General features: G+C 41.8%; 1 protein-coding gene across 1 annotated transcript; it reads right to left on the reverse strand.

Moving 5' to 3' along the window:
- Positions 1–25,936: 25,936 nt before the first annotated feature.
- On the reverse strand, positions 25,937–39,754 carry LOC126188479 (glucose dehydrogenase [FAD, quinone]-like). The gene is made up of 2 exons (XM_049930082.1): positions 39,416–39,754; positions 25,937–27,490 (listed from the first exon to the last, which is right to left on the reverse strand). Exons 1-2 carry the CDS (start codon positions 39,752–39,754, stop codon positions 25,937–25,939), a joined length of 1,893 nt encoding a protein of 630 aa, XP_049786039.1.
- Between the last annotated feature and the right edge of the window lie 32,335 nt (positions 39,755–72,089).

Here is a 72,089-nt window from a genome sequence, read left to right on the forward strand (position 1 = left end):
AAATCAATAAATGTCTGAAAAGAAAAAAAGAAGGAAAAAAGATATAAATGGAAGCCCAAAGAAAATTTTAGTTTCTATGTATTTATTTATTTTTGTATCAAAAGAGAATTGCCTATTTTACGGCGAACAGGCACCTGATAAATGTCATCACAAAAAGTGTCCGTAATCCTTATGTAGTACCTGAGGGAGTATTTCAAGAGGGATAGCAACTATTCAGTTATTTACGAGTCAACTTCCATTAGCGAATTAATGCTGAATGCAGTGATCTCAAAAGCTCTGATATTTCTTCGAGAGGAAAATAATATTGATAATTCACATTTTGCTAACTAACTTGAATTTTAAAAGAGACACTATCAATACGTTTGTGTCACCTCAGTACGTAGTGACAGGTTAGTGAATTTTCGTAATATCTCTGAATCAGCTATTGCGAGATAATCGCATCTGGAGTTGTCAGTAGTTTGTCGAATAATAAAAGACAGTCACGCGATGTATCAATGCGATTTAAGTATCAGAAACGCAGAACGATAACCTTCAAGCATATATGAAAGTTGCTATTTACTTATTATCTTAATGTAATTACCTGAATATACTCCAGTTATTTTATACTGAGTTAATAGCTCTACACAGATAATCCGATTGAGTCTCACGCCATTGCACCTAATTAGATTAACAAGAGTTTAAGTTCGAGAAATAACATCTGGCGGAAACAAAAACCTAAATAAATTACAATTTATTTTGAGATTATTTTAGGCTACGAATTAGTGGTAACTTACAATTAGTGAATAATTTCTTGAATTCAAACGAGACATTGGCTTAAAAAATCGAGCTCTAACATGTCTGATAGTAGTTCCTATACTGATTTAGTCAATTATCAAGTGAGTTATTTTCTCTTTGATTAATCCTTTTAAGATGCAGAACGGAAAATACATTTAGGGAACTAATTAAAGGCAATAGCTATTGAAGTACTGAAAAGCATATGTAATATGCAATTATTTGGTTTTGTTTACATGTTCTTAATACAATTAAAATCTTTATATAGCCACTCAGTTGGGTAACATAACAGTGTATCGCTCGGAACAGTTCGTGGGAGTTTTTTTTTCTTTTTTTAAAGTTTTGAACACCAATCTTTAGAGTCTTAGGAGCCATTCTTTACGAAGTCAATAAAGCACCGCCAAAAAATTGCTCATTATCTAGGTAAAACTGAACAAAAATAAAATAGATAATGAGAAAAGAACAGTAATCGATCGCAAAATCCATCGTTTTATTACAGCCGATCTAGATTTCAACTATTGCATAGTCATCTTCAGTGCTAAAGATTATAAAACATTACAGTACTATTTTCAGCTATTTATTTTAATTATAAGATGATTTATGCGCAACTGGCTAGCTTCACACCTTTCTTATGCGCCACTGGCTAGCTTCATACCTTTCGACATTGAAATGCTACTGTTTGTACTGTAAGTCCAGAGATGGTGCTAGTGTATTTTTACGAGTCGGACGATGTAGTTTATGCCCTGAAAGTGCATACCTTGGTTTATTGCGCTGTCTTAATTTCTTTTATATTCTAATTGTATTGTTGCGTTACTTTCACACTGTGCTTTTCGTATTATACGGAACAGTAAATGGACCCTCTTCCATTACATTGTAATGCAAAAATATATGGCATTCTATCCTGCACTTAGTGTCACTGAACGGGCTATACTCGACTCCTAATATGTGCTTTGCTTCCCATGTTTAATCCTTATTTGTCGTCTTATTGTTCAGCACATTAAAAAAAAAAGAAAAAAAGAAACTACATAGGTTTACTGTCAAGTAACTATTCATCGGTACCTCGACAGAAGGCACCACATAACTCTGTTCGTCACTTTTTCTTCCTGTTCGACCAGGTAAGCAACGGCATATAAGGCTCCTGCAACGTCTACACCAATTTCATTTACTACATGGCAATTTGGACTAATGTCACCTGTTGTTGTATGGTATGTGACTGTGGTGTACTTATGTTTGCATTTATGATATGGTGTAGACTATCTTATATTTTTCTCTGGTTCTCCATTTTTGTAAATTTTGCATTGAAGATGACTATGTAATAGTTGAAACCTAAATGTGCTGTAATTGAACGAAGGGTTTCGCTATCTATTGGTCACATATATTGCAAACTGACTGAAAAATAAAACAGTCTGTGGCAGAGTCAAGAAGGGTTTTATACACAGATTACACCTGGCAGATTGTTGTAAACAATGTTGAACAGAGTTATTTGACTTGGCTGGTGAACTGGAAAATATCCTGAGGGAGACACATTATTGGAGATTTCAATAACTCTGTCAGTGTACATACTGCGATTCCCTGATTTGCAGGCTTCCCTTTACGCTGCAGTGGAGGGCTGCGTGCCGACAGTGGTACATACAGTGTCAACATTGTGTACAGGACTCTCGATTCCTGCGTGCAGAATCACGATGGTCGCCTCCGTGTGTCAATGATTCGACGACTATAAACGTTGACAGACTGCGCTGGTTCTCTTCATATGGGCGCCACACTTTGCATCGTATGAAGGGTGCCATATGATACACGATCACCTCTGGTTGTCACAGCTGGTAGTATGGAGAGCAGGCGCTACAGTCCTGACGTGCTAAGACCGGTCGCTGTGCCCTGTCATCAAGGTTTACGTGAAAGTATTATTCAACAAGATAAAGGTAGAACTCATGTTGCCCGAGCTATGTTCACGTACGTCGACACAGACAGTGAACGTTACCCAGCTCTCTGACGTCTAGCATGACCTACAGCAGCATGGAATGGCGTTGCAGATCAGTCGTCCAATTTCACTTCGACTCGATGCTAACACTGGCTAGAGCCATTGTTGCCGTCAGAAGTGGCAGCACTATGTATCGAATTTCGCACCCTGTTTTCTCCCAAATCACATACCTATGTAAGCATGTATTCTTTCTACCACACTGTACATGTACAACAAATAAAAGTTTGTTGCTGTTATCCATCCCGACGCTGATAGTAAGCGGTCTAGCAGTCTGCAGAACCATCATCCTTTTAGTAATAGCACATGGAAGAGAGCTACCAGATATTTTACACTCAGATGACAAAAGTCACAGAATATCTCCTAATATCATGTTGGGCCTCCTTTTGCCCAGCGTAGTGAATCAACTTGAAGTCACATGGACCCAGAAGTCGGAATGTATTCTGCAAAAATAGTGAGACATGCTGCCCCTACAGTCGTCCATAATGGCGAAAGTGTTTCCGTTGCAGGATTTTATGCACGAACTGACCTCATAGTTATATACCATAAATTTTCGATGGGCAAGCTGGGTGACCAAAATGATTTGCTCGAAATGTCCCGAATGTCCTTCAAACAAACCGCTAGCAATTATGACCCAGTGACATGGCGCATTGTCCTTCATAAAAATTCCATCGTTGTTTGGAAACATGAAGTCCACCAATGGCCGCAAATGGCCTCCAGGTAGCCGAATCTAGCCATTTTCAGTCAATTAGCGGTTCAGTCCGACCAGAGGACCCAGTCCATTCCATTTAAAGACAGCCCACACCATTATGGAGTCACCATCAGCTTGTATCGCCCTTCGGACTCCAACATTTGGGTGTGTAGCCGCGAACACCGACGCTCGGGAGGACAATCACAGACACAGTACCCAACAATTGCAGAAAAAGTTGCGGTATAACCATCTACGACCTGATGGATAACATCGCTTGTATAACAACATCAAACACGTGCCGACAAGTCGGTGGAAATATCGAAGACTGCTAGAAAAACACATCTACAGCATGACGAACTCCGCCACAGCACCGATTCATACTAAATAAGGAGTACATTTTTAATGTTACTCCTGTGAAAAGATTAGAGAATTAGCGTCACTGTGCTTAGTAAACTATCGGACTGAATTTCGTTCGTCGAATATATTACTACTGAAAGCTAGCAACAACAGAACAAATGAGCTCCGAACGAAGGTTCTATTAATTTTTAAGTAAACTGTAATTACGTAAAGAAAATGATTTACAGCCTACTTAGGCAGATTTATAACACGCACTGCTCATAAAAATGTTAACTAGAGGTATTTACTTTACTTGATACTGAAATATTAGTTTTGCTTAAGGGACACGAGACAGTAGTAAAATTTAGGAAGTGATAATTTAGTATAATCAACAACTGGCTCACATTAACACTTAATGTGGGCAATAAATTAGCAAAGTAATGATCCTTATGATTTCCTTTCGATGGAGCACTACTGACTTGGACATAAAGTTCTTTTATTAGTTTAATTATTATTGGAAAATATTGTCACCGAATTGGTTGTAGGTGTTTGCACTGATTATTATTTGTATTCTCAAGGAGCATTCACTTCTTTATACCATTACGTTCAAATGGAACACGTGATACCTTGATCCAGTATAGTTTCAATAGTTGTAGTTATTTAATTATTATACGAGTGTTGGAACTTTAACAGTGGCTACTATTTATTTACACTTCGTAAAAAATAGATACGTGTTTCAAAGTCTTACTGACCTTCAGAGTAATCACCAGCATTGTGTATAACCCGCTGCCAGCGATGTGGAAGTCGTAGGATTCTCTTAGCAGTGCCAGTTGTGTTGACAGTTCGAGCGGCTTGCTCTATTGCCCGACGAATTTGTAGCAGTTCTGAAGCGAATGCCGTGAAGTGTTTCCTTCACTTTAGAAATCGAGTTGAACTCACGAGGGCATAAGTCAGGGGAGTGCAGTAGGTGCTATAGCACTTAGCAGCCCCATCAGTCAAACAAATCAGTAACAGCTTGCACTGTACGTGCTTGAGCAGTGTCCTGCAAAATTATGGTCAGGTCCTGCAGAAAGTTCAAAAATGGTTCAAATGGCTCTGAGCACTATGGGGCTTAACTTCTAAGGTCATCAGTCCTCTAGAACTTAGAACTACTTAAACCTAACTAACCTAAGGGCATCACACACATCTATCCCCAAGGCAGGATTCGAACCTGCGATCGTAGCGGTCGCGCGGTTCCAGACTGAAGCGCCTAGAACCGCTCGGCCACCCCGGCCGGCCCCTGCAGAAAGTGTCATCACTTACGTCTCTAAGCTGTTCGTAGGTTGTGTTCCAAAAATGAACAGCATAGAGACATTCCTTCCACATCCGAGGCTAAATTATACAGTTTTGATGTTTTCTTGTCTCGTTCAGTTCACAAGATGTGAACACCTTGTCTGCTAGACACCAGGTAACTCTGGTCGCAAAGGAGCCTTGCAGTTCGACAGCTAGTTTCCCATCAATCCAGTTTTGATTCGGAGAAAGTTCCCTCCAAGTTTTTCATGATTACAAACGTACTTCCCCTATGCATAATCCAGCATAACAAGAAAAGTTTTAACATTTCCATTCTGTTATGGAACACTGTTTTTAAAATTACATCCAAGGATTAATTGCATTGACATAATTTGAAATAAACAATGAATAAAACATTTATATAGATTTTACAACAAAGAGTTCGATGATACAGATGTCACATAAGTATAAACACACAAAGAAGTTAGATAAGACAAATGTACGTAATATCGATAATAGTGTTACACACTGTATTGGCTGCATAATGCTGGTGGGGGACGGAACTTCTTGTGCGAGTACAGTCGCCACATCGTGAATAGGAGAACCCCATGTCTTCCTAACACTATCTCAGTCCATCTCGCCAGGCGTGGTAGAGAAATTTGTGTTATTTAAACAATATGTAATCGTCACCGAAGTGAACTGCCTAATAACTAGCACAAACAGTTCTCGTTCGTTCAGGGAACGGAGATCCCACTACAGCGAAACCTGTCGTGATTCGCCAACGGCATTACAGCCAAACGTTGCTAACAGCTTAAGCTCTACTTGGGTAGAGTTAGGTAGAGGCCTGTGACTCGGATATAAAACGATTTGTGTTTGAACGACACTGTCGTACACGTGGCGTTGTCACAGCTCTTACTGCTCTAACGATACAAAAACGACACACCAGCGGCAATGGAGGAGAATTCTATGTAAATCATGACATTCAGCATTTGCAACAGGCTGATTTTATTGTGATAGAGGCAAACCAGGAGGAGCCGTAAGTCGAGCATGGTTATGTATGAAGACAGTTGACCTGTCGTCACAAATTATCTGACTCATACAAACACCTAAAAGAATTTCATGCAATCCCACTACACTACACTATTGGTAAATGATCCTGATTAACATGCGTACGAGTATACTATAATCCTGCAATATCAGACGCCCTAATGCAACCTTATAGTGATGTAAATAACACACTAATGGTGCTGGGACTAGATTGGTATGTATTTTTCAGAGTGTATTAATCGGTGTAGTCTAGTATTTACGTATGCTTTTCTCAAATGATCATTTTCTCAAATGATTGTAAGAACTTGCAGAGAACGGTGGGAACAACGCGCTTGAACCGATCCAACAACGTAGATTGACAACAGCCGCTCAAGGAACTGCTCCTGACTAGATGTCTCCAACAGTTGCCTTTGGAAAACCAAGACACGTTTCCAATAGCATACAAGCTTTATTGTCTGACCCTTATGCTGACGACTTCTTAAGTGGATCAGAAACGGAAGCTGAATATCAGAACCTTCAGGCGCAAATGAATCAGCTACTTGCTTCCTGCAAGTGTCAAATGATGAAATCGTGTACCAGTAGGTGTAAGATTATGGAATTAATTCCCGTGTAAGACACGGAAGTCTCATTGCTTTGGCATCCCATTGGCTATGAAAACGTTAGAAATCCTATGGCATCCTAGCAGTGAGTCATTTCAGTGTCATGTCCAGATGATGAGTAATTAATTCTCAAATGATAGCAAGCACAATGTGCTGTCTACAATAGCAACTAATTTTGATTAGTGCGGCTTCTGGGCCCAGTTGTCATAGGATACAAGCTGTTTTTACAGCGGTTGTGGTAGCTAAGCCTTGTTTGGAATGGCGTTCTTCCACGAAACCCAACTGATGAATCGAATACTCTTGTCTTCCTTGTTTGGCAACAAGATCATTGTTTGGCCTGAATACATGAAAATGGAAACTTACGGATTTTGTTGTACTTCACAGTTGGCATATGGTGATTGTGTATATATATCAGATGCGCTCTTTCTAATAAGAATATTGCAGACCCATCGGCTGCAGCAAAATCTCAAACCACAGTTTCTTCCGCGACTGGAATTATATGGTGATGTGCTTCTTGTTAGACTCATTCACAAGGTGACCAAGGCCGTAGACATCGTAAACAATAGCGATATCACACCACTGACAGACTCCACAACAGTTCTTCGCAGGGTGCAAAGTAATCGTGATCTTTGGAAACCCTTCTTGATAAACGGAATCTGTAATTCATGAAATGAAATCAGTTCCCAACCGGAGACACGTCAGATCAGAAGGTAGTTCTTCTGATCGTCTTTTGCGTGATATTAATCTAGCATCTTTGAGCTCACTGGTTAGGTGTTGGTCTAGGAATTGATGGCTACCTAGTTACAACCTGGGTTGCAACACTTGTCCTGCACTTACTGTAGTAGATGCACAGGGAAGAAGGTGCCTGCAAATATCTATTGTTAGTCATTGAACTTGATGTTGAACTGTTGTGTAAGTATTCTTCACTCAAGTAAACTTACAGGGTTTTGGCCTACACAAGGTGTTTCCATAAGAGCGTGGAAAAGTTTAACAGGACACTGAGGATGCTCTACTGAACAGTTTGAGGTAGGGAACCTGGGGACGAAGAAGCCAGCTTAAGGAGGTAATAGGAATAAAATCACATTACTGTGTACTTTTTTATCTATGTTAGTTACAGTTAAATGCAAATACCATCATTGACACAATGAACGTACCATTTGTACAGTATCTTACAAAATATGCTGAAACTTACGGCCATCAGCCTCAATGCAAGCTTGACATCGGCGAACAAGATTCTGACGCATTATGACAAATATCCCTGGTGTGTTTCGAATCACATCACAGAGAGCTGGCAACTAATACCATCTCCGTATCCTCGGGGGTCTCATACAAAAGTGACTTTAGCTAAACCCGTAGGAAATAATCCACGTGATTCAGGTCAGGTGACCTCGAGTGCCATGGAATAGGACTTCCCCTTCCAATCCTGCTACCAAGAAATACAGCACTGAGACGGTTGCGGACATCCACACTGAAGTGGGGCAATGCCCTATCATGTTGTATCCACATCGCCTCACGAACATGCAAGGGTATGCTCAACAAGAAAGCTGGAACTCTTTGCGCACAAGCCTCAAGCAAGACTGTCGCCTACAGTCCCGGCCCAGATGTTCACAGCAAAATGTATTTGATGGTATGACTCTACTACAGCGTGAGAGGCTTCCTCGTCCCACATATGGCTACTCCTGCTGTTCGAAATACTGTAACGATCAAATGAGGCTTCGTCAGTAAATAGTACGATTTGGAAGAAATCTGGTCGATCAGTTCATTGTTGGAGCAACCAATGACACAATGCGATCCTTGGTGCAAAGATCAGTCACAAGCATTGCATGGACTCGGTGTGAATGATACAGGTGTAATTGTTGTTCGCGGAGTAATCGCCACACGCAAGTGTAAGCAACGCTCATTTCACATGCAATACGACAGGTACGTGTAGTGGGGCCGCTGCAACACGTTCAAGAACCTCCTCTTCAAAATGGGGTTTGCGAGTGGTCATCATATTGCCAGGTCCCTCATCACTTCTTTCCAATGGATCAGTCTCCTTCATTCCTCGATCAAGAGAAATAAACTTCAGTCGTGACGAATGATTCCCGTCAGGAAGTCGTTCATTGTACAGCCTATGAGCAGCGAGAGCATTGCAAAGTACTTCCCCAAACACAAGGTGCATGTCAGTGAATTCTGCGAAACTGTACCGGTACTGCTCCATCTTATTGTAGTGTACATCTCTGAATAACCATGAGTAATTAATGGGCCGGTCATTGATTAGTAGCATATTATGGCACGGGACTATGTAAATACGATACAAAACAGCCAACTTATGGAGAATCAAAGTAAACAAAACCTCCAGATGACTTCTTAGTAATCATGCTCGTCCTCCTTGTTTTCTTACCCGAAATAAAGAATCTACATGTAAATAAACAGTGCCTCTTAACTTGTAGGCATGTCATTTGTAAATAAGCTGGAAAACAGTAATGGTAGACAAAGCTGTACACAATTTTACTTCCACACCTCCTTAAGCTGGCTTCTCTAACCCCAAGTTCCCTACCTCAAATTCTTGAGAGGAGCATTTTCTCTGTCCTGTTACATTTTTGCACGCTCTTACGGAAACACCCTATATACTAAGGTTTGCTAAGCTACGACTCACCACATAAGAATGAAAAAATGCTATCAAAAGGGCCTTAGGACGGCTCAATATAGTGAATATGCTAATGAGATCACTTCGTTAAAGATCAGTTCCTCCGTTCCACATAATTGTAAATTACGGCAATTTGCACCAGTTTGTTGACGTGGATTGTATTTTACGAAAGGGAGGTAGGTTAATCAGTACTGAAGTATTGTATGATGAGCGATATCCTATTGTTAAAACACGAATGGAGAGAAGTTTACAAACGTTAGAGTAACCTCTGGCATGCCACAGGGGAGTGTCATGGGACCATTGCTTTTCACAGTATATATAAATGACCTAGTAGATAGTGTCGGAAGTTCCATGCGGCTTTTGGCGGATGATGCTGTAGTATACAGAGAAGTTGCAGCATTAGAAAATTGCAGCGAAATGCAGGAAGATCTGCAGCGGGTAGGCACTTGGTGCAGGGAGTGGCAACTGACCTTAACATGTATTGCGAATACATAGAAAGAAGGATCCTTTATTGTATGATTATATGATAACGGAACAAACACTCGTAGCAGTTACTTATGTAAAATATCTGGGAGTATGCGTATGGAACGATTTGAAATGGAATGATCATATAAAATTAATCGTTGGTAAGGCGGGTGCCAGGTTGAGATTCATTGGGAGAGTCCTTAGAAAATGTAGTCCATACAAAACACTCGTTCGACCTATACTTGAGTATTGCTCATTAGTGTGGGATCCGTACCAGGTCGGGTTGACAGAGGAGATAGAGAAGATCCAAAGAAGAGCGGCGCATTTCGTCACAGGGTTATTTGGTAAGCGTGATAGCGTTACGGAGATGTTTAGCAAACTCAAGCGTCAGACTCTGCACGAGACGCGCTCTGCATCGCGGTGTAGTTTGCTGTCCAGGTTTCGAGAGGGTGCGTTTCTGGATGAGATATCGAATATATTGCTTCCCCCTACTTGTACGAATGTAAAATTAGAGAGATTCGCGCGCACGGAGGCTTTCCGGCAGTCGTTCTTCCAGCGAACCATACGCGACTGGAACAGGAAAGGGAGGTAATGACAGTGGCACGTAAAGTTCCCTCCGCCACACACCGTTGGGTGGATTGCAGAGTATGAATGTAGATGTAAATGTAGATGCAGAATAAAATTCTCATTACGTGTGAACAGGAAAATTTGTTGCAAGCTGAGACACAGCTATTGCTGTTGAAACGTCCCCTTAGAAAAATTATACAAGACTGTGCTTAAACTGACATACAATATTATTTAGCGCAACGCAATCTGACTTTAAAAAATCCCTACAAAAGAATGGCCCTGACTAACATTAACCTATACCTTTCACAAATCACTTACCTCACAAAAATCTTCATTACTCGAACTACTGCAATACAGCGAGCGCCACTACTGCCAGCTAAATAAAAGATTCAAACTACTGAAGGCACTAACTACTGATAGGAATAGTTAGCAAATGAAAGATTTTAATAGAGAACAAACAATGTATTTACCTTAATAGTCATAATATATTATATCCAGTATTACAAACTTCGAAACTCCGCCATCTCTCTCCCCACATCCACCACTGCTGGCGGCTCACCTCCAACTGCGCAACGCTACGCGCTGTTAACATCCAACTGCCCCTCTACAATGGCAGACAACAATGCAAACTAACCACAGACTGCACACAGCACAGCCAGTGATTTTCATACAGAGCGCTACGTGGCATTACCAATATAAAAATCTAAACAGCCTACTTACATAGCCCCCATGCTCCCCACAAAAATTTTACAAATTCTTTTGGGCAGTGGCCAATAATGATTTGATAAAATTTTTCATAATTACAATAACAAAGATATCAAATGCACACACTTATTGATACAATGTTGGTCAAAAGCTAAAATTTTCTCACAGTCCATAAAGACAGTCCAGATTGTTCATCACCGTAAAATTGCAGTGTTTTTCTCAAAGTCTGAGCAGTAAAAGAAAATGCACCCAGAAGTAGTGGATTTCCATGGAGTCTTGAAGAAGTAGTGTTGTCCTTCCAACTGAAAGACAGTGCTGACTCTTGACATGCTGACAGGTAATGGGCCACAACAGAGCAAACCCACAGCAGAGTCATTCGACGTTTTGAAGAATATTGGTAGGTAGGTCATCACAGAGTAGACCCACTGTAGTCCTGGTAGAGAGTACGGTACTGGTGGGCCACCAGAGGTGCAGACCCACTGCAGTCCTTGTAGAAATAATGGTATTGGTGGGTCAACAAAGGTGTAGACCCACTGTAGTCCTTGTAGAGATGGCCAGCAACCATCTGTTGCGACTGTGCAGGTGCACAATCACCATCGAAGAGTCTTGCGGAGAATATAGCAAGTCCATGAACCACCACTTGTGCACTCACAAAATATTTTTTGAAATGTCCTTCGAACCAGCAATGCTGTTATCCAGTCCCTTGCTGAATTATTAACACACGTGCAAACACTATCAGTCCCTACTTCTCACATATCGTCCATATAGTATGACCAACAGAAATGTGTGCAGTGAAATGTAACTTACAAGTTACTTAATTTGATGAACTGGTGTCAATTACAATTTTATAACATAAGAATACAATAACAAAGGTACAAAATACATCATTAAAGAACATGAGAATTCAGATAACATTTGTAGTACAGGCTATACAAAAGAATCGAAATAACATATACATCAGTGTTACAGGAATTATTACATGAGTACAAACATAATAGATCACAATAACTTTTAAACATCAACTTCACACATGAGCATTAAACCAAAACAGAATAAATAATGCCTAAGCATATTTACAAGGTAAATAACATATTATTAATGCCAATTATATTTGAGGATAACAGTATTCCTCATCATAGTGAATATAGCTTAGTATTAGAAAAATTCTACAACATAAGTCTTATCAGATAAACATATAAAGACAGGAAGAACATAAATACACAAGGGTACCCAAACACATAGTGGGATTACACAAAAGGAAAGGACAGGGTTCGTTTTCAGTGTAACATTTGGTACTGCAGTCCAACCCAAAACTTCATTCCATAGATCTTTCGTCTTATTTCAACCTTTGTTTCCACCAAAAAAATCCTATCCAAGCATGCTTTCTGTATTTATATGTTCACATTTTTCTTATGTCATTATTTACTTTCCATTATCTTACCTCATCATTTATTTCCAAGAAAATCCTACCTATACCTGTACTTTGTTCGTATAACTTCTCAGTGCATTTCTTCCAATTCATCGCAACTCATTCTCTTATATAGTCTACCCCTTCTTAAGCTAACTTAAATCTACTGAGCTCAGATGCTAAACTAAGGGATGAGGCAATGCAGCAGCACAAAACAATTAACGCAAACAGCAATGACAAAAAAATGCAAATTGGCAGCAGCAGTAAATCTAAATTAACAGAGAAAATGCAACATTACAACTAATATGAGCCAATGTGCAGCAACAAGAAAAATAAATCAGTAGTTAAACTAGCTTAACAGAGTAATACAAAGTGAAATTTAGTAGCACTATGCCTGGCAAACAGCAGCAGCAACTTATATCTAAACATGACATAGCTCAAGCAAAAAAAACATTACACTAAAGACAATAATGCAGACAAGGGAAATGTATATTCACATCTTAATGTCTATGTAATTAAAGTGGTGCACCACAACTTATTCTACAAAATAAATTACCAAGTACTTGAAAAGAAAATTATGTATGCAATTCCTGTGAAGGGAAATGTGTTTTTGTGCTCCTTCGTTTTTTTTAAGTACATCAAAGTTACTCTTTACTGGGTCTGTAGGCATAAAATATCTATATTAGTACATTCATAAAATTTTATTTTAAACAATGCTGCAGTGCAGCTAGAAACTAGATATTAAAAGAAAATGAGCAAATATGTACAAAGGATGGCATGAAACATCATTCATTAGCCATAAGGCATTTCATAAGGCAGTAAAAATTCTCTCAATTCTCGAGAAAGACGCTTGTCATAATCAGGTGTGCAGATGTAAGTATCTTTCCAAGTAATGAGAGTGTCATATTTGCGGTGCTTTCTACAAAGGAATGTCAATAGCGAGGATAATGGCCCCTTTTTTTTCTCCACCTCTGCCTCTGAAAGGCGCACACACTAATGGCTTTCTTTTGTCAGACGACTACCTCTCAGCTGGCCACCCAAAACGCATTACGTCAAGGTCACTTACCTTTCTTACTGAAATATTTATGACAGCAGTTTCCGCTACAGTGGCAGTCTCACATAAAAAAATTTCACCGGTCGAGAATTTACGTTGCAAATGTGTAGAAACAAAATATGAATATAACAGGGTTCAAAACGTTTTCGTCGGCATTGTGATGCATTTACGCATATACACACATTTCATAACTCTTAAAGCATGATTCTTGGTTTCCAACAACCTTATTCACAAACCAGAGTCCCTAACCACTACTCATTATTCCATACCTTATTACATATATACATATTCGTCGACACTTCTTCAATATTTCATCACAACGGATATGTAGCATAATCAAATAACTCATATAGCATCAGCTTATTGATCATAAACATACCACAACAGCGTAATACACATAGTGATCGTAATAATAACATCAGAACACCTCAGTCAACTCTCAAAATCGTCGTAGCTTCCTCCAATAATTTCAAAACCTAAAAAAATTCTCTGCTCATGTCAAAAGTGTCATCTGCCTCAAACATACTTTAAAAATCGTGATCCTATACCAAATATATCATTCAAAGCTCTCATAATATCACAATGGGTCCGAAACAATATGAACAGTTCACAAAGTACAGACAAAATACAATTTCGTAAGTGTGAAGTTATCCAACGGTGTAATTACGTAAACATGTGTCACTGATGTAGTAAAAAAATGTTTGTCTCTCAGTTAAATGATCACATAGCTGTGTAATTTGTGTGTTAGAGAAATATGGTACCGATGTGTAAAGTTGTGTAAGCAAATACCATATTAGCTAGGGCTCCTTGTGCTTGCCAAACACATGGTACACAAAGTAAGCGTGTACCCCCTGAGGATTATTGTAATTATACCCTCAGGTGTTACAGATTACAGCAATGGAATGAAATGTATCACGGAAAACTTTCTTTGTAATTCAAAAATCTTTAAAAATAAATGTTTTAAGTACAAAATTAATCACTCAAATACGTGTCCTGTAGCTCTAAATGTGCATCTTGCTGTAAGGTAATCTCTGTGGAAGTGTCGCAGTTATCGTCCTCCAAAAGCTACGTTCAGCAGAAGTCAATGTACTTACCTCATGATAAACAAAAGTGAAATGCTTTGCGTATAGATATCTTACTTATTATGCTTATTGCCGTGATGAAGAAAGTACTGTGCTGTAACGTATTGTTGTGCTTCGGAAAAGGCTGTCTCATTGTAGCTGTACCACAAAAGTTACTACTAAAACATGTTTTACTTTCCAGAAGAATTCAGAAAAACCGTGCAGATTTAAAACAGATACTCCGCAAAAGCAACAATGTAAATTGTGTCACACATTAGTAACGTCGTGATATAATCGTGTAGCTGTCACATAAACTAACCACTGTGTCATCTGGTATCTCCCAGAAAGTACTTTAATTCAGAATGTATTTTCAAGTACACCAAAATGTTGCCTTAAAATCTCATTAGCAGTACTGGTAAATGTTCTAAATATGTGAGCCTTATAGTCGTTACGTAATCGTGCAACTAACAAGCAAGAATGCACACACACAATAACACTGTGTCGTCTGTTCGCAATAACAACGCGTTCGTAATTTCTGTTTGAATAAGTTCTCTTGGTTCTTGACTGGATATTTAACTTTAAACATTGTTGCATGGTAACAGTTTCTAAGTGTGACAATGCATACTAGTAATGTGAAGTGAAACGTTTTATGGCAAAGACAAAGTTAAAAAGCAGATTATCTTTCAATAAATGGTTTCACATGTGAAATGTGGTGCAGACCTTTGCTCTTCCTAGTACGCAGAGTTTCAACTTTAACGCAATTATCATGTGGTATACGTCGGTAAAGAATACTGGAATTTTTCTCAAGGTTAGCGTCTATGTTATTTTTCTGTGAGCCAGCCGGCGCACGCGGCAGCCTGCGGTGCGAGTCATTGTCTGTTCCTTTGTTGGCACGCGTCGTTATTGGGATTTGGAGACCTAACGTCTACAAATTCACCGTGACGAGAATCCCGCCAGTTCTGATGCAGTTCAGGTCTGTCGTTACGATCATATCGTCTGTCGTCATGTCGGTAGATTCCATAGTTCCTTTCTTGTCAGTCACGTGGTGGAGAAATTTTCCCTGAATTATCACTGCACGGTGGACCGTTGCGTCTGAAGTTATTCTGTCTCCCGTGATAATAATAGTTCTGGTTGCCAAATTGTCTGTTTCTATGAGTGTCTCTGTCATATTCATTACTACGGAAATGCGATCTTTCTCTGTAATTATTACTATTCTGCCAACGGTTGTCATACGGGTGGTGTCTGTTTTGGTCACGATTTGTGTTGTGAGAATAGCCTTGTCGTGTCCAGTTATTATTTCTTTCATCGCGGAATTGCGACGGATGTGACCTGTAATTGTTGTGTTCCTGTTTTCGCGTTCCGCGATTGTCAGTGTCAATTTCTAGTTCTTGTAACAGTCCCTGAAAAGCTTCAATGTCGTCTTTGCAACGTCCTGCTAAAATAATATGTCGTAAATGTTCAGGCAGTTTGATCAAGCAAATGCGGATGAGTTCTGAGGGGCTGTATGGGTTTGACAGGTACTGATTCTTGTGCAACATGTCTTCAAAATATTTCACAAGACTGGAAAATTCAGATTGTTCGAAATGTTTCATCATTATGATGCTATGTTTTACTCGGTCTTGTGTAGCTTGAGACCAATATGCTGAGAGGAAGGCATGATAAAATTCTCCTTCACTGTGACAATCGTGAATGCCCGATCACATTCTTACAGCTGGTTCATTCTCTAAATAGCCACACATAAATTCTAATCTGTGCTCTAATGACCAGTTGGGAGGAAAACAATGAGAGAATTGATGGAGCCACGCTTGTGGATGAATGTCGTTGTCAGAATTCTTAAACGTTTTGAATTTACGTGTAGTAATGAACAGCTTATAGTCAAAATCATCATGTCGGCGAGTCGCATGTCGGTCATTGTTACGTCGTGTCGGCGGTTCAATCTCAAAATTCGGTGCACATTGCCAATTTCTTTCATAACTTCCGAAATGCCCTGTGTTATTATTTTGTGGCTTTTCCGTATTTCTACGTCCCTCTTCCCGTATTGGGGCGCGAGTGTCCTCTGAAATACGTAATTCTTGTATTACCTGTGTCAGCTGATCTTGTACTTCCCGGATTTCTCTTTTGTACTGTGTATTGATTTGATTTTGATTTTGTTTGAATTTTCTAATTTGTTCATACTCTTCTGTGTCAGTGAAGGCTATGGGTCTTGTGTCATTCAGATCATCATCTACCTTTGTAGATAAGTTAGTGAACTGATCCGAAAGTTCGGCTACTTTCTTCGATAGTGTACTTATTTCCTCAGTGTGTTTTTCTGAACCAAGTTTCAGAGTGTCCATTTGTGTTGAAATCGTATCTACTGTGTCGTTTAAGTTTTCTTGAGTTTTTGCAAGTTGCGTAACCGAATTGGTAGATGCAACTGAGTCAATTTTAGCTTGCAAGGTGTCGTGATTTTCATGAACAATAGTTTGCAGTTCTTTTATGGCTGCTTCATGATTCTGTAATGCATTTTCATGAGGCGAAAAAATAGGTTGGAAATGCTCACAAATTTGTGTTTTTACGTCATTACAGACTTTCTGACATTTCGATTCAATGTTATGTAACTCAGTGGTTAAATCTTCACGTGTTTGTTCAAGTGTGGTGTCTAACTTTTGAAGATTTTGTTCCATTGTGTCTAACTTTTGAAGATTTTGTTCCATTGTGTCTAACTTTTGCTGTGTTTGTCTCTGATTTTGTTCCATTGTGTCTAACTTTTGAAGCTTTTGCTGTGTTTGTCTCTGATTTTGTTCCATTGTGTCTAACTTTTGAAGATTTTGTCCCATTTGTTGCATTAATTGTAATAACAATGCATTAGTGTCTGGAATCTGTTCCTCTACGCTTTTCGGCAGTGCATTTGCACCAGCAACATTCACATTTTAACAAGCAGAAAATGTGTCTTGACTTATTTGAGAAAACGGTGAGGACGCAAAACCTGAATCTACAGTATTTGCAAAATTGTGTCCTATCATTTCGGATTCCTGAGGCGAGCTGTTGCCGAGCGATCGATCGATAATGCTTCCCTGTTCACTAATTGTTTCACTGCCTATGCCATTGTTTGCCGCCCGCTCCATTTCCCTACGCACAATTACCAATTACTATGTTGAACATTAGTTAATTCATTACATGGTGGCGTTAACACACTGCTTTCACTGTCATTTCTCAGTTTACTTTGGAGCCTAGTGTTACGTTTTTCACACGCCATTATTGTCACAATATTTCACACGACAACACAGAAAAATACAATTTGAAGAGCAAAAATAGGGGAACACATTAACATAGCACTGAAAATGATATCTAGTTAATTGCAAGAGCAGCTGCGAAATACTTGGTGCAAATCTACGTGCATGTCACAACTGTTTTACTGTACAACAATGAAAGACTGCAACTACAAAGGAATTCTCTCTACAATTACGCAATAGCAATAAACAAAATCTACACTAATTACACAAACTACAAGAAAAAAGTCAGAAGATTCCAGTGAGGTATCCTTGGCAAAGGGTCGACATATGAAACGTCCCCTTTCAACAATTATACAAGACTGTGTTTAAACTGACATACAATATTATTTAGCGCAACGCAATCTGACTTTAAAAAATCCCTACAAAAGAATGGCCCTGACTAACATTAACCTATACCTTTCACAAATCACTTACCTCACAAAAATCTTCATTACTCGAACTACTGCAATACAGCGAGCGCCACTACTGCCAGCTAAATAAAAGATTCAAACTACTGAAGGCACTAACTACTGATAGGGATAGTTAGCAAATGAAAGATCTTAATAGAGAACAAACAATGTATTTACCTTAATAGTCATAATATATGATATCCAGTATTACAAACTTTGAAACTCCGCCATCTCTCTCCCCACATCCACCACTGCTGGCGGCTCACCTCCAACTGCGCAACGCTACGCGCTGTTAACATCCAACTGCCCCTCTACAATGGCAGACAACAATGCAAACTAACCACAGACTGCACACAGCACAGCCAGTGATTTTCATACCGAGCGCTACGTGGCATTACCAATATAAAAATCTAAACAGCCTACTTACACTGTGTTATGTAGGAAGTTTTGGATTCCGAACAAGTGTTAAACAGTTAAGGAAGATACTGGAAAACGTTTAAAAAGCTTTAGGCTGAAGTTATAGACTAAAATTCAAGTGTCAACTTCGAGCACTTAGAGCAAACGAGTCTCGTCCTTTCCGATACTATGGAGAGGACTAAGCGGGCCATGTTACTCTACAGCGTGGTGGAAGACGGAGTAAGGTTACTGCCAAGGCTGAAATTTCTTTATTTATTTGCATGGCAACCAAGTCCCTCTACGTAGAGTTAGTGACTTAGTGCCATAGTCCTTTCTGGCTACCTTAAGCGAGTCACTGCGAGAAGAGGAAAACCAACTCACATGTATGGTGACAATGGCACTGCATTTGATGACTCTGCTGTCACTTCAGACGGAGTACAATGATATCTTGATGGTTGACCTCACTATCCAACTAGATTTATTTTCCATTATTATGAAATTTCACTCCCTTATCTGAATAGAGAACAGTGAGGCCTCTCGCAGTATACAGTTAGAACTTGAGTGTAAGAATGCAGGAGCCGGTGGCCTCCAGGTGAAACTGCGAGCAAAGGCTGTTTATTGCTTTTGATCTTGGCCTGATTGAGGTTATGCTACTGGTGACATAAAGATGTAACTTTCGTCGATGGAGGTTGTGATATTTACTATCTGAATCATTGTCGCTATATATCTTAACATCTGAAACTAGTTTATCTTATCAGTATTTTATCTGAAATGATGTAAACACCTGAATGTTAAAGTGTCAAGCTATGATCGATTCGTTACTGTGTTCTGTGTGCCGGGCAACTAATTTTCCAACAAAAATGTAAATGCACTAATGAAATGATCTAAATAAAATACATGTATCTTTCTGTACAGGATTGTATTTCGATACATAGATTCACTGCCTCACACAGAAAATGAAATTAGTCACACGTCAGATTAATGTAATGTACATGTGACTGTAACGCACTTGATGAAGGCAGGAAGCTCTGGAACCGCGATCTGCTTATTTAACATTAGTGAAGAGTGACCGAGACAGTGGAAATTATTTCACAAATTTACATCATAGTCGCAGACCTCAAAATATTCCATATGACATGTATAAACTGAAATATTGCTTCTCTGCTAGCGACTCTATTCGCAAAACTCTTTGCAGACATTATCCACATATACCGTTGAATGTACCTGCAAAGTTATATAATTGTAGGACACAGAGTGCAGAAGATATGACTTCATAACATTCAAATGCGTGAAAAACACTTTTATGGTTAAAAAGGCGCGCACTGATACTTCAAGGTCAGACATCACGTTTTAATTTACTGCTTCTTTATTACTAACTGTATTCGCAAAGCACTTTTTAAACAGTATCTACATATATGACCGCGTGTACCTGCAAAATTAGATCAGTGTACGTCGCAGAGTTGAGGAGGTATGATGTAATAAACATTGATATGCATGAAAAGCTTTTGTTGAAAGTGGAGTGCAGAGTACCCAGATTACATTAATCCAGTGTTTTATTATGAGAGCACGTAGCGACTGCCAACAAACTTTAGGCATAAGTTCAAGCTATTCCTAAGCTTTTTCACGCTTACATGCTAAAAGGCAATATTTAACACGTTAACTCTTTTATAATCAGACATTGGAAGCTGTTGTATACAGGTGACATCGGTTGTTGAAACAATGAAGGGTTTACTGGTTCGTTGAGAACTTACTTACAAGTCGTTTGCGTGAAGACAGAATTACGATATCCTAATGGGTTCAGAAATTATTTTGGATGAAAATCTCAACTACATATATATATATATATATATATCAAACACATCGCTCATCCGCCCATCACTTGGGTATATATATTCACTGTTCTGTTATGGTGTAAGAGGCTGTTTAGCATATTCTTCAACATAAGCATTTACACTAGCAAAATTAGTAAATTAGTAAATTAGTGTATACAATCCCATTGCAATGTGGTAGGGAGTTGGTGTGTAGTGGAAGGATACTAGTCCACAAATTTATTGCCATATTTATTAAAAACACAAACCATTTTATTAAAATACAGAAAATGATGCAAGACAATCCAAAGAGCAACCCGCGAATTAATTAAATTAATTTCCACAGCAAGAACTGTTATTAGTTATTACATAACTTTCAGAAATGACTAAATGAAGTTAAAATATTATTTTTTGAGAACATGAAATTAAAAAAATTTAAAAGATTTTCAGTACAGAGTTATAATAGATGACAAGGCTATTAAATTAACCTGATTATTCCACATTATGAGTATTGAAAATAGCTAACAAGTCATTAATATTAGTTATCCACTATCACATGACCGTTTGCAAACCACTGTTTCCAACATTAAATTCAAAGTATGATACAAGTGGGAGTTGCAGAGCCAAATAATTTCTCTTTCTTCATGTTAAGTATGGATAGCGATCGCCACTGGAGAGATAGACACTCTCCGTAAATGCATTTATCGTACCCAGGCCTCTTTAGCTGGATCCATAATATAATAGATACATCAATGTATGCTGTAACATACGAACCACTAACTAACAATTTGAATTTACAACACAAATAGACACTGTAAATACATTTCAATAAAGACGAACGTTGCGCTTGAAGCACCTGATTCCAAAGTAAAAAAAACAATTTTCAACTATAGGTGCAGCCAAACAAATGTTCAAATATGTGTGAAATCTTAAGGGACTTAACTGCTAAGGTCATCAGTCCCTAAGCTTACACACTACTTAACCTAAATTTTCCTAAGGACAAACGCATACACACCCATGCCCGAGGGAGGACTCGAACCTCTGCCGGGATCAGCCGCACAGACCATGATTGCAGCGCCTTTAGACCGCTCGGCTAATCCCACACGGCTTAGCCAAATATAGCCAGCTCGAACAACACTAGTTTAGTCACAAACATTCACAGAAACGTAACTTGAGTGAGATCATTTAAAGTATTCCTGAATGAAGGTGTTTACACGTCACAACGGATAACCAGGATAGCGAGTTAGAACAGCCACTGCGCGACATAACATAATAATGCACACCGTAATCGGACGTTCACCTTAATTTATTGCAGAGCGAAGCTAAGAGCTGCCATCAGGTAGGTCTTGCGACGAGTTTGCTATGAATCAGGGACCATCGGATGCTATTTACCACATGCTCCTGCACCCGGTTTCTGAAACTGGCAGACAGGAACCCAGCCTACACCACAATGGACACAGGCTTCTTACAAACTCAACGCCCAGAACTAGTCGGTGTCCGTACTTAGTGGAGAGGTAGCTTTTTTAATATCAACCTTCACGGCACCATCTGACACTCATTCCCACCGAAACCGCGGTTGAAACGTAGCTCTTTCTGCAGAAGGCCAAGGTTACTGTCGGCCACAAAGTCACAGCGTTATTTCTTTTTCCAGCCGTTGTCAAACACACCGCTCATCCGCTCGTCTCTTGGGGAGCGCCTCCTGGCCGTGACAGCGCTTAAATGCCGGCGCACAGATCTGCCCTCTTCCGGCTACAGACCGCTCGAGAAGCTACTGAGGCCAGAGAGGCTAACAGCGAGCTGGAACTAGCGATATCAAAACGTGGCCGCACTGCACGTTCAGGTTATGCACACATACAGGGTGTTTCAAAAATGACCGGTATATTTGAAACGGCAATAAAAACTAAACGAGCAGCGATAGAAATACACCGTTTGTTGCAATATGCTTGGGACAACAGTACATTTTCAGGCGGACAAACTTTCGAAATTACAGTAGTTACAATTTTCAACAACAGATGGCGCTCCAAGTGATGTGAAAGATATAGAAGACAACGCAGTCTGTGGGTGCGCCATTCTGTACGTCGTCTTTCTGCTGTAAGCGTGTGCTGTTCACAACGTGCAAGTGTGCTGTAGACAACATGGTTTATTCCTTAGAACAGAGGATTTTTCTGGTGTTGGAATTCCACCGCCTAGAACACAGTGTTGATGCAACAAGACGAAGTTTTCAACGGAGATTTAATGTAACCAAAGGACCGAAAAGCGATACAATAAAGGATCTGTTTGAAAAATTTCAACGGACTGGGAACGTGACGGATGAACGTGCTAGAAAGGTAGGGCGACCGCGTACGGCAACCACAGAGGGCAACGCGCAGCTAGTGCAGCAGGTGATCCGACAGCGGCCTCGGGTTTCCGTTCGCCGTGTTGCAGCTGCGGTCCAAATGACGCCAACGTCCACGTATCGTCTCATGCGCCAGAGTTTACACCTCTATCCATACAAAATTCAAACGCGGCAACCCCTCAGTGCCGCTACCATTGCTGCACGAGAGACATTCGCTAACGATATAGTGCACAGGATTGATGACGGCGATATCATGTGGGCAGCATTTGGTTTACTGACGAAGCTTATTTTTACCTGGACGGCTTCGTCAATAAACAGAACTGGTGCATATGGGGAACCGAAAAGCCCCATGTTGCAGTCCCATCGTCCCTGCATCCTCAAAAAGTACTGGTCTGGGCCGCCATTTCTTCCAAAGGAATCATTGGCCCATTTTTCAGATCCGAAACGATTACTGCATCACGCTATCTGGACATTCTTCGTGAATTTGTGGTGGTACAAACTGCCTTAGACGACACTGCGAACACCTCGTGGTTTATGCAAGATGGTGCCCGACCACATCGCACGGCCGACGTCTTTAATTTCCTGAATGAATATTTCAATGATCGTGTGATTGCTTTGGGCTATCCGAAACATACAGGAGGCGGCGTGGATTGGCCTCCCTATTCGCCAGACATGAACCCCTGTGACTTCTATCTGTGGGGACACTTGAAAGACCAGGTGTACCGCCAGAATCCAGAAACAATTGAACAGCTGAAGCAGTACATCTCATCTGCATGTGAAGCCATTCCGCCAGACACGTTGCCAAAGGTTTCGGGTAATTTCAATCAGAGACTACGCCATATTATTGCTACGCATGGTGGATATGTGGAAAATATCATACTATAGAGTTCCCCAGACCGCAGCGCCATCTGTTGTTGAAAATTGTAACTACTGTAATTTCGAAAGTTTGTCTGCCTGAAAATGTACTGTTGTCCCAAGCATATTGCAACAAACGGTGTATTTCTATCGCTGCTCGTTTAGTTTTTATTGCCGTTTCAAATATACCGGTCATTTTTGAAACACCCTGTAAATACAACAATTATCATCTCTATTACCACAGTTGTTTTAAGCAATTAACCAAGAAATGTATTTCCGTGAGGCGCTACTGCTCGTATTACTTTTCACGGCAGACTGAAACTTGGTGAAGAGTTAAAATACTGTCGGTGGCTTTTACAAAAATGTCACTCTCCTTATAAATCAACATCTTCACTTTAGCCCGTCCTTTTAAAACATGATATCGAGATCCATGCACTATATTTATATAATGTGGAAGAGGATGTTATTACGAATAATCAGATAACATACTTCCACAGTAATCGAACAAACCTTGTTAAGCTCACTGTACTCATTACTACGTGAACATGAGTCCCTGACTTGACGCAGCATTCCAGTCTACTATACACACCATTATTCATTCTGGATGTAGAGATGACTTTGTACAATTGATACATTATTCTGCAATGTTACTGCTTTTTTATTTAATGGGAAAAGTGCGATCTGATTGTACGTTAATATTCATGTTTGTACAAATGTTACAAGTTTTTAATCTTAGACTTTTCTGTTATAGTTTTCGTTCTCTTCGTACACGGTACATTGTGGTATCTGGCGAAATTTGCTGTTGGTACATATTTAAGGACGTGTAATGTCAGTCTTCTTGTTCTCTCATTTCTACATTTTCTGTTCCAGCTGTCATCCAGCATGGCTGGTGTGTTCCATAGTTCTAGTTTTACCTTCTTCTTCCTCCGGTCAAATGGTTCAAATGGCTCTGAGCGCTATGGGACTTAACATCTGAGGTCGTAAGTCCCCTAGAACTTAGAACTACTTAAACCTAACTAACCTAAGGACATCGCACACATCCATGCCCGAGACAGGATTCGAACCTGCGACCTTAGCGGTCGCGCGGTTCCACACTGAAGCGCCTAGAACCGCTCGGCCACACGGGCCTGCCTCCTCCGGTCCATTATGGTGATTCTTTCCTGATGTGGCCCTGCAGAAGATAGCCAGTGTTGTTAACTGATTTTCTCCATGGGATATGTCTCTTTCATGAGTTTCTACGTAAATCGGGACGGCGCTGTTTTTCCTAGTATCCACTTCACAAATATCGCTTTCACTTTTTCTATTCTTTTCATTTGCAGATATTCAGTTCATTTGTAATGTTATCGAACATCAAGAGAAAATAAGCCATACGCCATTTTCAGCCTCCTAGCGTTGCCAGGTAGTGGGCAAACCAGTGTAAGTAGGCTGTTTAGGTTTTTATGTTGGTAACGCCACGTAGCGCTCTGTATGAAAATCACTGACTGTGCTGTGTGCAGTCTGTGCCTGGTTGGCATTGTTGAAATATTCTCTATTGTAGTGTTGGGCAGTTGTATGTGAACAGCGCGTAGCGTTGCGCAGTTGGAGGTGAGCCGCCAGCAGTGCTGGATGTGGGGAGTGAGATGGCGGAGTTTTGAGAGCGGATGATCTGGATGTGTGTCCGCCCGAAAGAGTAAATTTGTAAGACTGGATGTCATGAACATATATATATATATATATATATATATATATATATATATATATATATATATATATATATATATAATGACTTTTGAGCACTGTTAAGGTAATACATTGTTTGTTCTCTATCAAAATTCATTTGCTAACTATGCCTATCAGTAGTTAGTGCCTTCAGTAGTTAGAATCTGCTGGCGGCTCACCTCCAACTGCGCAACGCTACGCGCTGTTCACATCCAACTGCCCAACACTACAATAGAGAATATTTCAACGATGCCAACCAGCCATATACTGCACACAGCACGGTCAGTGATTTTCATACAGGGCGCTACAACATAAAAACCTAAACAAAATTGGTTCAAATGGCTCTGAGCACTATGGGACTTAACATCTGAGGTCATCAGTCCCCTGCAACGTAGAACTACTTAAACCTAACTAACCTAAGGACATCACATACATCCATGCCCGAGGGTGGATGCGAACCTGCGACCGTAGCGATCACGCGGTTCCAGACTGAAGCGCCTAGAACCGCTCTACCACACAGGCCGGCAAAAACCTAAACAGCCTACTTACACCAGTCGTTGTAAGCTACCCCAAGATAGAGGGACCTGCATCCCGGCTCTGTGCTGCTTAGGGCCCCCAGTCTTGAGCTACCATGTGGGCGCACTTCTCGCCGATCATGATTGTCGGCACGTTGGTGTTGCAACGCACAATGAGCGGCATGACGGACGCGTCGGCCACGCGCAGGTTGCGCACGCCGTGGACTCTCAGCCTGGCGTCGACGACTGCGTCAACGTCGCCCGAGGGGCCCATCTTGGCGGTGCCCACGGGATGGAAGGCCGGGCTGACCACGTAGGGCGCAGCACAGCGCCAGTAATCCGGCGTCAGCCGCCTCCGGTGACTGCAAGCCTCCAGTGGGTGGTCCTCGACGGCGAAGCCTGCGCGCCGCATCGCCTCCGTGGAGCCCATACGGTAGGCGAACGCCACGCCGGACAGCAGGTTTTCGAGGTCGCGCGGGTCTTCCAGGTAGCCGGAGTCGATCAGCGGCGGCTGCAGCGGGTCTGCGCTCCTCAGCCTTATGCGTCCCCGACTTCTCGGTGCCACGAGCGCCGTCATCGGTATAATCGCATCATTTCGCGCTATCAGTTTGAGCATAGGGTCCATCGCTTCATCCTCGTAGTTGAATATTTTGGCCACTCTATCGCCACTGCCGCTCGGCACCATTTCAAAGAATAACTGTATGTCTGGGTGGTTACTCCTGTCGGCTTCGGCAATCCCAGGAGCATCAGGCGACGCTGCATCTGTCCGTATAAATCCTACGTATGAAGTGATTCCGGTAGTTGAAAGAGGACCTGTCCTGTTCATTAGGTATTGAAATAAGCCCTCTTCAGGCACCATTTTCAGCATTGGCTTCCTTGTGAAATACATACCGACATATGCTACGTGATCCTGAAGATTGTAACCGACTTTGAGGTCCGCTACCACAGGTATACCAATACCCTCCAAATGAGCTCTTGGTCCGATACCGGAATGCATCAACAAGTGAGGTGTATTGACAGCCCCTGCTGAAAGAATTATTTCCTTTGTCGCTCTAACTTCGTGCATCTTACCCTGCTTCAGGAACTGTACACCGTAAGCCACCTTTTTCGTGGATTCGATGAGCACTTTGGTCACGAGCGCAAACTTAACGACATGTAGGTTCGCTCTCTCTTTAGCTGGCATTAAGTAACCGCGGGCTGTACTCCACCTCGACCCATTCTTGATGGATGCGTACACCTGACCAAACCCGATGTTTGGCTCGGTGCTGAAATCTTCGACGAGCTTGTAGCCTAATTCCTCGGCTGCAGAGTCCAGTGCATCGGCAGCAGGGTCCAGACGCTGAGTCTTTGACACCTGAATGGGGCCGTCGCACCCGTGCAGAGCAGCCGTCTGCGGTCTCCTCCGCAGTTCCTCCCCGTCGAAGGCCTCCAGCTTCTTGAAGAAGGGCAACACCTCCCGGTAGGACCAGCCGCGGTTCCCCAGCGCCGCCCACGAGTCGTAATCCTGCGGGCTGCCCCTGAAGTAGGCCATGCCGTTGATGGAGCTGCTGCCCCCCAGGACCTTGCCGCGGGGGCAGGCGCACCTCCCGCCAGGTTGCAGTTGGCAGACACGACTGTTTACTTCAGTCAGATACGACCAGTCCACCTGAAACAAGATCTTTTATCTCAATTTTTAGTTTGAAGAAAAAAAAATTGAGGCTCAGGAACATAGATCGACAACTCATCACGTTTTTTGGCTACAGCAAATAAGTCAACAGAAAATGCTTCAAGCACAGCCTGCTTGTCTGGTGCTTGTACTTATAGAAAAAGCCCACCATAATGTACTTTCATCAAATTTTTAGGCTTTAGAAAATGTAAAGATGAATCAAATTATTACGTCTAGGATGTTGTATTTTTCATACATTACCGCCAGAATAAACTCTACAGCATTGAAAGAAAAAAAATATGAAAATATATGGAGACCAATAAATGATTATATATTAGACTGACCGTGATTTGCGTACTAACTTTGGACCAGTCCGGTGCAGATGTAGAGTACGTAACCAGAATATTTAACAATCTGGTTAAAATTCAATCGAGATACTTGGTAATCGGTGAAAAAACTGAAGATTCAATCGTAGAAGACGGGATAACAATACTGGCAGCTACTGACACACAGGAAAATGTAGTGGGAGACTATAAACGATGGGAAAGAAGACAAGGAAATCAGTAAAAAAAATTTGGAAGATGACTATTCCTTCATTAAATTGAATGTTATGGTAAAGGCATGTTAATGACAGATGGAGATTTTGAAATTTGGTGCTACAGAAGGATGCTGAAAAGTAGATGGGTAGATCATGTTACTAATGAGGAGGTATCGAACAGAATTGGGGAGACAAGAAATTTGTGGTACAACTTGACTGAAATAAGGGGTCAGTTAACAGGAGACATTATGTGACATCAAGGGATCATCAATTTAGTAATGGACGAAAGTGTGTGTGTGTGTGTGTGGAGGGGGGGGGGAGGTAGCGAGGGGTGCAAAAGTTGTAGAGGGAGACCAAGACATGAATACACTAAGTAGATTTGGAAGGATGTAGGTTGCAGTAGTTGTCCAGTGACGAATGCACAGGATACAGTAGCATGGAGAGCTGCATCAAACCTGTCTTTCGACTCAAGCTCACAACACTGCAACACAAGACACCACATTCTAAGAAAACTTGTAATATTCAGTAAGAAATAAGAATAGTGAAAAAATAGTTAGGAGTGTTATTACTTGTGGTTCAGAAGTTTGGATAACTAAGTTGAGCATAATTTCAAATTTACTAGAAGCAAATAGAAATTTCTGAAGGCATCAGAAAATATATATTAAAAAACCTAAGTAATCAGAGTCAGAATGTATGTCCAAAACCCAATTATTGATTTTATTCAACAAAAACAATGCAGTATTATGAGAACATTATGAGTATCGGTATATCAAATCGATGCAAGGAGAAGTTCCTAACGTATGTTTTAGACTGAGTACCATCTGGAAGAAGAAAACGGGCGGCAAGTAAATACTTAGATTTAAGGGATCCAGTCGTTAATAACGAAGAAGAACATTTATGAAGAGCTGTGGAAGGTTAGAGGAGAGTGAAAATATAGGATTTGAGATGCCCTGTAAGCAAAAATTATGGTAAAATATGTAAATATTGTTAAACCAAAAGTATGTATTTTATACTTTGAAATGATATCTCAAACATATTTACACATATCTCATTCACTCTTAAATAGAACTTAGGAACAGGATAATAAAATAAGATTTTCCACTTGAATTATCTGCCGTGACGGGATGAAGAACTATCTATTTCTTCTTCTACACGCATACTATTCAAACCATTGCAAAGCGCATGGCGGACAGTACTGTCACTTTACCAGTTATTAGGCTTACTCTCGTTCAAGTATGGCGTCGCCATCCCTAAGGGAGAGGTACATAGCCGTTGATACGGTATCGTCCTAGATTCATTATATAAATCTGGTTCTTCAAACTTTCAAGTATGCTTTCTCGGAGTAGTTTGGATCTACCTTAAACGCCTGAGAGTTCAGTTTCTTCATCATCTCTGTGAAACTCTCCCATGGATCAAACAAAACTGTGACCTTCTGTAGTGCACGTTCTGTATCTCTTGTAATGGGTATTTGGTGTGGGTCCCACATACGTGAACAATATTCCAGGATGGATCTCACTGGTATTTTGTAAACAGTCTACTATGTTGGCTAATTGTATTTCCATACTCTCCTATCACTGACCTGCAGTTCTTCTATCGGCTTTACTTTAACTGCGCCTGTGTGATCCCATCATTTCGTACCCCTGTAATTTGTTACTGTTGCTGTTGTGATGTTGAATCTGAAGGCTTAAGTGACACACCTCTCCGTGCTAGTCTATCCTGTGTAAGCCTCTTCATCTTTGCGTAATTACCACAATTTACATCCTGTTGAATTTTCAAGCCTTTTTCTCGCATTACCATTTTTATCAGCCACACTTACTTATATTAGCAAGTTCACAACTCCCTGATGCTTCAGCCACTGATGCTTTCTTTTAGTCAAGTTGTGCCATGAATTTCTTTTCTCTCCAGTTCTATTCAGCACCTGCCCTTCTGTTATACGATCCAGCCATCTATCCTTCAGCACTCTTCTTTAGTGCCAGATTTCAAAGCTTCTATTCTCTCCTTGTCAGAAACACTTACCATCCACACTTCACTTCCGTGCAAGGTTACACTCCAGACAAATACCTTTAGAAAAGTTTTGCTAACAGTTCGATTTATATTAGATGTTAATAAATTCTTCTAATTCAGAAATGCTTTTCTTGCTATCTCTTGTGTGCATGTATCCTCTCTACTTCGTAAGTTGTTTTCACTGTCCAAATAAAAAAATTCATCTACTACTTTTGGTTTCTCATTCCTTGATTAATACCCTCAGCATTGCTCTGATTAGATTCGATTACAGTCCATTACCATCCGTTTATATTCATCTTAGAATCTCTTTTCCATTCCGTTCAACTGTTCAACCGAATCCTTTGCCCTCTCTTTCAGAATTACAATGTTATCGGCAACCCTTAAATTTTTTTCTTAATGAACTTTAATTTCCGTTCCATGTTTCTCGTTTACTGGTTGTTCAATACGCAGAGTGAGTAATATTGGAGAAAGGCCACAGTCTCGTCCCATTCCCTTCTTAACTACGACTTCCCTTTCGCGTCCTCCGACTCTTATGACTGCAGTCTAGTTTCTGAACAAGTTGCAGGTACCATTTCGTTTTCTGTGTTTTGTTCTTGCTACCTTCAGAATTTGCAATAATGTACTCCAGTGAATATTGGCTCTGAGCACTATGGGACTCAACTGCTGTGGTCATAAGTCCCCTAGAAATTAGAACTACTTAAACCTAACTAACCTAAGGACAGCACACAACACCCAGCCATCACGAGGCAGAGAAAATCCCAGACCCCGCCGGGAATCGAACCCGGGAACCCGGGCGTGGGAAGCGAGAACGCTACCGCACGACCACGAGATGCGGGCAAGTGAATATTCTCAAAAGGATTCTCTAAATCTGCAACTTTTATATAAGTAGGTTTGCCTTTCTTAAACCTGTGTTCTAGGATCCGTCGTTAAAGTCAGTATTCCTCGCGTGTTTCTATATTTCTCTGGAATCCAAACTGATCTTCCCACACGCTGGCTTCTACTAGTTTTTCCATTCTTCTGTATATAATTCGTGTCAATATATTACAACAATGACTTATTAAACCGATCGTGTGTTAGTATTCACACCCATCAGCAACTGCCTTCTTTAGATTCGGAACTATTATTTTCTTCTAGAAGTCTAAGATTATTTCGCCTGTCGCATACATAGTGCTACTCATATAGTGCATCCTCAGCAATTCTCTCACCATCCTGTATCAATGCTTTATTTCACACGGTTTGTCCTTACCAGTTGAATAATCGTATAAGTGCAGGTCTCGATGTAGAGAAATGTGGAAAGTGTGGTAATTATGACTTCGAAGAATACGTAAAACACTTCCTTGGCTGATAACAAATACACTATATTTGATGCGGACCGACGTGCGAATATACACTCCTGGAAATGGAAAAAAAAACACATTGACATCGGTGTGTCAGACCCACCATACTTGCTCCAGACACTGCGAGAGGGCTGTACAAGCAATGATCACACGCACGGCACAGCGGACACACCAGGAACCGCGGTGTTGGCCGTCGAATGGCGCTAGCTGCGCAGCATTTGTGCACCGCCGCCGTCAGTGTCAGCCAGTTTGCCGTGGCATACGGAGCTCCATCGCAGTCTTTAACACTGGTAGCATGCCACGACAGCGTGGACGTGAACCGTATGTGCAGTTGACGGACTTTGAGCGAGGGCGTATAGTGGGCATGCGGGAGGCCGGGTGGACGTACCGCCGAATTGCTCAACACGTGGGGCGTGAGGTCTCCACAGTACATCGATGTTGTCGCCAGTGGTCGGCGGAAGGTGCACGTGCCCGTCGACCTGGGACCGGACCGCAGCGACGCACGGATGCACGCCAAGACCGTAGGATCCTACGCAGTGCCGTAGGGGACCGCACCGCCACTTCCCAGCAAATTAGGGACACTGTTGCTCCTGGGGTATCGGCGAGGACCATTCGCAACCGTCTCCATGAAGCTGGGCTACGGTCCCGCACACCGTTAGGCCGTCTTCCGCTCACGCCCCAACATCGTGCAGCCCGCCTCCAGTGGTGTCGCGACAGGCGTGAATGGAGGGACGAATGGAGACGTGTCGTCTTCAGCGATGAGAGCCGCTTCTGCCTTGGTGCCAATGATGGTCGTATGCGTGTTTGGCGCCGTGCAGGTGAGCGCCACATTCAGGACTGCATACGACCGAGGCACACAGGGCCAACACCCGGCATCATGGTGTTGGGAGCGATCTCCTACACTGGCCGTACACCACTGGTGATCGTCGAGGGGACACTGAATAGTGCACGGTACATCCAAACCGTCATCGAACCCATCGTTCTACCATTCCTAGACCGGCAAGGGAACTTGCTGTTCCAACAGGACAATGCACGTCCGCACGTATCCCGTGCCACCCAACGTGCTCTAGAAGGTGTAAGTCAACTACCCTGGCCAGCAAGATCTCCGGATCTGTCCCCCATTGAGCATGTTTGGGACTGGATGAAGCGTCGTCTCACGCGGTCTGCACGTCCAGCACGAACGCTGGTCCAACTGAGGCGCCAGGTGGAAATGGCATGGCAAGCCGTTCCACAGGACTACATCCAGCGTCTCTACGATCGTCTCCATGGGAGAATAGCAGCCTGCATTGCTGCGAAAGGTGGATATACACTGTACTAGTGCCGACATTGTGCATGCTCTGTTGCCTGTGTCTATGTGCCTGTGGTTCTGTCAGTGTGATCATGTGATGTATCTGACCCCAGGAATGTGTCAATAAAGTTTCCCCTTCCTGGGACAATGAATTCATGGTGTTCTTATTTCAATTTCCAGGAGTGTATTTCAGCAGCAGGAAAACAGCTCTCCCTGCGGCTTCACTGCTAGCACACTATATTCGCACATGCATTCTTGGGCGAAACTTCCAGCCTTAATGAAGGTGGGATGAGTTGGGCAGCCTCTAGTTGAATGAATTTGTCTTTTTGAGATTAGGGAGGGAAAAACAGCATTGTTTCACTAAGATTTCAAAAATTGTTGTCCGACTACCACTTTCGGTCTGTGGTGTCCTCCTTCGTCTACATCTACATCCACACAGATACTCCCCAAGCCACCGTACGGTGCGTGGTGGAGGGTACAATGTCTCACTACTAGTCATTTCCTTTCCTGTTCCACTCGCAAATAGAGAGAGGGAAAAACGACTGTGTATATGGTTCTGTATGAGCCCAAATTTCTCGTATCTTATCTTCGTGGTCCTTACGCGCGATGTGTGTTGGTGGCAGTTAGAATCGTTTGGTAGTCGGCTTCAACATATCCTAATAGAAGAAAACCAGAGTGGCGTCGTCAAGAAATATAAACAAAATTAACTAGGCATCTTCGAACAGAATTAATTATATTGTGCCAACTAGACAACAGACTTTTCAGAATCCGAATGTGACCTTTGCTGGCAGTGTGCCTTCGCACCATATTGTAAGACTGCCATTCGTCATCACCGTATGGCCCCAGCGCCTGGAGTAATGGTACTGGGTACACGGCACACAACACGATCCCCTCTGGTTCTCATTATTGGGAAGCTGGATAGGTTCCACACATTTCTGACGTGTGAAGACTGGCGGCTGTGTCCTATCTTTAAGGTCTCCGTCATGTTTCCATTCAACTAGATAACGTCAGAACACATCTTGCCTGTGCTGTACTGACCTACCTCTATGCGGAGAATGTTGGACTGTTTCGTGACCAGGAAGCTCTCAAATCACTCACTCAGTGAAAACACCTGTTCATGGGTTGCCAAGGGATTGGCATGCTACCAGTCACCAGCCACTAAAATTATTAAAATTGGCATAAAATCGAGGCAGTATGCAGTCACATACCTGTATCATTAACCCAAGTTCAGTTTAACTGGATGTCAATTCAGGTTACGAGCATTTGTGTTACTAGGTATGGCAATTCTACATACTAAATTTTGCACTCTGTGTACCACCAAATCACATACAAATTTAACGATGCATTCTCGCTACTCCAATGTCTATATACGTATATACTAACTTGGCGAACGCTGTTTCGCTCTATTTTACTGTATGACCTGCATAGATTTTTTTTATTTCATCGAATTTTTATGTTGTTCACAAACTGTAAAAATTTCTAAGCTTTCCATTCTAATTAAGGCCATGTAAACATGGTATTTTCTGAATACACGTCTGAACAAAAAACGATTCTGGTAGCTGGAGTTCAAAGTTTTCGTTAATCATGCCTTTTGCGTTCTTGTAGAGACATTTCCAAAGCAGCTTTCATCGGCTACCAAGTATTTCTTTACATCTAACAGAGAAGTGAAATACTAGTTTTCATTAATTTAGCTTTATTTTTTTTTTTTGATGAAACGAAATATTTACTTAAAAATTTTCATCCCCTATTGCGCTGCCTTAGAGGCTGAATTTCCAAAAACACCGAAAGAAGTATTTTTTTTAAATTTCTAACCGAGAAGTCAAATACCAGTTGTCATAGATGTAGCCTTACAAATCCTTTATTAGTTCATTAGTAATTACTTATTTTCAAACAAACTTTCACCGACTATTTTACCCCCTTAGTGGTTGAATTTCCAAAAATGCTGAAACACGTATTTTTTTTTCCTTACTGAGAAACCAAATACCAATTTTCGTAGATCTAGCACCAAAATTATCTTAACAGTGAAGGACTTTCAAAAAGCCCTATTTGATCCCCTTAGGAGTGGTATTTCGGACAATCCCTTCTTAAACGGCGCCTACAGTATAAGGTCCACACACAGTTCAAACTTCAAGTATCTATCCATAGTGATTTGGGCTGGGCGATGATGAGTCAGTGAATCAAGGTTTCACCCCCTCAGGGATTGAATTTCCAAAAAAGTGAAACACTTTTTTTCATTTCTAAACTAGATGCCCAACACCCATTTTCAAATATTTAGAATTAAAAAAGCATTCGAAATGAAGTATATTCTAAAGACGTTTCACCCTCTATTTCACCCCCTTAGGGGCTCACTTTTCAAAGCAGTGCAACGCATTTTTTTTATTTCTAACTGAGAAGCCAAATTTAAATTTTTGTTGATTTAGGTTTAAAAATGCTTTTATAATAAAATATTTTCATACAAAAATCTTATCTCCTATTTAACCCCCTTAGGGCTGGAATTTCAAAAAATCCATTCTTAAACGACGCCTACAGTATAACATCAACACCTACTCCAATTTTCAATTTCTATCCTTAGGGATTTCGGCACGGCGGTAATTTTTTGTCTCGGAGGGGGACATGCAATGTTACCAACTCGGCCCCCACTCCACCTCAAGCATGGGTGGCCAGAGTGGGGGGACACAAACTTGAAACCTTCATTGAGGACCCCCTTTTTTGTTAAAGATTACGATTCTATGAAAAATCAACATACATTTTGTCTGAATCATTTTCTTGGTTTCACCACAGATGGAGCTGTAGTTGGAGGAATAGAAGCGGGTTCACAATCATAGTTTAGGACATGCTACTCAATTGCCTTTGAATATCCAATGGCATGTGGAACCCAACTCCATGTTGCGAGGGTAGGACAGGCAAGTATTTCATACCTTCTAATGGGGAACCCCACTCGCAACGTCGTATTCCTCCGACATATCGACTACCGAACGCGCCACTGTGGCCATTGCTTGAAGCGAAAGCTATTTCACTTTTTCTGTTATAATAAGTCCTGAAACTTAGTACTGCCACATTCAATAGATTTAGTGATCCGCTTTTCAAACGACCATACACAGGACAGAAGCACACCTGCAGGACTGCCAGCACACGCGTTTCTCATGCGGATGACCATGTCTTCACGACCTTTCGGCCCTTGCTGGTACATCTTATCTTTTAAACATCCCCGCAGCAAGAAGTCCGGCGACGTCAAGTCCGGCGACGTCAAATCCGGCGACATAGCGGGCCGATCCACCGACCAGTGTAAAGACGGTTTAATACCAACTGAACTTACATTGTGTAAAGCGCTCGGCTACCGTCATACTGAAACCTAATACGTTTTCGAACGTCCAGGACAACATTCTGCAGTAGAACCGGTAGTTCCTATTCCAAGAACGTTCTATATTTGCGTCCATTCAACATACTGTCGATAAAATATGGACGAATGAGTTTGTTCAGCATGCTGTCACGCCATACGTTAATCAACTAAGGATGTTGATGGGCAACGTGCCGTAACCAGTAGCGATTGTCTACACTCCAGTAATGCTTGTTGTGCCGGCTAATGCTACCATGGTGTGTGAATGTAGATACAGCGGAAAATAGTACCTCTGCAAAGAACGTGGGAGTCGTTTGCATTTGTTGACGTTCCCAGTCACAAAACACTAATTATGGACATCGTCGCCATGAAGTTCTTGATGCAGTGACATGTAGTGTGATTGAAACTTAATGACGATGGAGTATTGTGACAACACTACCTACGGACATACCGGAATGGCAGTGTAATTGCCAGGTGCTTATCCGTGAGTTGTAGCACAGCTATTTCATTAGCTTCCTCTGTAACACGTTTGTTTCGTTTCCTTGTGCCGGTCTGTACGCTGCTACCACACATAAAGGCGCTCGCAACCTGGTAAAAGATCGAACGAGAGCGAGCTTTCTCCGAAAACGAGGGACATCAAGGCAACAGAAGCTTCAACATTTCGCCTACATTCTACGTAACTCTGGACCACTTCAATCTTTTCTTTTGTTGTTGCAACATTTATCGTCCACTTGCACGTCTTTTCTCAAATAATAGCTAGGTCTTCAGGCAATAAACAATGAGAAAGTATTGTAATGTTTAGAGCAGCTATCTGCTCCGGATCTGCACGATACGTGAACTCCAGTCACAGTTATGATACGCCGTAGATTGCAAATACATTGCCACAGTGCCACTTCGCATAGTCCCCTGTTCGATATTTCGGAGAAATACAACGTTGCGAATGGAGTTTACAATTGTAAATTACGAAGTACTGGTGTCTCATCATCGTGGTATGGAGGTGGGTTTCCGCATACCACTGGACATTCAAGGGCCATCGAGTAGTACATCGTAAATTACGATTGTGTAACCATTTCTGTTCCTCCGATTACAGCGCCATCTGACGAAACGAAGAAGATGCTTCAGACAAAATAAAAATGCTTTGGACAAAACATGTCGACTTTGCCATAGGATTATAATCTTCAGTAAAAAGTGGGGGTTACCATTGAAGATTTAAAAGTTGGCCTTCATCACCGACGCATGAGGTGGCGTGAAGGGTCGAGTGTGGTATTGTGGAATGTCGCCTTCAGTGACAAACAAATTGGAATTATAGCATTTTTTGATCCGATGTGTGGTTTTCGAGATATTTCAAGATATTTCAAAGTTTTCACCCTGTGTACATAAAATCAATTAACAGTGCAGTAGGAAGCATTTCAATCAAATTTGGGACAAAATCTGCACTGCAGGTTTTATGATGCCCTAGTTCCAATAGGACTGGAGCTTTGTGCAAAAAAGTGTTTTTCCTGCCTTTGGTATATAGGCTGCTCTGCACGACAGGCATGTTCTGAGGGAACAGTATCGGCGTGCTAAGTAACCCTGCAGAGCAGCCTGTGTGTCAGGGGCAGGAAATGGTTCTTTAAACTGGCTGGATGGAGATAAGTTACATATTTTTTAAATATCTATTGTGTATGAATATATGTCTGACAACATATAAATGGGAAAGGTTGTTGCAGAAACCTCGAAAAATTCATGAGCAATTTGCTTCAAATTTTTATATGATATATCTGATAAATGTTTGGATGGGCAGAGGCTACATTTTCTAAAAATATATATGATAAACATAAATAAATTATCTACACTACTATATAAAGGTGAGTAATTGATTAATGTTGTTACTAAAAATACTGGAAAGTTCTTGACTGGTTTTTCTTCAAATTTTTACACAATACTGTAACAAACATTTGGATGAACATAGGCTATAAATTTTTTAACCTGTATGTGGTATGTGCTCTGGAAAAGGATATTATGTATATGGAGTCTTTTAACCCAAAAGTGATTGTAACAAAAGTATTGTGATAAAATGTAAAATATTTAAACAAAATTAATAACGACTTAGTGTGAAATCCATAGACATTGTTGAAATTAAAGCTTAATTTTTGTATGTTATAATCAAGTTATGAAGAAGATGTAATTACGTATTAGCTACGTATGAAATATGAAAACATATACAGGATGTAATGGAGATAAGTTCAGATGCTTCTATTGATGACTCAGGATGGTGTGCTGAACAACATTATACCAGTATTTACTTAATTTTCAGACTAATAGCTGTAGCTATTACAAAACTGTATGTTTGTAGGTTGTATAATACATCAAAGTGCACGAGGCACATGGACGCCATTAATGTTCATTTTTTCCCACAGTGGCAGGTCAGATACTGAGGTGTGGACACAAGAATGCAAAATGGGCTGTCTACACTGCCAGGAATCATTCACTGCTGGCCCAGTTACCGCCATGCAGAAAACATGAGGTCGAAAACATCAGGTTGTGGGAAGACTGTTAGACACAGTAAAAACACCCAACGCACTAATGTTTGTACATATTAAGTTACTACAGACAAAAATATGTGCAGTTATAGCTGATAATGGACTGTGTGGCTGGTCCCGGCGGAGGTTCGAGTGATTCCTCAGGCATGGGTGTGTGTGTTTGTCCTTAGGATAAAATGGTTCAAATGGCTCTGAGCCCTATGGAACTCAACATCTGTGGTCATCAGTCCCCTAGAACTTAGAACTACTTAAACCTAACTAACCTAAGGACATAACACACATCCATGCCCGAGGCAGGATTCGAACCTGCGACCGTAGCAGTCGGGCGGTTCTGGACTGAAGCACCTAGAACCTGCCCTTAGGATAATTTAGGTAAGTAGTGTGTAAGCTTAGGGACTGATGACCTTAGCAGTTGAGTCCCATAACATTTCACACACATTTGAACATTTCTGTTACGCACTATGTATGTTTAGTTTGTTTACTTGCAAAAGGCATTCTAACACCAAAATATTCGTTTACCACTCACTATGTAATCATATTATAATTAGTTAGTTCTCACTTACAAAGAAGTGTGTTGTAAATCAATTTCTACTCGCTCTCCGTCTCATATGATGACACCCATTACATAACACAATCTGAATTGTTCTTTACAGACAACCTTGTAACACTAGTCACATTGTTCATTCACTCTCCTGTCCTTTGACCTTGGACAGAAATCAGATCTTTTTTCCTGGTTACCATGCTGCTTGCCTTTCACAACAAGTAAAATTGTATTACTCCTCGATGATGCAATTTCATTGCAAGCAGTGTATCTGCTGATGAAGTCCATACTGAATAGTCTGAGATACACAGCGCTGAGTGTTCAAGAATCTGTGTGTAGCTCTCTGGGACTCACGTACCTCCGTCCTTGCCAGCGAGGGGAAGAGTCCGGGGATGTCTGAGGTGGACGGCGGGTCCCCGCCTGCCTCGAGCAGCATCACCCTCCAGTTGGGGTTCTCCGAGAGGCGAGCTGCCACCGCGGACCCGGCGGACCCGGCGCCGACCACCACGAAGTCGTACTCCGGCAGCGGGCTCAGTGTGTCAGGCGGGTAGGCGCCGCGGTCCGACAGCAGGCACTGCGCTTGCGCCAGGGTTGCCAACAGCTGCGCGAACAGCGCGCCGGCGCTGCCGCCCAGGTTGCACGTAGTCGCCTCCGCTGCCCACTGCGGGGCGGCTGCAGGGCCAGTGCACGCACTCATCAGAGGCGATGCTGCACCGACAGCTAGAGTTCGTAAACTTTACAGACTAATCGCTTCACAGATGTAAACAACTAAACAAACATCATTTTCACGAAACACGTTTTATTGAATTACCTAAATAGTATACACTGCTGATGTCTTACAGATGTATTGTGCTGGTGCACAGATTCATTTCGTTTATCAGATGACAGAGAGTTCAGTCATCAGTAATATATTGTCCTTCAACAGTCTGCCAACATTGGGTTAACTGTTCGATTCCGCGACTGTAGAAATGAGAGCGAGAAATGGGTTGATCCATATTCGGACCGCATTTTCATCCGGATAGGAAATTCCTTACAGGTAGAAAGCGGAGAAGATGAACATTTGAGGGCATAAGATCGGGGAAAAGAGACGGGTGCGGAATGATTTCCTAACCCATCTCCCGTATAGTGCTTCTCGTCAGGCTATCAGAATGCGACCGGGCGTTACCGTGGTGTAGCATCACTTCAAGTAATCTTCCTGTTCGTCGCTCTTGTATTGCATCTGAAAGACATCTCGGTTGTTGGCTATAAATGTCAGCAGTGATGGTTACACCTCGAGGAAGTAATACGTAATATATCACACTGTCACAGTTCCACCAGATGGGTAACATTACCTTTTCTGGACGCTCGCTGGTCTTTTAGGGGGGAATTGCTGCTTTTCTCTTATCTTTACGTTAACATAAAGACACCAATTGTCGTCACTAGTAACGATACGGGAAACGAGTGGTCGGTGTTATTCACGAACTACACTCCTGGAAATGGAAAAAAGAACACATTGACACCGGTGTGTCAGACCCACCATACTTGCTCCGGACACTGCGAGAGGGCTGTACAAGCAATGATCACACGCACGGCACAGCGGACACACCAGGAACCGCGGTGTTGGCCGTCGAATGCCGCTAGCTGCGCAGCATTTGTGCACCGCCGCCGTCAGTGTCACCCAGTTTGCCGTGGCATACGGAGCTCCATCGCAGTCTTTAACACTGGTAGCATGCCGCGACAGCGTGGACGTGAACCGTATGTGCAGTTGACGGACTTTGAGCGAGGGCGTATAGTGGGCATGCGGAAGGCCGGGTGGACGTACCGCCGAATTGCTCTACACGTGGGGCGTGAGGTCTCCACAGTACATCGATGTTGTCGCCAGTGGTCGGCGGAAGGTGCACGTGCCCGTCGACCTGGGACCGGACCGCAGCGACGCACGGATGCACGCCAAGACCGTAGGATCCTACGCAGTGCCGTAGGGGACCGCACCGCCACTTCCCAGCAAATTAGGGACACTGTTGCTCCTGCGGTATCGGCGAGGACCATTCGCAACCGTCTCCATGAAGCTGGGCTACGGTCCCGCACACCGTTAGGCCGTCTTCCGCTCACGCCCCAACATCGAGCAGCCCTCCTCCAGTGGTGTCGCGACAGGCGTGAATGGAGGGACGAATGGAGACGTGTCGTCTTCAGCGATGAGAGTCGCTTCTGCCTTGGTGCCAATGATGGTCGTATGCGTGTTTGGCGCCGTGCAGGTGAGCGCCACAATCAGGACTGCATACGACCGAGGCACACAGGGCCAACACCCGGCATCATGGTGTGGGGAGCGATCTCCTACACTGGCCGTACACCACTGGTGATCGTCGAGGGGACACTGAATACTGCACGGTACATCCAAACCGTCATCGAACCCATCGTTCTACCATTCCTAGACCGGCAAGGGAACTTGCTGTTCCAACAGGACAATGCACGTCCGCATGTATCCCGTGCCACCCAACGTGCTCTAGAAGGTGTAAGTCAACTACCCTGGCCAGCAAGATCTCCGGAACTGTCCCCCATTGAGCATGTTTGGGACTGGATGAAGCGTCGTCTCACGCGGTCTGCACGTCCAGCACGAACGCTGGTCTAACTGAGGCGCCAGGTGGAAATGGCATGGCAAGTCGTTCCACAGGACTACATCCAGCATCTCTACGATCGTCTCCATGGGAGAATAGCAGCCTGCATTGCTGCGAAAGGTGGATATACACTGTACTAGTGCCGACATTGTGCATGCTCTGTTGCCTGTGTCTATGTGCCTGTGGTTCTGTCAGTGTGATCATGTGATGTATCTGACCCCAGGAATGTGTCAATAAAGTTTCCCCTTCTTGGGACAATGAATTCACGGTGTTCTTATTTCAATTTCCAGGAGTGTAATTGATGACGAGGGAGCAGAAATGCACATATTGATACCCGCTGACTTTTGTGATTTGGACATACAGCATGCGGTGGTCATAAATCCGACTTTCGAACCTTCCCCAGTGCATGCAAATGTCGCAGGATGGCGCAATGATCACAGTTCATCACATCTGCCGCTTCTCGAATACACTGATATGGACCATAGTGCATTAATGCGCGTAAACGATCTTCATCAAACCCCGAAGGCCTTCCTAAACTTGGAGAGTCACCAATGTCAAAATGATCCTCCTGAAGACGAGAAAACCATTTTCTTGCCGTGCTCTGTCCAACGGTATTGTCCCCATGCACGGGGCAAATGTTTCTGGCTGCCTCCGCTGCTGTCACCTCTCTATTGAACCCAAACAAAAGAATATGTCGTAAATGTTCCAATTTCTCCACTTGGCACTCCATTTTCTAGCGTCCACTGCTCCGTTCACTATCTCCAAATGACAAAAACGGTATGTATACTCAAATAGCAACAGTGAACCACACATACAAAATGACAATCGATAAATACATCTACATCTACATCTACATTTATACTCCGCAAGCCACCCAACGGTGTGTGGCGGAGGGCACTTTACGTGCCACTGTCATTATCTCCCTTTCCTGTTCCAGTCGCGTATGGTTCGCGGGAAGAACGACTGTCTGAAAGCCTCTGTGCGCGCTCTAATCTCTCTAGTTTTACATTCGTGATCTCCTCGGGAGGTATAAGTAGGGGGAAGCAATATATTCGATACCTCATCCAGAAACGCACCCTCTCGAAACCTGGCGAGCAAGCTACACCGCGATGCAGAGCGCCTCTCTTGCAGAGTCTGCCACTTGAGTTTGTTAAACATCTCCGTAACGCTATCACGGTTACCAAATAACCCTGTGACGAAACGCGCCGCTCTTCTTTGGATCTTCTCTATCTCCTCCGTCAACCCGATCTGGTACGGATCCCACACTGATGAGCAATACTCAAGTATAGGTCGAACGAGTGTTTTGTAAGCCACCTCCTTTGTTGATGGACTACATTTTCTAAGGACTCTTCCAATGAATCTCAACCTGGTACCCGCCTTACCAACAATTAATTTTATATGATCATTCCACTTCAAATCGTTCCGCACGCATACTCCCAGATATTTTACAGAAGTAACTGGTACCAGTGTTTGTTCCGCTATCATATAATCATACAATAAAGGATCCTTCTTTCTATGTATTCGCAATACATTACATTTGTCTATGTTAAGGGTCAGTTGCCACTCCCTGCACCAAGTGCCTATCCGCTGCAGATCTTCCTGCATTTCGCTACAATTTTCTAATGCTGCAACTTCTCTGTATACTACAGCATCATCCGCGAAAAGCCGCATGGAACTTCCGACACTATCTACTAGGCCATAGCAAGTGAAATACCAATACGCAAAACAAAAACGCTACAAACTTACGCAGCAACCTAATACATTCGACAAATGAACATCACATATGTAATACGATGCTGGAAAAACATTTTTATCAGTTTTCAGTTGCAAATAAAGAACATCTAAAAGTCATGAATATTTCCCAAAGCTGAACATCTACAAATTAGTTATTTTATAGCAGTAATTTCCAGTTTATTTTAACCTACTGGACAAATAAGAATTTAATAAACTAGTTCAATCAGATACTGTGCTTCATTATTTTAGTTCCCATGCTCATCAGAACGCTCCATGGCTCACCCATTGAACTCTCGGGCATCTTCTGATGATGAATCAAAATATGTCTTTAGTTTCATTACTTCGGTTTTTTTATACAATCGCTTGCCTTCTAGGTTCTTTTACAGGTGATCGATTATTGTCCTTGAAATGGTGTTAGTTTTCTTCTCTTCAACAATCATTGGAGTGCAAAATATCTTGTTTCGACCTTGCAGATAAAATTATCTTTGTCTTTTTGCTTACAAATAATTCAGCTTCAGGGATTCTGAATGATAGCTTCTTTTTCATTAATTAGTTCTTTTTCATTAATCTACTAGCAGTGGCCTTGAAATCGGACATATTCCAATTCTTGTTCGAACCATGTAGGTGCCACAGTGACTCCGAACCTCACAGTAGTCTTATGGTATGGTTATGGTCTCAAGTTTTCTCAATTCCTTTCCAGTGGTATCAAATACCGTATCAGGGGGCATATAACCGTGACCCCCGGGTGGGAAGTAGTGAGCAACTTTGTCGAAAACATATTATAAATGTCTAGTACAGACAGTAGATGCTCGCCTTTGGGAAAGTTCGTTTTTTTCTCGATGTTGAGTTTAGAAAATTTCACCGTTTTACGTCCAAGATTAAACAGACAAATAGTAAGTTCCGATAAAACCAGAATACTGAAAGGGATTTGTCCCAATTAGAAGTACACGAATACAAATATAATTCATTTTTGCAAATTTTGTAGTTACTGAGTTTTATGAAAACGGTCCTTAACTAGTCTAATGAAGATATTCACTAAGGGCCTTACTTGTTCCTGCATTATATTCTGTACTGCCCCAGAATTTGTTCTCGAAGCACAACTCCCGACACTGCACCGGGTTAGACGCTGTATTCAAGTCACGTATTGTCGTAAAAGGTTGGTTGGTTGGTTGTTTGGTGGGAAGAGACCAAACAGCGAGGCCATCGGTCTCATCGGACTAGGGAAGGATGGGGGAGGAAGTCGGCCGTGCCCTTACAAAGGAACCATCCCAGCATTTGCTTGGAGCGATTTAGGGAAATCACGGAAAACCTAAATCAGGATGGCCGGACGCGGGATTGAACCGTCGTCCTCCCGAATGCGAGTCCAGTGTGCTACCACTGCACCACCTCGCTCGGTATTGTCATAAAACAGTTATATAAATGGTAGTGAACTATTACATCCAGTATACGCTTTATTTTCTCATCACATCCTCTTCTCTGCGTAATTTCTAATATCCAGCCATTGTAGCGATATGTAAAACGACTTAGAGAGTGGTGGTCGCATTACCTGTGCAGCAGGAGGCTCTCTTTCGGAGACTGATACTCCGGAGACCGCTGCATGTTCATCCAACTGGGATTGCCGTTAGTCCACCATATCAGTTTCATAGGCACTTTCTATCTTTTTATTGGAGCTTTAGTATGCCGTTTCGCAAATACAATCGTCATCTCACTTTCTGGAATTGGAGTTCTAGTTTGGAACTCTGCTTGTATGTATCAGTAGTGATTTACGCTCGCTTTACTTGCAGTTATAGATCTCACTCTTTATTGTGTTTTATCATTGGTGACATGAATTCGCGATAGCCGCTGCACTGTTAGATTGCCGGCAGGTGTGGCTGAGCGGTTCTAGGCGCTTCAGTCTGGAACCGCGCGACCGCTACTGTTGCAGGTTCGAATCCTTCCTCGGGCATGGATGTGTGTGATGTTCTTAGGTTAGTTAGGTTAAAGTAGTTCTAGGTTCTAGGTGACTGATGACTTCAGATGTTAAGTCTCATAGTGCTCAGAGCCATATGAACCATTTGAACCACTGTTAGATTTTTGATCGAGGTGTCCACAGGTGTACTGTCCGTTTATAGTGTCCAACGGGCGCAATGTTTCGGTGATCATACGTGTTGCCACCGTCAGGGCCGCTGACGAACTGAGCTCCAGATAATTTTTATTTTCTTTTTCTTTTTTTTTTATTGTCGTATCATATATTGGGGAACGGCCCATCAGTTTCGCCGATTCGCCATGTATGGCTTTGTGCGTAGGGTGTTTAGGTTTTTTGGATACTCTCTATTTGGCTTTAGGGGAACAGGATTGTTATTACATAGTTTTGGACACAGATGTCCTTCAATCCGCCTGCGTATACTGTGGTTTCTTCTTCCTTCTTGAAATGTGTAATTCTTCTTCTTCTTCCGCAGGTTGTTTCCATTTTTGCTAACATGTTGCAAGTTTCTCTTTCCGTTCCTGTCTTTGCTGGTCCACACGAGTTTACGATGATGTAAAAGCATGGGTGCCTATTGTAATATGCGCTCTATTTGTCTAACATATAAGGTTCATTTCTATCTAACATAAGAGTTTAACTGTTTATGTAGGTCTGCAATGTGTTACAATCCTAACACTACAGTCCTAATATTACAGTGTCTATCCTAATCATGTAAGTCTAGAGAAGGCTAGTGGAACATTTATATATCATTAATAGCGCCACGGCATTAATGTTGCAATTCTATCTATCCTAATGGTTTGAATGTAGGGGGACATTCATATATCAATGACCCATACTATTTGAGATGAGCCTATTCTACTGGGTCTTCTATCAAGCTGCCTGCAACTCTTTTCTTGTGCCAGAGTGTATGTTTACTGGTTCCTATGCTTGTAAGTCTAGAGAAGGCTAGGGGGACATTTATATATCATTAATAGCGGCACGGTCTTAATGTTGCAATCCTATCTATCCTAGTGGTTTGAATATAGGGTGACATTTATATATCAATGACCTATACTATTTGAGATGAGCCTATTCTACTGGGACTTCTATCAAGCTGCGTAGAACTCTTTGCTTGTGCCAGCGTGTATGTTTACTGGCTCCTATGCTGTCTATGTCTACAGTTATTTCCAGTGTTGTCTAATTTATTAAAGACTTTAGCTGCAAATTTTCTGATTATATCGTCTAATAAGACCAGCTCCAATATCTCGTGGAGGCCTCTGTTTCGTGCCCAAGGTGGAGCTCTTGGTATACGGTGTACTACTTTATTTTGCACAATTTGTAGCTGGTATCGCGTTGTTCTACTTGCTGTGCCCCAGGACGTGCAGCCGTAATTCCTTGTGGGCAGAACTGTCGTTTTGTACGGAATTTTTTTGGTCTCTTGTTTGACGTTCTTGATCCTGCAGATAGGGAAGAGGGCTTTGGCGAGGTTTTGAGCTTTCACCTTACTTTCCTTCATGCCATGGTGGTAGAGCAGCTTCCTGTCCAGTATGATGCCAAGGTACTTGAGTCCCTCCAAGGCAGTTCCTTTGCATTGAGTCGAAGTCTTTCTTCGAAGATGGGTCTTTCTCCAGTGATGGGTAGACTGCTGCTAATTACTTTCCATCGATTTCCACGACGAAGTTCCTATTGGACAGGAAGCTGTCTATTAGTTTTGTGTACGTGGCAGGTATGGTTGTCTGAATAATTTCCAGATTAGGTATCCAACTCATACCTTATCGAAGCCGTTTTGCCAATCAAGGAACAAGGCAGCTGTTGAATTTTCGAGATTCATGTTTTGGGATACGTGTTCAGTTAACCGAAGCACTTGAAGTTCTACTGAAACCTTCCACTGAAAGCAGAACTGTTCCTCTCTAAGGGCGTTCTCTTCATTTAGGGTCTTCTATATTCGGTTGAGTACAACTCTCTCCAGAATTTTTGCCGTGGGTTGGAGGAGACTTTTAGGACGGTTTTTGGCCATGAGACTGGAGTCTTTCCCCAGTTTGGTAATAGTTATTAGTTTGGCTTTCTTCCAAGCTGCTGGATAGTAGCTTAGTGGCAGTCATCTATGTTTCGGGTGAGAAAGAGCAATGGTTTCCTTGGAACGTTTTTGAGGTGCATATACAGGGTTATTACAAATGACTGAAGCGATTTCACAACTCTACAATAACTTTATTATTTGAGATATTTTCACAATGCTTTGCACACACATACGAAAACTCAAAAAGTTTTTCTAGGCATTCACAAATGTTCGATATGTGCCCCTTTAGTGACTCGGCAGACATCAAGCCGATAATCAAGTTCCTCCCACACCGGCGCAGCATGTCCCCATCAATGAGTTCGAAAGCATCATTGATGTGAGCTTGCAGTTCTGGCACGTTTCTTGGTAGAGGAGGTTTAAACACTGAATCTTTCACATAACCCAACAGAAAGAAATCGCATAGGGTTAAGTCTGGAGAGCGTGGAGGCCATGACATAAATTGCTGATCATGATCTCCACCACGACCGATCCATCGGTTTTCCAATCTCCTGTTTAAGAAATGCCGAACACCATGATGGAAGTGCGGTGGAGCACCATCCTGTTGAAAGATGAAGTCGGCGCTGTCGGTCTCCAGTTGTGGCATGAGCCAATTTTCCAGCATGTCCAGATACACGTGTCCTGTAACGTTTTTTTCGCAGAAGAAAAAGGGGCCGTAAACTTTAAACCGTGAGATTGCACAAAACACGTTAACTTTTGGTGAATTGCGAATCTGCTGCACGAATGCGTAATGATTCTCTACCGCCCAGATTCACACATTGTGTCTGTTCACGTCACCATTAAGAAAAAATGTTGCTTCATCACTGAAAACAAGTTTCGCACTGATCGCATCCTCTTCCATGAGCTGTTTCAACCGCGCCGAAAATTCAAAGTGTTTGACTTTGTCATCGGGTGTCAGGGCTTGTAGCAATTGTAAACGGTAAGACTTCTGCTTTAGCCTTTTCCGTAAGATTTTCCAAACCGTCGGCTGTGGTGCATTTAGCTCCCTGCTTGCTTTATTCGTCGACTTCCGCGGGCTACGCGTGAAACTTGCCCGCACGCGTTCAACCGTTTCTTCGCTCACTGCAGGCCGACCCGTTGATTTCCCCTTACAGAGGCATCCAGAAGCTTTAAACTGCGCATACCATCGCCGAATGGAGTTAGCAGTTGGTGGATCTTTGTTGAACTTCGTCCTGAAGTGTCGTTGCACTGTTATGACTGAATGATGTGAGTGCATTTCAAGCACGACATACGCTTTCTCGGCTCCTGTCGCCATTTTATCTCACTACGCTCTCGAGCGCTCTGGCGGCAGAAACCTGAAGTGCGGCTTCAGCCGAACAAAACTTTATGAGTTTTTCTACGTATCAGTAGTGTGTCGTGACCATATGTCAAAGAATGGAGCTACAGTGAATTTATGAAATCGCTTCAATCATTTGTAATAGCCCTGTATAGTTATTTTATCCAGGCCGCTTCATTTATATATTTATTTTCTGATTTCTGTGGGTGTGGCAAGTTCTGGAGGTATGTCTGGTGTATTTCTGAGTACTTCGATTTCCTGCAATAACCTGTCAATCTTTTCTTGGTCGTCTCGGCTGCGGACCTCGAATTTCGGGAGGCAGGTTTGCTCCTCGGGACGAGTTCGGTCTTCGATAGGGTGTCAAATACAGTGCCTTGATTGCCCATAAGAGCCGTGTTCCCTGCCTGCTGACCTTTCAGTTTTTGGACTACTCTCCAGTCATCTTGCGATTGAAGCTTGAATGATTCCATTCTGTCATCCCAAATTTCTGATTTTCATTCTAGAAGGCGTTTCTGTTACTCCCTTGTGAAGTTGCTGATTTCTGTGCGTTCCCTTGGGTTGCGGGTGTGTTGCCACCGTTTTCTCGCCTTAGTCTTGGGGTAACGCAGGTCTAGTAGAAGAGGGAAAAAATCATTTGTGGATTTTGTATGCATCGTCGTCTTGGTGACGTTTTTGGCTGCCTTTTGTATGTCTCTTGTAAGTTTTTGTATTGCTTCATCGATCTTCATATTGGTGGTGATGTCAGCGGTTGGCTGGGTTGAAGCAGTGAGCGCCGATCTGTATTGCTCCCAGTTTATTTCTACGGGGTTGTTGCGTGAGTGAGGCGGTGGCACGATCTTTCGGTAGTGTGCGAGCACTAGATGGTGGTCTAAGAATAGGTGGTGGCATGCTTCCATGACGATATGTCCATTTAGGCCGTTTGTTAGGACAATGTTCGCGACGTCTAGTCTGTGCTCAGATAGAAGTGCCTCGGGACGTCAGGTCCTCGCACGATGAACTGAAATGTGTCTTCCAGACCCTGAAACATATTACTTTTGGACTGGGTACTCGAGAGTTCCAAAACGGATGTTTCGCATTTAGGTCTGCCCCGAGAAACACCATCGGGTGTAGCCCCAATATTGTTTGTAGATCGTCCTCTAAAAGTTGGGGATTTGTGGATAGATATATGGCTCAGATCAATACCATCCCATAACTGGTATCTATTTTCGCGAGTATTAGTTTGGCGGTTTCTATTGCCGCGTGGATCATCGTGTTTTCCAAAAAGATCGCTGTGACACTGTCACGTTGGTTCCGGCGGTCGGACCTGTAGCAGTCGGAATGCGGACGCGCCACAAACCAGACATCATCATCACCTGAGTCGGAATCTGTCGGACGGCCGCAGATGTGTCTCCATTCCTCCCGCCGGAGGTTCGAGTCCTCTCTCGGGCATTGGTGTGTGTATGTTGGTCTTAGCATAAGCTAATTTAAGTAGTGTGTAAGTCTAGGAACCGGTGATCTCTGCAGTTTGGTCCTTTAGGAATTCACACACATTTTGAACAGAATTTAATACATACAGACTTTCCTGCTAAGCGCGCGAATCGGCCGTGATGAGAGAGCTATCGCCGCTTAGTGCAAATATTCAGAATGATACATTTTTGACACCTAATTTAATGTTTCGAATAGCGGCCAGTTCGTGTAGACAGCTCAACTGTCCCAGATGTAATTGTTACAAAGGGGACTAGATGAGGAAAGTAAAGGCGTTGTTTCATATTACATTACAGACGACTTCCATCAATCAGGACTTCAATTTGTTGAAATGAAATATATCCTATACATACGTCGTTTTATAACAAAACCCGTAGCATAGTCATTATCTTAATTCCTGACTATTTCGTGACCGTACATCATTTTTTTTTTCGGTTGGGGCTCGACTGACCCTACCCAAAGTACTTTCTTCTATACTAGATTGAATGCCGTTACCTTCTCATAATGAAATAAAAGTATTCGATCCTAAACTCGATGAATGTGTGCATTCAATGCCTGATGAAGTAGAGAGTGAGTTCAGCTTCAACGGTGACGCAGATCTTGATCAAAATTATAGAAGCAAGCATGACAGTGATTCAGAGTTAGGCGAGTAAGAGGAAAATGAAAATGAGGTGGAAAAGGTGTTAGAAGCAACTAGACCAAAAAACAGGAAAACAAGAGTTTACTATTTTAGTTCAAATGGTTCACATGGCTCTGAGCACTATGGGAGTTAACTTTCGAGGTCTTTTGTCTCCTAGAACTTAGAATTACTTAAACCTAGCTAACCTAACGACATCACACACATCCATGCCCGAGGCAGGATGAGAACCTGCGACCGTAGTGGTCACGCGGCTCCAGACTGTAGCGCCTAGAACCGCTCGGCCACCCCAGCTGGCTTACTATTTTAGTTGTAGCACACCAGTGAGCAGTGAATGTTGAAAGGAAGTTTGAAGGAACTGCGTATAAAACTCTTTGTTTTGTTTACTTCTTGACTGAAGAAGTTTTCAATTTATATTACTTCATTGCTAAGTATCCTATTTTTATAATCCGTTAATAATTTCTGACTCAACAATTTTGTGATGGTAAGAAACATTCCATTTATTTGTACAAAAAATTTTTGTTAGTTAAAATATTTATTCAAGAAGAAAGTAAAGAAAATTCGGACCCGGAAACACTGGAGCTTAGTTCGTCAGCACACCTGACGATGGCGACATGTCTGATCATCGAATTTTTGTGCCCGGTGGACACTATAAACCGGTAGTACACCCATGAATTGTTCCATCAACAGATACACTGGAAGAACTGAAAAATCACGTCATACAGGTATACCTTGTTTGAGTCTTGGTCGATTTGACTCTGACTTACGTTTTTTAGTCATATACCATGAATCTAACTATATCTTTTATTTACTCCGTGTATTGAGCAACCAGTCTCAATATTCAGGCACTGAATTTAGACATTGAATTTGGAAGTTAATGCCTGAAAGTGAAAGCTGAAAGCGTTAGAGTTTTTCCACATACCTCGAAAGGGAATGAAGTGTTACTCCTGGGCAGCTGTAACTTTTTAGGTTTATATTAAATTACTTGTCCGACTGTGCACCTTAAGGGCGTAGCATGGTACCTTACAAAACAGAGATGTAGCTTAACCTAACACACACGCCCCATAATAATAGTCGGTCTGTCTGTGTTTCCAGGCGGTTCGTCGACATCGTGTGCGATGCGGGAAAAGCTGCCTGTGTTCCAAAGTGACACTGTAAATGTAGTTAAAAGCGAAACACGGGGAAAAGTATTAGGTAAATTGAAGGGGGAGAGGCACAAAGGAAAGAGAAGGAACTGATTTTGTAAGTTTCATCGTGAGTTCGGGCAGAACCAGCGGCGACGAATTAAAATGTATGCTAGACTGGGATTCCAACCGGAGCTCTCCTGCCTACTACGCAGTCGTGTTAACAACTTTGTTACACAGGCGTTTACTGCAAATGCTCTGCAGCCACCAACATTCCCTCCTAGCGTCACCTACGCACAGTTCTTGTCCATGTGCTTCGTGCTCGCTAATTTTAGATTCCTGCTGGAGATCCAACGTAATTGTGCATCTCACCGAAGCTTGTGGATTCATTGCTCATCGAGGTGAATCGGATATGTGAATGCGTGATGCCTTTTCTTTCGGACGTTTCCGAAAAGACAGACACCACGAACTCATATAATTCATACACGGAAAAGTGTCTAGACGATTTACGTGCAGTCGCCAGAAGTCAAATTAAGGCTATACTTTGGGGTCGGAAAGGACGCCCTGCCTTCTGCGGCATTGCACCATTTGCATATCCCAGATTCTGAATCTGACACACGCTGTTAGTAGGATTTGATTCTCTGCTGTTTTGCGCCAAATAATTACTTTAAAATGTTGTATGCACACCCCAGGAGCTGGACCTGCTGTGCAGCAACATTTTCAAAGGTGAGACACTGAAGTCTATTAGACGCCATTCACAGGATTTCAAAACAACAGGGTGCTTTTAGTACAATACAAGCATTTTGTCTAGGTTTGCTTGAATTATTGAACGCTACGTCTCCGAACAAACAGTAACTTCTAGTTGGTACATGAATAATAAACCATACTGCAACCTTTCTCACTGAGTACCAACAACTAAGCGAATGACCTATGTTTACTCCACACACGATAGTGCAAGGGAACACACCAGTGTGTCTGAGACAGTATAACGAGGTATTTTACACGCAGTAACTTGGAGTTGGACACTGCAGCGTTACCTGTAACCGCAGCCTGTATTCCTGGCAACAGTTCCTCGCCCAAATACAGACTCAGTAGTTGCGTCGGTCATAGAAGACTCGTACAAAAACCATTAACCTCTTAACAGAAATGCAGGAAATTAATTCACTGACGAGTTGGATAAACACCAAATGCTTTGTATCTGTGAACGCATTAGATATATTTGGTTCTGTTATGGTGATGTAGTTTGCTAAATGCAATTGAACAACGAAAGAGAAAATTAAGGCTATTTCTTAACCTAAGAAAGTACCAGCTCGTGAGCCTGATCTCTGTTCACATACTTTTTCCAAATCACACTTGTTATACCATTCTGAACTTGTTTTTTTAATGTTTTGCATTTTGAACTTTTCAAAATGAAAAAAAACTGAACCTGGAGTGGTTTCCCAACTTATGGTTCAAATGGCTCTGAGCACTATGGGACTTAACATAAGAGGTCATCAATCATCTAGAACTTAGAACTACTTAAACCTAACTAACCTAAGGACATCATATACATCCATGCCCCAGCCAGGATTCGAACCTGCCACCGTAGCAGTCACGCGGTTCCGTACTGAAGCGCCTAGAACCGCTCCGCCACCGCGGCCGGTTTCCTATCTTAAAAGTCGTGTGTCGGTCTTAACATTGTAAATGGCGTACTTGCGGAAGCGTTATCTAATTAAATGAGTCTGAAACTGTATAACTATATTTGAACAGGCCTTTACCAATATCGTCAGAAAACTTAAAACTTTGCTACGGAAACTGTCCTGTGAAATTCTGTATTGTGCATTGTAGTAAGCAGTGCTGCAGTGCGCGACCTCACAAGCCATGACCTGGAATTCCGATAAATAAAACTTAACAGAATGAAAAATGCTACATAAAATTACAAATAGAATTTTGAAATAATAAATAACCAAAGCCGTGTTGGTTAGCAGCGCGGTCTCAGGCGCCTCGGCACAGTTCGCGCGGCTCCCCCCGTCGGAGGTTGGAGTCCTCCCTCGGGCATGGGTGTGTGTGTTGTCCTTAGTGTAAGTTAGTTTAAGGTGGATTAAGTAGTATGTAAGCCTAGGGACCGATGACCTCAGCAGTTTGGTCCCATAGAACTTGCCACAAATTTACAAAATAACCAAATGTTGCTGTTAAAATGCCCTATGAATTTACGTTCGCCAGCTAATTGAAGAAAATTCCATACATTAGATAATACACAAGCACATTATGACTAACACCACTGTAAGAAAGACTATCTGACAAAGATATGTAATCTCGGTTGAATTTTATCTAAACTGAACCTGACAATTGTGATGTAAAATATTTCACTATGAATGATTTTATTATGTTCTCACTGTGTTGTAAAATTGACCCTAACAAATTTTCATGGACAACCTGTGGCAGCTCCGTACTGCTCCAAATGCTGCACATAAAAAATAGAGCAGCAGTAAAATTGGTAAATGGAGAGAAAACCTTGTGCAGTGCAGTGCAAGGAGATGCAACTTGTCTAAGTAGATCATGCGATTTAATTCCGCAGAGTGTAGTACATAGACACATATAAACGCAAAAATGAAATTTTTCTTGAGGAAACGGTGTTGGAATTTGAGCTTCCTAAATGTATGAAAAGAATCTCATTAAAAAAACTATCGTGATAACTAAAACTCATATTTTGACAGTCACAGTGATCTTTGCAAAATTTACCACTATAACATCGTTGTGTGCTGACCATTGAAAGGAGAAAAATTAATAAACAAATATTAACAAAATGAATGGGCAAGTGTACGGTATCACTAATTGCTGCATTTCATTGCCGAAAATTCCGTGTTTCGCGGGACATTTTCACTTTGGAGTACTAAGAGGCCATAGCGCAATTCCGCCGCAGCATAGTTTGCTAAACCAGATACTAAGCGATAAGATCAAGTGCTGTAAGGAACGGAAAAAATTGTGTTGGCTAATGACTACCCCTTCCTTTCCTGTAATGAAAACAAAGGAGCGGCACTTTTCTAATGCATCTCTATACATCTTAATGCTGATTCCATAGATATACCTGATCTCTGCTCATAAATAACAAATATTAATCTGCCGTAAAATTAATTACTGGTAAATCTGTAAGCTCTGAGAGCAAGCCATGTGAAGAGATAACTTTATCTAGTCTCGCCTGAACAAAGAAGTAACCCAAAACAATGAGGAAAAATGCTGCTGAAACATTTCATTATTCAACACAGCATAACTACGTGTAAAAAAGCAGTGTAGAAACGACATTACCTCAAATCTTCACTCGTCAAATTAATTTTGTACCAAATCATATTTCTAACATTCATTATCCTCTGTATCTTTATCTCTGTGCTCTCAAGTTCTTTTCAGATCGTTCAGTAGAATGATCAACACCCGATTCCCTCGCAAGTTTCTCATAGAATGCTAAAATAACGACAATGCTGCTAGCAACCAAAGATCACATTTCTTGAACTCACAAACTCTGTGGCGTAACGTATCGATTATTGAAAATTTATGTTTGAAAAAATATCCGGTATCATATGGAGTGCGCAACATCAAATGAAAATAGGGCTTACATCACTTTTCTTGAATATCAAAAATAAACTAGAAACCTTATAATATGTTATGATGTATTCTGTGAACGGAAGAGAAAAGATTGTTACCTTTAAGATATCTCTCACACCACCGACGTTTAACTGGTTGCCACCGCGAGGAACTCCCTTCAAGGCAGTGAATCGGTTGCACGCAGACCGGCCCATACTTTACGTCGGGCGTGCACAGTTTGTCACAGAGCCGCTATCTCGGTTCTTGGTTCCGTCATGCACATCGGCGACAGGTTTTCGTCTCGCTTCGTCGTCGTTCCTTGTCGCTTCTGCAAACTGTTGCCTTATCACGCCTTGTTTTGTCTCACTATGTGCTGAGCACGCTCCAGCCAGGTGCAGCGGCAGCCAAAATCACCACGTGATTTGAGTGAACCCGCATACAACTTGAGCAACTCGTGTTCCCAGAAAACTATTCAGATCGTTTTTACACTATTGTTTGTCCTGGCAGCATCAGAAGATTCTTTTACAAAAATAAAGTTAACACACAAAAATTTACTGCAAGCTTTTCTTTCTAGTAACTTTTTATTTATTTCCTGATTTTACATCCGTTAGTACACAACAGAGAATGATTTGTCAAATTCTGTATCATATTACCTTTCTAAATATTAATAGATTTGACGTTATTAAAACTACCAGCTTCGAGCCTCTCATCCCAACAGAAAGACTGAAAAGTGAAGGAAAATTATCTTTATCCTTTTATTCATCTCTTTTTTCCATGTAGAACTTACATCAAACTGCTTCGAAGACACAACAATGTTAAATGTCTCTACTTTACCTTATTTCACTGTACATACAGTCATACATTTACGTTAGGATTGCGAAAAGACCAGCAACAAGTCAATCATATTTTATGTGAATTATTTATAGCGTTTCAAAAGCATTTAGAAAATCTTCCATGCTAGACATATGTTTCGGAAGTGAGTATATGTTAGACTTCGTGTTCTTTAAAGGTTAAAAGACATTTTGAAGTTTTCTCCTCAGTTGTATTTTTGATAAATATTTACATTACGTGTCGCACAATTTGTCAATTACGGCCTTGCAGGTCATTTTCAAGCTCAGTATGTGTCTGTGTGTTGTCCAACACATCAACGGTGCTTGCAAACCGCCTGTGATGCCGAAAAGCCGGGAGCGGTTCTAGGCGCTACAGTCTGGAACCGCGCGACCGCTACGGTCGCAGGTTCGAATCCTGCCTCGGGCATGGACGTGTGTGACGTCCTTAGGTTAGTTAAGTTTACGTAGTTCTAAGTTCTAGGGGACTGATGACCTCAGCAGTTAAGTCCCATAGTGCTCAGAGCCATTTGAACCATTTTTTTTTATGCCGAAACGGAGAAATCGTGCAAGATGTAGTAAACTGCCTATCTGTAAAACAGTAGAGGTGGAAGACTTCAAAATGTGTGAACAAGGATGCGGCATGTGAATGTGGTACCTCACATGAAGAAAGTGATTGTTAAGGGATGATCATCAAATGCTTCAAATGGCTCAAGCACTATGGGACTTAACAACTGAGGTATCAGTCCCCTAGACTTACTACTACTTAAACCTAACTAACCTAAGGACATCACACACATCCGTGCCCGAGACAGGATTCAAACCTGCGACCGTAGCAGCAGCGCGGTTCCGGACTGAAGCGCCTAGAACCGCTCGACCACAACGGCCAGCTGGATTATCATCACTTATGACTATATAAATGCGAGTACGGTATATTCGAAATAAGATTACTGTAGTGGTAGGGAACAGGCAGGCAGGTGTTGGCCGGAAATTAAATGTCATTTGGACAAAGAGTTTATTACATTCAGTTTCAAAACACAGTGAAGGAATCATGGAAACTGATAAGTTGATAGCTTTAAACATTTGCATAAAATGATCACGGACTCTACTCTAAACCATTAACCTGAACACTCAACTGTTTTGTTTACAAAGATAAACTTTGACAGTCTACTATGAAATAAGTTAAGAAAGTAAATTAAAACAATGTAATGTGTCCAAACACAGAGTGGAGCCTAAGGCCACAGCAGCAATACAAGCTCAAATTCACTTAAAATTTAAACATGTTTCTGTAAAGCCAATCTTAATTAACTGTAACGATAGTTACGTAAGTTTTCTAGGTTTCCCAATTTTTGATAAAAGCCTGAACTAGTAACAATACAAAAACGTTCTGTTCATTCGTACCAAATTTAAATATCTACATTTTGCATAAAACTCAGTAATATATCATGGGAGTAGCTCATAGTAGCTTATACAGCCTTTAACAAAAGGCTGCTTCCCGAAGCAGAATCTTAATGCTTAAAGACAATATCAAGACTCAGGCTTGCAGCAAACAGAATATAGTTAATGACTAGATTTACGTAAATAAATGAGGCGACTCTCAAGAGTATAAATAAAGTTAATAACAAATTACTCAATTTATGGGGAAGGTGTCTTATTCAGCCTTTAATAATACGCGAGTCACACTCTGTCAGCGTGGCCAACGTCATGTGAGGTAGTCACTTCCTGTAGTTCAGGATGAACTTGCAAGATTTTCAACAGAGCGCGTCAACTACACAACAAATATTTGTAACATAAAGCGGTTACTACAAGCAGCTAACCGCACACAAAAACGCGCAAGGTATATCATTCACAGGTTTAAAACGGAATCTTTAGATATCCGTACTACTGCATTTACAACAATTCAATTTCTACATTAACAAAAAAATACGTGACCAGCTGCGAGTTCACTGTAAAGTTAAGCACTACTTAGAACGCTGCAGATTACTTAAGTACGTAAATAAACACTCTGTAACCAGGACGCAATGCACTGATCCATCAACATAGAACTGTGCCTCAGCGCTTTTTAGTGGCTCCGAATACTTTCGAACACTACACTTTTTACTGACTGTAACGATAGCATAAAGGCGACAGACTACCGGAACCAGGAAGTACGACTACCATTCACATGATCAGCGTATCACAATGCTAAGAACTTGCCATACTACTGATGAGATTTCAGCTCTGAACTACACTACTGGCCATTAAAATTGCTACGCCAAGAAGAAATGCAGATGATAGACGGGTATTCATTGGACAGGTATATTATACCAGAACTGACATGTCATTACATTTTCACGCAATTTGGGTGCATAGATCCTAAGAAATCAGTACCCAGAACAAGCACCTCTGGCCGTAATAACGGCCTTGATACGCCTGGGCACTGAGTCAAACTGAGCTTGGATGGCGTGTACAGGTACAGCTGCCCATGCAGCTTCAACACGATAACAAAGTTCATGAAGAGTAGTGACTGGCGTATTGTGACGAGCCAGTTGCTCGGCCACCATTGACCAGACGTATTCAATTGGTGAGAGACCTGGAGAATGTGCTGGCCAGGGCAGCAGTTGAACATTTTCTGTATCCAGACCTGCAACCTGCGGCCGTGCATTATCCTGCTGAAATGTAGGGTTTCGCAGGGATCGAATGAAGGGTAGAGCCACGGGTCGTAACACATCTGAAATGTAACGTCCACTGTTCAAAGTGCCGTCAATGCGAACAAGAGGTGACCGAGACGCGTAACCAATGGCACCCCGTACCATCAAGCCGGGTGATACGCCAGTATGTCGATAACGAATACACGCTTCCAATGTGCGTTCACCGCGATGTCGCCAAACACGGATGGGACCATCACGATGCTGTAAACAGAACCTTGATTCATCCGAAAAAATGAAGTTTTGCCATTCGTGCACCCAGGTTCGTCGTTGAGTACACCATCGCAGGCGCTCCTGCCTGTGATGCAGCGTCAAGGGTAACCGCAGCCATGATTCCAAGCTGATTGTCCATGCTGCTGCAAACGTCGTCGAACTGTTCGTGCAGATGGTTGCTGTCTTGCAAACGTCCCCATCTGTTGACTCAGAGATCGAAACGTGGCTGTACGATCCGTTACAGCCATGCGGATACGATGCCTGTCATCTCGACTGCTAGTGATACGATGCCGTTGGGATCCAGCACGGCGTTCCGTATTACCCTCCTGAACCCACCGATTCGATATTCTGCTAACAGTCATTGGATCTCGACCAACGCGAGCAGCAGTGTCGCGATACGATAAACCGCAATCGCGATAGGCTACAATCCGACCTTTATCAAAGTCGGAAACATGATGGTACGCTTTTCTCCTCCTTACACGAGGCATCACAACAACGTTTCACCAGGCAACGCCGGTGAACTGCTGTTTAGGTATGAGAAATCGGCTGGAAACTTTCCTCATGTCAGCACGTTGTAGATGTCGCCACCGGCGCCAACCTTGTGTAAGTGCTATGAAAAGCTAATCATTTGCATATCACAGCATCTTCTTCCTGTCGGTTAAATTTCGCGTCTGTAGCACGCCATCTTCGTGGTGTAGCAATTTAAATGGCAAGTAGTGTACATTCCAGAGTGATGGGTGAACCGCACAAATGCAGCTACCTGCATTAACAGGGTACCACCAAGATACGCCCACCACTCGAACAATTGTAGACTTCCCCCGCTACCACAACTGATACCCGCAGGCACCGCCCTTTACTTGACACACAAACGGCGAGCCGGCTGTCCCGACACCTGTAGCAAACATGAGGCCTCAACCGCCGGAAACACGACGTCGTGCCACTGGTCAGCTGATTGCCTACAACTCGGCTAATCTCCGGCGTCATCGTGCACGCACGTAAATAGCAGATCTCTCTGTCCCCGATACCCTCTGGAGGCAAAACTAAAAACCACAACTTAACAAACCGAAGAATGAGCGTGGCATGGCAAGTGCGACAAGGACGAATGGATGCCAAAATTGCTGGCGCACGGCTCGCTTGCTATCTGGCCTCTGTCCACTCATATATCCTTCGTTAATTTCTCGCTCTTACGGCTCAGAAAACAAGCATTTGTAACTTAAATAAAGTTTGCAATGTTGTCTGATGCCACCTTTACTTTAGCAGCCTTAGTAAAATTTTTAGCTGAAAACGAATGCAGAGTGCTGTAGCGACTTGCAACACGTTTTGTTTTACTTGTTAAAATATTCTCTTTTCCTGAACACCCTAGGCCATGTTAAGACAAATGCTGGTACATCGAACATCAAGGTTAATTACGGTCCTTGACAAAATCGTCAGAAATGAAAACTGTTGTGTCTAGACAAGACAGTCTAGACACAAGGCGAGGAAGCCGAAAGGGCACGCGTCAACTCACGCAGGCTTGCTTATGTCTGAAACAGGATACGTAATGAATGCTATAAAGAAAAGTACGTAGCTCCTTGAATACTTAACTTTAATCCATCACTTGTATACAGCATTCTTGATGATACAAGTGAGACTCTCTCTAGAAATGGTTAATGGCGCCTTGCTAGGTCGTAGCCATGGACTTAGCTGAAGGCTATTCTAACTATCTCTCGGCAAATGAGAGAAAGGCTTCGTCAGTGTAGTCGCTAGGAAAGTCGTCCGTACAACTGGGGACGAGTCCTAGTACGTCTCTCTAGACCTGCCGTGTGGTGGCGCTCGGTCTGCAATTACTGACAGTGGCGACACGCGGGTCCGACATGTACTAATGGACCGCGGCCGATTTAAAGCTACCACCTAGCAAGTGTGGTGTCTGGCGGTGACACCACAAAAACAATTAAATGTTTGTAACGTAATAACTACGTTCGATGGTAACTCAGTTGAAAAAAATCACCCACTCTATCTTTTACAATCACGCACACAGACAGAGATGGAAATATGATCGTCCTTAAAATATGACAAAAATGTCCAGGTCAACAATGCAAACTACTCATTTGCTACCTTCTTTACAATAAATTGCGTCAAAAGTGATTAGATGGCATTGATATTGATGAAATCTCTGTTTTTGCGTCGTTGGTAGATATTAGGCAACAACTAGACATTAAGGTTCTCGTTTATCTATGAGCAGAAATCAGGTATAACTATGGAATCAGCATTTACGTGTGTAGAGATGCATTAGACAAGTGCCGCTACTTTGTTATCATTAAAGGAAAGGAAGGGGTAGTCAGTAGCCAACACTGTTTTTTACGTTTCTTACAGCACTTGATCTTATCGCTTAGTATCTGCTTTAACAAACTATGCTGCGGCGGAATTGCGCAGTGGCCTCGTAGTACTCCAAAGTGAAAATGCACCGCGAAACACGGAATTTTCGACAATGAAGTGCACCAGTTAGTGATACCGTACACTTGCCCATTCATTTTGTTAATATTTGTTTATTAATTTTTCTCTTTTCAATGGGCAGCCCACAACAATGTTTTAGTGGTTTTATCTGGCGCATTCTATGTATAAGTGTGCACTACATTACAGAATAAATGTTACCTGGTAAAAAGGCACCTAAAAATTCAACTAGATGCTAGATACTAGAAGTACTGCCTCGTTTGGGCACTACTTTAAGACAGCCACACTAGTTTGCAAGTTGATGTAATGCGGAGGAAATATCTGCCTGTCATTTATAATTCTTACCTGCAAATTAACATTGCTCGAAGCGAGCAATTATTCGACGCATTAACTGGCAGTAAACTCGTATGTTACCGATTTTACACATCGCTTCTCTCATATATATATTATATGACATGGATGTGTGTGATGTCCTTAGGTTAGTTAGGTTTAAGTAGTTCTAAGTTCTAGGGGACTGATGACCACAGATGTTAAGTCCCATAGTGCTCAGAACCATTTGAACCATTTTTATTATATGACAGTACATTCATGTAAATTAGTCTTTTGGTATGAACGATTTATTGAAATGTGTCAGTCAACTGTGTTAGCTTCAGAGATAGTCTTTTGTATGTCTGCGAGAAGTCTCGCTTAAACGGCTTTTTAAAGAATTCTCGTTTTGTGTTTACCGTCCAGTGGATAAACTGCAATACCGACACAGCAATAAAATTCTTTGCTTTGTCCAGTTTTCCAAAAACGGGAATTTTCCAAAGTTCAGAGAGATTTATAAAGCGTCTACTCATTCATGGTTCACATATGGTCAACCCAGTTGAATACACTAGTGTCATTTCTGTCCGCTCCATTATCTTCTGTACACGGTAGCAGTTTTTCCTATTTATGGTACAAGTCACATCGAACTCTGTTACTTTGCAGTGATTCATCATGTGAAAGATACTTTCGTCCTTAAATTGTACGCGCCAGTGTATGAACGCACTCCAGAGGAAGCTTAACCATGTGGGGGGAAAAGTTGATAATGTTAACAACTAGCGATACAGATGTGATCTGCGTTGATAACGATCTAGCTAGATCTTTAATCGAACAATAGTGAGCATTGCCTCATTTTTTAAATGTAGTAAAGTGATACTTTCATCGTTCGCAGTTGCTGTGGTTGTATTGCAGCACAGCGCAGTACCCTCGCTGAGAAGGTTGCAGGTCTAATCTCGGGTAGGAGCAGCGATTTTTCCTCGTTCCTGTCCCTCCAGTACGTCCCCACGTACACAGAACCTGCTATCAGGCTGATTACCGGCTGTCTTTTCCCTTGAGTAATAGGCGTCCAGGGCGACGGGCTCGTCCGTCTCCCTCTGCCAGTGCTGAGGTGGACGATACATGCACCTTACCAGCTATCAGACCAACAGCCACGTCACGCTTTCAGTGCCACAGACCTTCCTCCTACTTTCTTTCTCTTTCACATCTTTTGTTAACTGCCGAGGATATATCTCTTGTGCTTTATCATATGTGTACACATTGACTCATCTCTCGAGTTTGCTCTCTATTTTTGCTGCAATACCAGTCTCAACTGGGTACACAAATTTACTCATTTGGATGTGACCGGAAAACATCACACGCTGTGGAGGTGGATGTGTTACAGACTTGTGAGTAAGACGCGTGACTTTCTACTACTCTGTGCTCTGACCGACAGCCACAGGTCAGAGAGGACACGTCCGCTGAAACACAGCGAACTACTTGCAAGGGAACCTCCTCATCGCACCCCCCTCAGATTTAGTTATAAGTTGGCACAGTGGATAGGCCTTGAAAAACTGAACACAGATCAATCGAGAAAACAGGAAGAAGTTGTGTGGAACTATGAAAACAATAAGCAAAATATACAAACTCAGTAGTTCATGTGCAAGATAAGCAACATTAAGGAGACGCTGAGCTCAGGAGCGCCGTGGTCACGTGGTTAGCGTGAGCAGCTGCGGAACGAGGGGTCCTCAGTTCAAGTCTTCCCTCGAGTGAATAGTTTAATTTCTTATTTTCAGACAATCATCACCACACGTACTGTTTATCAACAAATGTAGGAAATAATCGACAATCCTTCGATCCCTTAAGGAATTTTCCGATTCCTTACAGTTCAGAAAATATTCATTTATTGAAGTCGCGAGCTATGTTTGCTGGATTCATATTGCCCACGGAATACATCTCACGTATTTAATGCACTCTCGTCCAAAGTAGCGAACAGTCAACTGCCAGCCAGGGAGCCTCGTTAGCAGGAATACTCTCTCTTCCGTGCGCTGTAGTCGACTGACGTCGTGTGTTTTGATGTTTGTTTAGGTGTAGCGTCCACATACTACGGCGCAGTTACCTCGCATCGGACGGGCGGACGGACAGATAATAATTGTCTGAAAATAAAAAAATTAAACTTTTCGCTCGAGGGAAGACTTGTACCAAGAACCTCTCGTTCCGCAGCTGCTCACGCTAATCACGCGATCACGGCGCCCCTGAGCTCACACTATCCTTGATGTTGCCTATCTTGCGCATGGACTATTCAGTTTGTACATTTTGCTTATTTTTTTTCATAGTTTCACACAACTTCTTCCTGTTTTCTCGATTGATTTGTGCTGAGTTTTTCAAGGCCTGTCCACTGTGTCAACTTATAACTAAATCTGAGGGGGGGGGGGGGGGGGTGCGATGGGGAGGTTCCCTTGTTAGGTTGAAATGTCAGACTCTGATAAGTACGGTTGAGCTGCCTCCTGGTACAAATTCTGACTCGAACCAGCGACGAGAGCATGTGTCCACTTTGCGAATCGAAGCGAAACCGCAATACAAGTACAGCGTAATCGTGTTCGAAGCGAAATCTGTACAATCAGTAACCCACAGAAAGCCAGCCCTATTGTCATTGTCAAAGAAATAAAGCAAGTCATTCTCAGCTTTGTACAAGTGAACTAACGAAATACCCGCTGCAAGTGGAAATTCATCAACCCCTGGTGAGGGAGAATTTTGAATCCTGCCGTAACGCCTTTTCCTTATGTTCCGACGCCATATTTCTTCCATTTTTTATTCTGGTTCCTACAATATCCCTCTATATTGAATCTCTAGTCCCACATTTTTCGATCTTACCGCTTAGTTTAGTGTCATGCGCTGGGAGTTACATTTGAGAAATACGGATAGTGGTGACCTAAATCTTCCCGAGAAATAAATAAACAGGTACCTCTGGCAACGAGGCTGGGGGCTATCGTACGCCTTACTTGTGAATCCTCCGTGTGCGAGTGCCTGTAAAGCTCAAGTACTGGGCTTAGCATTCCTTCTACAACAACAAATCTTCAAAATCGTTGCTTTGTTAACTAACCATAGAGTGAGACTTGCTTCTCATACTCGACTTCACACTGACTGGAGCAATTCTCAGTAGTTAAACAATAAACAACACTATACAGAGAGGGTGAACTGCCATGACTGTGTTGTCAGGACCATCTCTCAACACAGACTGCGTTTTTCAGTTAAACTTGTTAGTAGTTGAGGCTTCGAACAGTATTCGTATAACTTCATACTTGTTTGGGGATTGCGTTTACTAACTACAATTGTTTTCGTTATCAGTGGTGTGCTAATGTTCACATTTCATTGTGGAATGGCAAACAAACAGTTTCTGAAGGATCAGAATGTTTAACTATCATACACATTTGGTAATAGCAAATACTTAGTTTCGCCGTTTTGGCACCTAAATCCTTGGTAACTTCCCACTATAAAATAAATAAAATAAAAAATATTATTTAAATATTAATTATTCTATCTGTATGATGGTGATTGTGATTGTAATTGTAATAAATATTTGCTTATCTGGAACGTGGACGTTTAATTATTCGGTATCAGACGCTTGACAATGGCTTTCTCGTAAAGGCAATGTTACTCGTAGTTGACCGTGAAATAAAACTGAAATAATCGGACTTCGTAAATAAATCGTTTCCAAAGACTGCTGCGGTAGGTGCGGACTCATAATCTAAATCTCAATATTTCAATAATTTGCCAGCCATGCCAATACGTCGTACAGAGGTGATTGTCTACTAAACATAAAAAAGTTACACAGTTAGTTAAATCAGATATATTCAATGAATAAGCCTACAGTTCATAATCCTACTTACTTTTATAAATATAAATTCTCTACAGAATCGAGTGCCTAGTCTGGTTGCAACTCGCAGTATCCTTCTATAACATGAAATATGGCGGTGTGCCAGACAATAGAATAAAATACGTGCTTCTCGCACCACTTCTACCAGAGCTCTCTTTTTTTTAATCAAACATAAGAGTAACGTAATTGTGCTTTTGTTTTATCAGCGACACAGCGCTGCAGTTGTGTGCCATAGGCTTTATTTATTTGTCACTGATTATTTATTTAATTAATATTTCGCGTTTCCGAGGAAACTCACGCTCGGCATGCAAATGTGCCTTTATATTGCCCCCTGAATTGCGAGGCGAAAGGACACACCTGCAGGCGAGCAATTCACCTAAAGGCACAAGAAAATCTAAGTTATCTACAACTATTTACATGACTTACATTATACACATTATATACAAAATTTGAATGATGCGGGTGCGCCGTAAATGTTCTTATGTTGACAGATAGAGTGCGCGCATGCGCAGAAGCGTCTGTGTGACTCCGGCACTGCCGTTATATCGTACAGTTAGATCACGCGGCACAGTATTGCAGTTCATATTGTTCGTGTGCGCGCGTTTCTCAGTCGTTGCACAAAGAAAATATTCAACCAAGATTACATATGAAGACTACATTCTATGACAGGTAACTTAGTTTTAAATTTACAATATTTGTTATAACACAATACAACTTAGATTGTTGAATGTTCTTAGTTACATAGTATTGTTTTGAAATACTTCAAAGAAAAATGTCCGTATGTTTCAGGTGCGTTGACCTATACACATCGTGTCGTTATTACAGTTCATATTCATCTGCTGCACAATAATTTTTTTTTTTTTACAGGTTAGTATCGTCGTGGTAAAGTTTTTTTTTTTTTTGATCACAGTAACATCGTTGTATAACAACGTGATTAATACATAAGTGTGTCCATTTCCCATTTCCATTATAGTCGTTGTGATGCAGTTCGTTGTGACTAAAGGCATTGCTCATTACAGATCAGACGTGACCCGTCGAGTAATTGGTCCACGTGCAGTTCGTTTTTTTTTTTTTACATTCCGTGGAAGCTTGGTTGCAGAACCTCGGACGGCACATAGCTGGCGTCGATCCTTGGACAGTCCAGGTAAGAGTGTCCGTCACATTTCGAGAACATTTCATTCCCTGAAGTTCCAACCAAAATTCTTCCACCCGTCGTGTTGTTTTCTGGACAGGCACTTTGTGTCCATTTAATCCAGTTAACATCTTGAAGTTAGGTACTGTAGTAATGTCACTAGACGATGCACGAATTATGCCCTTCACATTTTCAGTTTTTTGCTGAATATAACTCACCTAAATGTTCGTAGTTATTAATCAAAGAAATCATTCATCGCGTTTACATAGATACGCTGCATAATGAATGGCATTAACCGTTTCTTTCACATAGGTTTCTGCGTAGTTGCAGAGTTAGTAATGTTCGTTAATGTCCGTGAACAGAGGTTCACTATGCAATGTCTTTTTGGCACTCGTTTTGTTCAAATTTTTACATAGTAACAGTTACATGATACATCAGTTAAAAAAATAAGTAATTATACATACACACGTCACATATTTTCTTAGCATAAACATAATACAGTTGCACATAAACATGTTTGCATCATCATTACATAGCTATAGGTTATTACATTGTGTCACGTGATGTCATCTGAAATTAAGATAGGTTAGACACAACATTCATTACATCAGTAGGCAAGACCAGGCGTTTTCACTACTCAATAAATATTCAAAATAGTAAGAGAGAAAAAATGTTCGATTCCTCGCGTTTTGTGCGTGTGTGTAGAGTGTCTGTGTGGCCTTGACTACTGATAGATGCTTTTCGTGTTGAGAGATGTGCATCTAATCTATTTCTCAAAGTAAAAGATCGCTTCACAGATGACGTCTGTCGGTTTGTCAGGTGTCATACCAAGTCAGTGGTACCTACAATAACAAATGTTCCGTGAAAAATTAATATATCATTCACTGCTACGTAATCATAAATTTTATTTTGATATTCCGTCTTCCAGGTGGTGGCGCGCGCTGAAAGAAGAGTTCTTCTGCCTTCAACTGCGACTCTGGAACCGCTGAAATGAAAATTTCTACACTACTTATTATCTGTGTTGTAACAACAGAGTTTTTCGAGTTGCTTAGCAATATTTTGATGGGTATGACTTTGACATTATTCAGCATGAAATGCTCTAAGATCTCGGTGTGCGTATTTTTCTAAAATTCTTTGAAGTGTGTCAACGTGTTCCTTCCAAGACTGTGTAGCTATCAGTATATCATCTACATAGTGTGTAACTGTCTCAACTAAATCGTCGCCAAGCACGGTATCCAGGGCTGTAATGAATACCCCAGAGCTGACATTCAGTCCGAAAGGTAGAACACAAAACTGATAGGTTCGCCCCCCGAACATAAATGCAGTATATTTCCGTGAATCAGGAGTGATACCCACCTGCCAAAACGAATTAGCGAGATCTATTGTGGAAAAATATTTTGCATCTAGAAATTTCTGTAATTGCTCTTCTAAATTTTCGGGTTTTGTGTGAACCGGTAAAATTATTTCATTAATTGCTCGTGCGTCTAACACTAACCTAATGCTTCCATTTAATTTTTTGACAACAAGTAGAGGACTACAATAAGGTGAGGTGGATGGTTCAATGACCTTCCAGTCTAACATTTGTTTTAATTCTTGCCACACAGCAGGTCGTTGAGATAACGGTACGTTATATGTCTTGTGGTAGAAGATCTTGTGAGGCTTAACTTCAATCTTGTATACATACGTGTTGATAACACCTAATCGTTTGGTAAAAACTTGTAAATATTTGGATAACACTTCCTGTAGTTTTATACGTTCATGTACACTGAGAGCTGTAGCTTCACTTATCTTATGATCAAGCAATGTTTTCAAGTCCATTAGCTCTGTGTCAGATGAGTGTGTTTGCATATCTTGAATGTCCTTGTCAAGTACTAACTGAACCTTGTGCCCTGTACAGTGTTTGTCATGCTTTAGAGTTCTCCTGTCCAAATCAATAATAATTACACTGCCTTTATCATTTAAAATACCTTTACCTTTGGAGAAGTCTATAATAGAGTCCTTCTCGCTCATAATATCTATTCCTAATATGCAATTTGTCGCAAGGTTTTGTACAACCAGGAATGGCCATTGTACGGTTCCATTACCTATTTTAATGTTTACAAAAACTTGCTTCGTAACCCTACATGACTTATTACCTAGTGCAGTAGTTATTTTACAGTTTTGGGCAGGAAACTCAGGCACAGGTTCCAATTCACACATCTTTTTATAGAAATTAAAAGACAAAACGCTCACAGCTGCACCTGTATCTAGGATAATAGTAGTTGGAATCCCACCTACTACACCAGTAGTAGATGCTAAAACAATTTCATTTGTGTTTGAACGACATTGTGTACTGTCTTGTAAAAGTTCATCTGATATATTCTCATTGTGGTTGTATCTTATAAATAAAACAGGTAATTTTTGTTTAGAATTATTCGGCATATCATTATTCTGTTGTTCAAGTGTGGTGTCAAATAACTGATTAACATTGCAGTCGCCCCGCAAGAATTCTTCAGCCACGACCTGGGGCATAGAAGTGACTGTTTCTAGTTTGTCGGATTAGCATTTGTACTAGGTACTGACACAGATTGAGGTTGTGCATCAGGTGTCATTTCTATTATATTCACATTCGGATATTGCCTATTATGATCTCCAAACTTTTGCGGTTGTTGTTGCTGTTGCGCATTATAACTTACCTGTCGGTCGTAAGGTATGCTCCAATTTTGTCCTGGTGGCTGCTGTGGTAAAGCAGAGTTTGAATGGAAGTACTGATCGTTACGAGTCCAACCTTGATGCTGTCTTGGCTCGTAGTTATTATTATTTCTATTTCTGTTTGTGTTTTTGTTGTTGCCTTTGTATCCGTTGTTACCGTTGTAGTTATTACCGCGGTGCCTTTTGTATGGATTGCCGCATGAAGTGTTATTACTGTTGTAACTATTGTTTGTATTGGAATACGCGTGTTGAATTTGATTTTCGTATTGAAACGGCATGTGAGTTTGCTGTTTTTGCTGTACCGCGTATCCAACTGTGGGCGCGCCAGAATTGAGTTGGCAAGCCTGCATGTTTTGCATACCACTAGTGTAAACATTGTGGCTGCTGTTTTGCCGCGCGAAGCGCTGATCTTCAAGTAACATGTCAACCGAATCTAAGGCTGTTAAAAAATAATCTGAATCGTCATCCGGGATATGTAGGAGTTTTTCTTTAATGTTGAAAGGCAATTTGGCCTTCAACGCACGGAGTATATCACGCGTTGCGACTGGTTCGTCTAAAAAGTGTCCCATGTTCAAGTATTTTTCAAAATATCTGCGTAAGTTGCCATTTTTACTGTTAAAAGTTTCAGGTTCTAAAATTTGTCTTCTGAGTCGCTCCTGGACGGATTGCGACCAGAATTTGTTCAGAAAAGCACGCTCAAACTCACTGTACGTGGTACATACGTCAGCTTGACTGTATGCCCAGACAGCTGCATCGCCTTGGATGTAACCGACAATATATGAAATCTTTTTCCGGTCACTCCAAGTGCGTGGAAATGCGTTACTAAAAGATTTAAGAAAAATCACCGGATGAATGGTTCGTTTTTCTGGGATAAAAATCTGAAATTGCCTGTGTTTCATTAAGCTTTCTTCTTCCTTCGTATTGTGATATGGATTTATTCCACTGTAATTACTGGTATGTTCAGCTGGCGAGTAATTACGATAATGTTGCTGTGGTTTACCATGATAATAGCTTGTGTTTGTGTTTGCACATCGTGGTATGTGTTGTAGTCGTGGTGTGTTTTGTTCTTGTGTGTTTGTCGTGTGCGGTATGTGTGTGTCGTACTCGAATGTATATTGGTTCCTGAACTGTGCATTTTGACTGATATTTTCGTTACATTCAGACTGTGGTCGATCGGTGAATTGTCTCATGGTTGCAGTGACGGATTGTACTGCGTCACTGATCAGCTGTTTGTTATTAGTAATGTATTGCGCTACGGAGTCGTGCACAATTGTTGGTAAATTTTCACGTAAGCATCTATCAAAATGTTTGTCTATGTTCACTACCCAATCATGAAATTCTTTATTAATATTTTGAAAATGAGCTGTGGCATCAGATTGTAAGATGTCAGTCAGGTGTTGTTCAACATTGTCAAATTTATTCTGTACGTCAGTAATTCGTTTTTCAAGGTTGTCATGTACTGAAGGATATGTTTGAATTTGTTCAGTAAGAACTTCACACGTGACATTAAGGTTTTTTACTTGTGTCTGTAAAAGTGCTACGTCAGTTGTAGTCTTTTCTTGTCTCGTATTAAGCTGGGAAAATTTAGTACTGAGTTCAGTCATCTGTTTGGTCAGTGTGGCCTCTATAAGTTCCACACGTTTACATAAAGTGTCATTACCTGTCTTGAGTGCTATGAGGTCAGATTTAATTGCGTCATTTTGTGTCTGTAAGGTTGCCATGTTTTCGGCGTTTTGTTTCATCAGCATTTGTAACATGTCGGCAATGTTTACTGTTTGCAAGGTCTGTGCCCCCGTCGCGTCATTAGACGTGACGTCATGCATCAACATGGGCTCTGACTGAGACTTTGAAATTTTTGTAGTGGACGGCCTATTGCCAAAATTTCCGTCAACACTTGCGTCAATGTTTGATAAATCGTCACTACCGGTTGCTGTCGTAAAGTCATTTTCTAACATTTGTCTCTCGTCCGAGTCGGATTGCGTCTGAATAGTACGTCTTTGCTGTTCCATTTTTGCGTATTGATTTCTAGTTATTACCATGCCACACGTGATATATGTTTCAAGAAAATATTTGACACTGATTTTAAAATAAAATGCAGTTGAGCATGAATCGCTCGTAGCAACAATGGCTGTCTGTTAATTTAAAAATATAAACTGAATTTGAGATTATTGGTAATGGCTGCTGTCCATGTTACTACGTATCGTACAGAAGTCGGCCATATTGTACACTCGTGTATTGGTATTGTTGCATACGTTATTGTTTAAGGAAAAGTACTGAGAATGAAATTTATCACTGAAAACTGTTATGCACGAAAGAAACACTACAGAATCTACTGAAAAGCTAATACACTGAATTATACGTCTGGTCAAGCCTGCTAATGCAAAGATGCTGCGTCTTACCTTATTTTGCTGGAAGTTTCATTGCGTCTTCCCGCAAAATTTTAGAATTGGAAAATATCTTCAGATTTTTTGTTATCTCTCATACATTCACGTCCAG

The sequence above is a fragment of the Schistocerca cancellata genome, chromosome 5 (assembly GCF_023864275.1).
Source record: "Schistocerca cancellata isolate TAMUIC-IGC-003103 chromosome 5, iqSchCanc2.1, whole genome shotgun sequence".
Classification (NCBI taxonomy): domain Eukaryota; kingdom Metazoa; phylum Arthropoda; class Insecta; order Orthoptera; family Acrididae; genus Schistocerca; species Schistocerca cancellata.

Bases quoted from the DNA above. Each gene is read 5' to 3' on its own strand.
- LOC126188479 (XM_049930082.1), bottom strand. From the start codon at position 39,754: ATGAGTGCGTGCACTGGCCCTGCAGCCGCCCCGCAGTGGGCAGCGGAG. The intron at 27,491-39,415 runs GTACGTGAGTCC...ATCTTGTTTCAG, and splicing joins CCTCGCTGGCAAGGACGGAG to GTGGACTGGTCGTATCTGAC.